General features: G+C 35.7%; 1 pseudogene; it reads left to right on the top strand.

The window, feature by feature from the left end:
* Positions 1–24,091: 24,091 nt before the first annotated feature.
* On the top strand, positions 24,092–41,219 carry LOC142619142 (wall-associated receptor kinase 5-like; annotated as a pseudogene).
* The last annotated feature ends 30,684 nt before the right edge of the window (positions 41,220–71,903 follow it).

Raw genomic sequence — 71,903 nt, 5'->3', positions numbered from 1 at the left:
TGAGGCATGGAAAATATTATGTACCCCTACTACAGTAGATGGTAAGGCGAGCCTATAAGAAACTTTACCCATCCTTTCCAACACATCAAAAGGTCATACAAAATGAGGGCTCAACTTACCTCGAAAACCAAACCTCGTAACTCCTTTAGTAGGTGAAATCTTCAAGAACACATGATCACCCACCTAGAATTCTAATTTCCGTCTTCTAAGGTCTGCATAACTATTCTGCCTACTCTTAAGCTATTTGGAGGCTCTTTTATCACTTGGATTTTATCCACTTTTTGTTGTACAATCTCAGGACCTAAAAATCTTTTTTCTCCAACATATAGGAGACCTACACTTCCTACCATACAAAGCCTTATATGGCGTTGCTTTAATACTTGCTTGGTAGCTATTATTATATGCAAACTCCACCAAAGGTAGATGTTCATCCCATGAACCTTTGAAATCAATGACATAAGCTTTCAACATATCTTCTAATTTTTGTATACTTCTTTTTGAAAGTCCATCTGTTTAAGGGTGAAAGGTTGTGCTGAACTTTAAGTTAGTACCCATTGCTTTATGCACGCTCTTCCAAAATTGAGACACAAATATTCGGTCTCTATTAGACACAATGGACACAGGAGCACCATGCAATCTCACTATTTCATTGATATACAATCTAGCTAACCATTCGAGTGTGAAATCCACCCTAATGGCCAAAAAGTGTGCAGATCTTGTCAACCGATCCACAATCACCCAAATTGCATCCTTACCAGTAGGGGTTCTGGGCAACCCCATCACAAAGTCTATAGTAATGTCCTCCCACTTCCGTTCTGGAATGGGAAGAGGTTGCAAAAATCCAACTGGTCTTTGATGCTCCATCTTGACTTGTTGACACACTAGACATTGAGCAACATATTGATCAATCTCCCTCTTCATCTTGTTCCACCAAAAAGTCTCCCTTAAATCTTGATACATCTTAGTGTCTCCTAGGTGTATTGTGTAACTCGTGTTATAAGACTCCTTTAGAATTTCTGCCTTAAGGTCAGGATCATTTGGCACACGAAGCCGATTACTAAACCTCAAGGATCCATCCTCATGAATGCAAAACTCAGATTGAGAGCTTAGATTTATCAAATCTCTTGTCTTCTGCAATTGTGGATCATTACTTTGGGCAGTCTTTAGCCTTATAATCAAGGTAGGTTGAACTCTAAGGTTTGCCAGATGTGCCTTTGCTTCATGAAACTGTACTTCTATCCTCATCTTCCTTAAATCTTCCAAGATGTGTTTTTGTGTAGTCAACAATGCTGCCGAATTTCCTACAAACTTTCAACTTAAGGCATCAACTACCACATTGGCTTTTCTAGGATGGTATCTAATAGTCAGGTCATAGTCCTTTAATAGCTCCAATCATCTTCTTTATCTCATATTCAATTATTTTTTAGTAAAGAGATACTTGAGGCTCTTGTGGTTAGTGAATATCACATTTTGTTCTCCATACAAATAGTGCCTCCAAATTTTTAAAGCAAAAACCACCACTGCTGACTCCAATTCACATGTGGGATAATTTTACTCATAAGGCTTCAACTCTCTGGAGGCATTTGCCACTACCTTCCCATGTTGCATAAGAACACACACCCAAGCCTTTCTTAGAGGCATCACTATAAATGGTAAAACCTCCATCACCCAAAGTTATGGTGAGAATGGATGTTGACACCAATCTTCTCTTTAATTCTTTAAAGCTTTGTTCACACTTTCTAGTCCACTCAAACTTAGCTCCCTTTTGGATCAAGTAAGTCAAAGGCATGGCTAAGTGAGAAAATCCTTCAACAAACCTCCTATAATAACCAGCCAATCCCAAAAAGCTACAAACCTCTGTCACACTGTTCGGTCTATTCCATTGTACTACTGCTTCCACTTTCTTAGGGTCAACAACAATCCCATCTTTAGATACAACATGCCCAAGGAATGCAACACTGTTTGGCCAAAATTCACATTTTTTTAAGCTTTGCATAAAACTTCTTCTTCTTCAATAGTTGTAGTACAAGCCTTAAATGTTTCTCATGCTCCTCCACACTCTTAGAATATATCAAAATATCATCAATAAATACCACAACAAATTTTTTTAAGAAGGGTTTAAACACCCTATTCATCAAGTCCATAAAGGCCGCTGGTGCATTGGTTAAGCCAAAAGGCATCACCAAAAATTCATAATAGCCATATCTTGTACAGACGACTGTCTTGGGCATACCAGTAGTCTTAGTCTTCCATTGATGGTAACCGGAACAAAGATCAATCTTAGAGAAAACTTGTGCTCCTTGGAGTTGATCAAACAAATCCTCTATCCATGGTAAAGGGTACTTATTTCGCACTGTCACCCTATTCAGCTCTTTATAATCAATGCAAAGTCACATGCTCCCATCCTTTTTCTTTACAAACAATACACGTGCACCCTGAGGGGAAACACTAGGCCTGAAGACACCTTTTTCAAGTAGCTCTTGCAGTTTTTCTTTTAATTCCCTTAACTCAGCAGGTGCCATTCGGTATGGGGCTTTAGAAATTGGGCTAGAACCTGGTAATAGGTCAATAGAAAACTCTATCTCCCTATCTGGTGGTAACCTTGACAAGTCTTTTGAAAACACTTCTGGAAACTCTCTCACTACAAGAATGTCCTCTAGCTTCAATTCACCTTGTTGTGTGTCTCTCACAGTGGCCAAATATCCTTTACACCCTTTCCTCATCATATGTCTAGCTTGTAAAGCTGAAATCACCAGTGGAGAAGTATATGCCCCACTTCCCACAAAACAGAGCTCAATCTCACCAGGTACTTGGAAAATTACCTTCTTCCTATAACAATCAACTATGGCATAATGGGCAGCCAACCAATCCATCCCAAAGATTATGTCAAACTCTCGCATTTCCAACAATGTTAGATCTGCAAGTAACTCTCTATCTGCTATTTTGACAACACAAGACTTGCAAACACTATCAGTAACTACTACACTCCCAACTGGGGTATCCACACATAATTCAAACTCCATAGGCTCAAATTTAAAATTATGTTTCCTTGCAAAATTAGTAGATATGAAGGAGTGAGTGGCACCAGGATCAAACAATGCATAAGCATAAGTTGTGGAAGCCGGAATAATACTTGTCACCACAGCATTAGAAGTATTAGCATTTTGTTGAGTGAGTGCATAAATCCTTTCTTGGATCTTGGGCCTTTGGCTTGCTCCCTAATTCTGTCCTGTTGTTGGTCTTGGAATGGGCAGCAATCTTGTGACCCCTTTGTCCACAAGAGAAACATGTTCTAGTATTCTAGTGGCAATCCTTATTTGCATGAGGCCTACCACATCAAGAGCACTTTGGTAGTGCCATGCTATCAGTACATTGTGTTCCTTGTTTCTTGGCTTGAAAGCTAGAGCTTTGCTCACCTTGCCTAGGCCTCTTCTTCTAGTTGTTATCTCTCTCTACTTAAGTCTCATTAAGCCCTATCTACACCAATAAAGCCTTACTCACCACTGCCCTAAGGGTAGTCAACTCAAAGGCAGAACCCTTTGCATGATTTGGGACCTTAATCCATCCCTAAACCTTCGAACCTTACTTTCTTCATCCACCACCATTGTAGAAGCAAATTTGGCTAACCTGGAATGTTCGGCTTCATACTAAGCAAATGCTATATTACCTTGTGTTAGCTTGATAAAATCTTTTTCCTTTTGAAAATGGATGCTCTTAGGAAAATATTTCTCATAAAATATAGACTTAAATAGCTCCCAAGTCCAAAGCTCAGTCTCTTGTCCATGTTTGACTTTTTGTAGCCGCCATTAATCATAAGCATCTCCACGCAACATATAGGCTGCATAAGTCACTTTCTCACCCTCAGAGCATTCAAGAAATCTAAATACTTTATCCATCTCAATGATCCATTTTTTTGCTTCCATAGGCTCAGTAGTCCCCTCAAAAGTTGGAGGAGACAACTTCTTGAATTCAATCATCCCACCGTGATGACCTCGGCGTTGCTCCATCATCCTAGCCAGGTTATCTCCAGTAGTGACCTGTTGTTAGACTAGTCCAACCAAGGTCTGCATTATCTGGATCATCTCTAGTGGCTGGCCTTGGTCGTGCCTAAACTCTCAGTTCCCATCTTGCTGATTCCTACCATTACCAGAGTTGTTGGGAGTGTTCCCAGTGTTTTTGCTATGAGGTGGCATCCTAACCTCTGTTCATTATGCACATGACAAACCATCATGTTATCAAATTTCTAATAAAAAAAGAAAACAAACCTAAAACTCATTTAGTGTATATATCATACAACGTATCCCCAAATGCCTAATTTCTACCCCTTTCACCATTTAGTTTCATAAATCAATGCCTAAGGATCCAACCTAGAGCTCTGATATCATAAATATAACAACCCAAGGAAAAGCGCTAGTCACAATTGAAGCTCCTTGTAGTTGTTAATAAAGCCCAGATCTATCCAATAAATACCCGATGTGGGACTCATCACACACCCACACACATCACACAATCAATCAAATCGGGGCATCACAGTATTTGATGCCATTGGTTGTATAGTTGCAAGTAAGTTTTTTAAAAAAAAATATACATATACATATATATATATATATATATATTTAATGATTGTTTTGGTCTATTCCTTTTTTGATAATAGTTTTAGTAGTCATTGTCTGCTGTCAACTTTGCTTCGTGGGTGTCACGACCCAAATCCATGAAACATGAATTTAGATACATGACTAACTTGTTGACCTTACCTAGCTCAATAAACATAATTTATTTAAACTTACTTCAATAAAACTCCAAATAAACAATGCTTCTGATAAACCTCTTATAATAACTAAAATCCACAATTTATAATAATCTCCAAAATATTGTGAAGTCTAAGCGGAATAAAAATAATAATAACTAATAATCTTTTCAAAACTCCACAAATTGAAAATAATCTTCATTATATAAAACGTGAACTACAAAACAAAGGTAACTAAAATTTTTATGAGTCTTCAAGTAACACTAAAGCCGCCTACAACTTCCACGCTCTACCTTGCACCTCACAAAGCGATCCAAGGGTTCTATATTCCCAACTACACTTTAATCTGAAAATAGTGATTGATAGGGTGAGCCACACATCTAGTAAGTAATTATACAGAATACACAACGGAATAGAGTCAAGCAAAGCACGAGTTTGATTTCATAATTTCACTCAAAATATCCAATATAGTTTTCAAAACATGTAAAAAATCACTTAATACACATATAATCAAATCTTAAAGTCTTTTGGAAACACATACAAATAATTGATCAGAACACAGTGTCACATATACACATCACATATTCTCACTTACAATCCTGTGAGCGGATACTAACATCTAACCCCTGCTGGTGAGGGATCAACACATATTCTCACATACAATCCTGTGAGGGGATTTACACATATATCTGATCAATTCTAAAAACACTCATTTTGAGTCACATATCACAAACAATAAAGTTTATACAACATATAATAATTTTCTCAATATTAACAATTGTTCCAACAATAAAGACATATTGAATATCACAATATCAAATTGAAACATAAATCAAAAGATGCTTGACTATAATCAAATCTTAAAGTCTTTTGGAAACACATACAAATAATTGATCAGAGCACAGTGTCACATATACACATCACATATTCTCACTTACAATCCTGTGAGCGGATACTAACATCTAACCCCTGCTGGTGAGGGATCAACACATATTCTCACATACAATCCTGTGAGGGGATTTACACATATATCTGATCAATTCTAAAAACACTCATTTTGAGTCACATATCACAAACAATAAAGTTTATACAACATATAATAATTTTCTCAATATTAACAATTGTTCCAACAATAAAGACATATTGAATATCACAATATCAAATTGAAACATAAATCAAAAGATGCTTGACTATAATCAAATCTTAAAGTCTTTTGGAAACACATACAAATAATTGATCAGAGCACAGTGTCACATATACACATCACATATTCTCACATATAATCCTGTGAGCGGATACCAACATCTAACCCTTGCTGGTGAGAGATCAACACATATTCTCACATACAATCCTGTGAGTAGATTTACACATATATCTGATCAATTCTAAAAACACTCATTTTGAGTCACATATCACAAACAATAAAGTTTATACAACATATAATAATTTTCTCAATATTAACAATTGTTCCAACAATAAAGACATATTGAATATCACAATATCAAATTGAAACATAAATCAAAAGATGCTTGACTCTCTTAGGGAACGAATAGGAACTGAAGAGTTTATATAAATATTTTTACAATTCTTGAGTAAGTTTGAAAATCCAGTTTGTTAAAAGGAACGTCTTAAATACCGTTTAAAAAAACAAGAATATGACTTCAAAATCACTTGGTTTGAAACAATTTTAAAGAACAAGAATCTTTTTAGAATACTTACTTTGAAACTCAAGTATTTTCGGAAAATAGTTTAGTTTAAAAACCATCTTTTAAATGGGATTTGGACATTCAAAACGTTATTTAAAATTTGAAATTTCTTTTAAAACATTATTTAAAAGCCAATTAAAATTTCTCTTTCAATAGTGTAGAAATGCTTTTGGATAAAATTTTAAAACGTAAGCTAACAAAAAATATAACTTTTGAAAACCTTTAAATTCTTAGAACCTAAAGAACAAAACTTGTGCATATTATGCATAATTACTTACTGCACTCGAATCACTCAGAAAGTCCAGCCAAAATAACCTCCAAAGAGCCTCAAGACACTCTTAAATAGGACCTATAATCAATCATGAAAATATACTCAATATTCTTTACAACCATAAAGCTTATAGAACTATACAACTAACTCACTATGATTATACTTTGTTGAACTTATTAATAACAACAATGTAAGGAATCTCTGCCTAAAATGTTTCCTTGAATTTATCAAACCTTAGAGGCAGTAATCAATATATTGTAAACTCAGGATTTGATATATGCCCCTACAAAAGTAAACCCTTATACATTATTTAAGCTTTAAAATCTTGATTTTTGCTCTAGATTACAAGTTGTAGTAACCCTAGGATTTAATATATGTAGATATATAAAACCCAAAGAAACGTAAGAGCCTATTTCAACTCTAATATATAACCTTAAGGCATAGCATAATCATAAAGAAAGGGTCCCAGAGGCAATGAAAACATAGCCGCATTCAATGACTTATATATCTATCATATATAGCCGCATTCCTTGACTTCTAGCATAATCTCAAGGAAAGGTCCCAGAGGCAAATCTAAACATAGCCGCATTCTTTGACTTATATATCTATCATATATATATATATATATATATATATATATATATATATATATATATATATATATATATATATATATATATTTATATGTACAATCCGACGGAAGACTTAAACCAAAATATTGATTCTTGAAATCCCATAGCTCAATCTAGAATTATATATATATCCTAATGAACAATCTAACATCTAATGTGGATACCCAGCGGCAAATCTAAAAATTATAATATAAATTTTAGGATCAAAATCAAATTTCTAAATAACCTTATAAAATTTTAATTTTTTTGTTTCTAATCGTGAGAAATCTTACCTTGAACAATCTGATTGTCTCTTCAATTGTATGTGCTCTAACTCCAAGGAAAACACCTCTTAGCCTCTTAGCCTCTTAGATAAAACCCTGACTATCTCTTCCTCTACCCTGTAGCTTGTTTTATAAGATGTGGGCTTAGTGGGTAGTGGGTTGCAGTAATAATTAAAAGAAAACCTATAGCCCATCAATTATATTTTAAAGAAAACTCTTAAATAAAATTATGTGGGGTATTTCAGTGGGTCTATGAGATTTTTGATTAATTTTTGTGAATTCTTTGGCTTTTTATTATTGATAGGTTTAGAAAACTCAAGTGTGATAATATCTATGTTAATAGAACCAAGAAAGTAGTGAAAAATTCATAATCTATTTGATGATTTCTTTTTGTAGGTTGGTCTATGGCGGCTGAATGTGTTAGGGTGGAGTTGATATTTTTGTTTTTTTAGATGTGAGCATGTTGTACATGTTTGATTTTGAATTTATTTTTGGTGGGTTTGTGTTTCATTTTGAATTTGTTGGGCTAGCTATAGTGTTGTTTGTATTTTATGTTTTTTTGTTTTGTTTTTAGTTTTTTTCATCCTTTTTTTTTTATCTTTTGATTTACTTACAATTTTATTTCAATAAAAAAAATTTCCATAAAAAAAAAACTTTTGATTTCCAAAATTTATTTTCAGTAATCAAAATTTTTTTTTGTTTGTTTTTGGGCTATAGTGGCGTTTGTAAAACGCCACTATAGGGTGAGTCTATAGTGGCATTTAAGAAACGCCACTAAAGGTCTGCCCTATGGTGGCGTTCCCAAACGCCACTACAACCTTTTTTAAAAATAAAAAAATTGGTCTTTAGTGGCGTTTTGAAACATCACTATAGGGCAGACCTATAGTGGTGTTTACAAACGCCACTATAGCAAACGCCGCTATAGCCCAAATGGGCCTATAGTGGCCTTTTTTGGACCTATGGTGGCGTTTCACAAACGCCACTATAGGTCAAGTTTTTTGTAGTGAATTAATAGGAATATCAAGTATAAACCATATAGAGGTTTTTTGTTACACTCAAAAACTCTAGGGGTTATGTAATAGAGTTAGAAACAACATGCATATTTTTGTATGCGCACTTTGCAGCTTCTATACATATAATTAATAGGAATATCAAGTATAAACCATATAGAGGTTTTTTGTTACACTCAAAAACTCTAGGGTTTATGTAATAGAGTTAGAAAAAGATATAAATGGTATAACTCATTCTCTAGCCAAATGCTATTTTTGAAACATGGAGTTTGTTAATTTTTAAGTTGTGTAAAATTTGTTCTCAGTAGCATGTATGGCCTGTTTGTAAGGAATGGAGGGGTTTCCCTAGCCACATGTGCGTGGGGTATCATATCCCATCGCATGTCTATCCATGCTAGCTAAAGGTATAATGAACCCACCCAAATTATGTAGTTATTGTCCGCTTAGGGGCCCATACTCCCACGGTTTTGTTCTCCCCTAAAGCACATAATAGTAGGGGAAAATGCCTCTACATATTAAAGGAGGTTCACTCCTTATAAGCACATTTCCATGTACTTCCCCAAGCAATGTAAGATTCCATTAATTGCAGCTCTTCTTTTTGGTCTCTACAATCCACCCCCTTTATGAGCACACGCATCCTCACATGTGTGGCCCACAATTTTGGCTAGGGCATGGCTCTAATACCATATGTAATGACCCCACTTCAGCTGTTTAGATGTGGCATGCTTTAGGGCCTATACCCCTCATAGTTTTGTTTTCCCCCCAAAGCACACATCAGTAGGGGAAAAGATATTTACACATTAAAGGGAGGTAGAGCATGGCTTTGATACCATTTGTAACACCACACTCTAACTATGTAGATATTGTTCGCTCTAGGGCCCATACTCCTTACCATTTTGTTCTAGCCCCAAAGCACACAGTAGTGGGGGAAAAATGCATCAACTATTAGGATGTGTGCCCTTAAATCCTATTATATGATACTATGTATGACATTATGCTGTGATTAATAAAATTGTTTTATTATTATCTAAAATAATGATAACATGAATATTGGGACATTATCATATAATCCATAAGATGCATAGTATGTGATTTAGTCACAGAAGATATAAATCATAAATTCTTTGTAAATTCAGAATTTTAGTTTGTAGTTGGTGAAGAATTTCTTGGGAATCCTACAAGATCCATTCGTTCTTTTTTCTCTGACAGATGGTCAGAACTTCATCTGGGTTCGAATCCTACTGAGAGGTCCACTAGAGATCAGAAATTGTTGAAGAAAGAACAAGATGTTTCTTTTGTCCCTTCCAAGCGATCGGAAAATAAAGAAATAGTTAATATATTCAAGATAACATATCAACTAAGATAATTTGTCTTGATCATGGAAATGGAGATTTCTAGTTGGTATGTTGATATGTTTTAAGAGTTAATAACATATTGAACTGGACCGCTGTGAAATTTATTATTCTCCTAACGAATGTCAAATGAATAATAAACTCATGACTTATATTTACATGAATTCTTAATCCTGAGAGGATAATGGACCTGATTATGAGGTGTAGATTGCTTTAATATATAAGGAGTGAGATCTTAAGTTATGATCAAAACCTCAGTATGTTGGGTAGCCACATTTATTGTTGATGAAACATATATTTCAATCAGTTCATAGTCTCTTAACGAAATTCATAGTTTCTTAACGGAGATATAAGATATTCCCTTAAGATAAGTTTAATGAGTTTTGTTATTTATAGTATTAGGCCTAATCACTTTAGTAAGGAGTTACTAAAGTATATATTTATGGAATTGAATTTTATAAATATATGATGAATAACTTAAAATATTAAACCGGGTACTCAATGAATTAAAATGTAGTAATCTTTAAAGTAACAGTCTACTTTCATGACTTTGTATTACTACAAATATTTTATGAAGGGGTTGCATGTACAATAAAGTCTTGGGATATAATTTATAAATAAGGCCTAGAGTGCAACTATATTTTTATAGTGATATTAAATATAGTTAATGGTAACTTTGAACTTGTCAAGAGTTGATAGAAAAGCCCAAGGCCCATTGGAGCTAGTGTCATATTGGTCCCTTTTAGTCCCACTCCAAACTACACACTTAAGCCCAATTGGAAAGGTCCAAAAGGTCAGTCCAATTAGATAATTGGTTATATATTAAGGGAGAAACATACATGATTTTTATGTGTGTGTGACACTATTGTGAAATGGTGTGCATGTGTGAGAGAAAGTCACTCTCTTATTCTCCCTTGAACTGATTGAAAGACTACACTTCTTAGGCGTTAGTGGAATTTGAGTGAAAATTAAAAGTGTTCCTAAGTGCTTCTCATCTTTGTTTTGAAATTCACCACTTCCAGGTGCGCTCTCTTTTTCTTAAATTCTGAAACTTAAATAGTACATGTTATCAATTGCAAATGAAGTAGATTCGTTAATTTTCCGTTGTGTATATTTTGTATGTGTTACAAACATGTATTTTTCCAACATCAACACATTAAAAGGAGGTCATTCCTAGACGATGTGGGATTCCATGGATTGCAGGTCTCCCTTTTGAGTCCATACCTCTCACAGTTTTTTTTTTCCCCCCAAAGCACAGAGTAATGGGGGAAATGGCCTCTATATATTAAAAGAAGGTAGAGCATGACTCTGATACCATTTGTAATGACCACACTCTAACTATGTAGATATTGTTCACTTTAGGGCCCATGCTCCTTACCGTTTTGTTCTCCCCCCAAAGCACACAATAGTGGGGAAAAATGCATCAACACATTAAAGGGAGGTCACTCCTAGACGAAGTGGGATTCCATAGATTATAGGCCTCCCTTTTGGGTCTCTATAATAGTGCAACTACAATCATTGTACTTTGATACATTATACAGGAAAGTTACTCAAATTTCACTAGGAGTCCACCCTTAAACACGGTAAAACGAGTTAGAATTTTCTGACCTAACTCAAAAAATACTTGACCCGAACTCGTTTTTTATTTTTATTTTTTATTATCGAAGCAAAAATGGGTTGACCCGTGACCCGACTCATGTTCTTTTCGGGTCAACTCAACCCAACCCAACCCGAACCATTTTTTAAAACTTTTTTTTGGTAAAAAAATATTAAAATTAGGATAATATTAGTTTAAGTGTTTGTTGTGTGGTTTAAGGAAACAATTGAGACATTTACATAATTGCATTCAGATTAATTGAAAGATGAATGGTTGAGTATTCTGTAATAAGTAAAGATTTTTAAATATCAAATAGCAAAGTACATGCCAAGATAATCTAGTTACAGTAGAATTAAAAACATAAATTTAAAATTGTAGACATGTATGAGAAATATTCACAAGTGTGAAAATAGTGAAGCCAAAGTATCAAATTAACACAAATTATGAATTCTTAGACCTATTGTTTAAAAATTTATGTTCAAAATAAATGGCTTTTCAAAATAAATTATAATATTTCCTAGATTATGTGTTGCTTAACAATGATATGATATTCATAAAAGTGGCCATGTATAAATAAGTAAACAATCAAACTTTAATGTATATCTCAAATTGAAATAGAGTGCCAACTACAATTGGTAATAGATTATAAAATTAATTTTCAAGATTGTAAATTTCTTATATGTTTTTATTCTTTGTCAAATGAATTATCCAATAAGTCATTTGTAATTTTGTTTTATATTTTGGGATGTTGATATTGTATAGAAATAAAACTTATGTATTTGTTTTACTTATCTTTGTGTTATTTTGTTTTAGATAGCAATGTAAAGATTTGTATAATTTTAAAATTATTAAATAAGTATTAATAAGATTAACTGAGTTCATTCTTGATATAAGTGATGAATTCAAAGCAATGCATTTTATATCAAGTAATTTGTTGCACGACTTTCCAAATGGCAAATACATGTTGTTTTCTTTATATAAAAAAAAAATAAAAAAAAAATTCATGTGAAAAATCCGAGTCAACCCAACCCGCAACCCAATTGACCTGCAACCTGTTTTTAACTCGCTTAAAATAACCCATTTTTTACCTGCAACCTGTTCGACCCGTAACTCAATTGACCCGACCCAAACTCGACCTGACCCAACCATTTTGCCATGTCTATCCAACCCTAATGGAATTTGAATACCCAATAAATTTTCCCTTTCTGAGCAACGCCATTGATTTACATTCCATTTTCCTTGGATCCCATGTTGCCAACAGGTGTTCATTTGGGTCTTGTATCCCATAGTTTCTATAAAAACATGAAATGCACCATTTTTTTTTTGAAAAAAAAAATGTACCTTATTTATGGTACACATTGTGTGATTTATAATGTTCTAACATATTTTAGTAGGTTTCATTTAGGTTAACCGGTTAAAGTTCCTCTTGTCAAACAAGAGATTTAGAGTTCAAACCTTACCTATATTAAAACTTGTTGGTGTCTTAACCTAATAATAAAAACAATTATCATGAAGTGGTCATCATAAATTAAAATTCCAACCTATCAATCAAACAAAATATTCTAACATATGTGCTCTAGTCCACCTCTAGTGAAATTTGAATACCCAATAAATTTTCCCTTTTTAAGCAGCGCCATTAATTTACATTTCAAGACAAGCAAATTTTCCTTTGATCCCATGCTCCCAACAAGTGTTCATTTGGGTCGTGTATCCCCTAGTATCTATAAAAGCATGAAATGTACCATTTATTTAAAAATAAAATAAATGTACCTTATTTATGGTACACAATGTGTGGTTTATAATGTTCAAAAATATTTTAGTAGGTTTCATTTAAGTTAACTAGTTAAAGTTTCCTCTTGTCAAACAAGAGATTTGAAGTTCAAACTTTACTTGTATTAAAAACCTATTAGTGTCTTAACCTAATGATAAGAACAATAATTATGAAGTAAACATCATAAGTTAAAATTCCAACCTATCTATCAAACAAAATATTCTAATATATGTGCTCTGGTGGTATTGTAAAAATTCTTCACCTTCTTTTAAGAGATTGCACCTTTGTAAATTTTTAAACAATTTTTTATTTCTTTTGAAAATATAAACAATTTAGAATAGAATACGAATTATGGTTTTTTATTTATTTTTTATACCAATTTTTTGCATTACCTATTCATTTTTGGAACTGTGCCTTCAGAAGAGATCAAGTGGCTTGGTCCGCGATAGAAATCAATTTTTTTTTTTTGTTAAAAGGAATTGCATTAAAAATTAACTAGCCAAAAAAAGTATAGTAATAGCAGAACAGCTTAAGGAGTACACACCATTAGCATCAACAAGGACGGAACCAGGATTTGAACCTAGGGGGCCAAAACATGAACCAAAAAAATTTCATGTGACATGGTTTATTAAAAAAAAATCATGGTAGACAAAAAATTGCACTTTATTACCTAAATATTTAAGTCAAGAAGGATAAAATATGAATAAAAAAAGTTGAAAATTGCAACATGATATTCTAACCTTTTTTGAAGAAGAAGAGGACTTCGGATCTCTAGATTTTGGGTAATTAGAATTAATATGTTGATTTTATCATGTTGACCAACTCACCAATATAATAATCCCATACTTTTGGATGCAACTGAAAATCACACTAATGTGGTTTTTCAAAACTTTGTTTGAGGATTTTAAAAAATTTGGATATTAATATTAAGAGCTGGCAATACTACGTTATCAATATTGACTTCTAAAAGAATTTTGCATTTTATTTATTGAAAAAAATATAAATATTGTAATTCACTTTCCCATAGTTTATAAATCAATTAAAAAAAAAAAGTCATATAAATTGTTGTGACCCTGTAAGAGATTTTTTTTTTAATGAGATTTTTTTGGTTATGAATTATGATATTGGTGATTTGGAGATTTTTTGTTTATCCTATATACTATTTAATTTTTTTAAAAAAAATTGGGAGGGTTTTGGCATGGCCCCATCCCCTTAGTGGGTCCGTGTCTGAGCATTAAACATTACAAAAGACAAAATATCACAGAAGGAGGGAACATTGAAGACTACAAAATCCACTTGTTGAGATCAAGTTGAGGTATTGTAATTTATATGCAATTATTTTTAAAATAATTAAAATTAAGAGTTAAAAAAAAAAAACTTCTACTCTAATTATTAAAAAGAAATTCAGAATAGTTAAAAAGTGATAGGTAAAGAAATAGTTACTATTACATGGTGAATTGGAACACTATTACACTCTCAAAGGACAAAGGAGGTCTTGGTCTATACCAAATGCAGTACAGGAATCAAGCCATTTTAGCAAAATTATGCTGGAGATTAGCTAATGAAAGTGAAGCCCCTTGGGCAAAGGTGTTGGCAAAGAAATATCTCACACCTAAGAGACTATTTGAGGAGGGCAGAAATCTCCCTTGCTCAAGAATCTGGACAACTTGTAAAAAGAAGGACCTGTCTATGTCAAAGGTCTAAGATGGTCAATGAAAAATGGCCTCCATGTCGATCTATGGCTTGATTTTTGGCTCCCTAATGGCACCCTTCGAAGTCTTATTGAAGGAGCTCTCTCAAGAGATGAACAAAAAGTGATGTCGCATCAATGCTTTGACAACAACACTAGTTGGAATCTGCAAAACAACTCCTTTGTTCTGCCTGATCAAATTCTAGAGAGCATTAAAGCAACCCTTCTCTCATGTGACACCAATGCTGAAGACTCACTCATTTGGGCTTACTCCAAAAATGGTTCTTTCTCTCTATCTTCAGCCTACTTGTTGGCAAGAGGCTTAAATCCCTTGAACCTGGATACTATAGCTATGTCATGGGTTTGGAAGACTGCTGCACCACCTCGGATTCAATTCTGCCTTTGGTTATGCATGCATAATAGCCTTCCCACTGGTGAAGATCTAGGTTCAAGAGTTTAAACCTCAATACAACATGCCCTTTTATGCCTTAAAGAGACCGAATCACTTGATCATTTGCTGCGTACATGTGAGTTTGCTCAAGATTTTTGGCTGAAGCTAAATTTCCCCCGTATACTCAGGGAATCATTCAATAAACCCATCAAGGAATGGTTGGAAGTTAACTGTAATACAAAATTGTGTCTGACTGCATGGGAATCCCGTGGGGTATTGTATTTCCTATGGGAATTTGGTACATTTGGCTGCAGCGTAATTCTAGTGTGTTTAGGACTGGTTTAACAGATAATAAGGCTATTGAGAAATGCAAACAATGTGTAGCAGAATTTTTTGCTGTAGGCATGAAAACTAAGCTCTCTATCTCTAAGTCCATTGTACCGGTTGCTTGGAGAAATCCACCTATGGGATGGGCTAAACTCAACATTGATGGTTCGGCTTTAGGGTACACTGGGAAGGCTGGAGGAGGCGAGCTAATCAGGGATCACAGTGGAGACTGGGTTGCAGGCTTCTCTCGAAGTCTTGGCTGCACTAATAGCTTTATGGCAGAGTTGTGGGCCTTAAGAGATGGTCTTATTCTGGCCAAGGACCTCAATCTTAATAGCCTTATTGTTGAATTGGATGCTAAGAGTGTGGTTCAACTAATGAATAATAATTTTGCCAACATGCTAATGGAGCCTGTTTTGACTGACTGCAGGAACTTTCTAAGAGCCATCCCCAACAAACGAGTTGAGCATATCTACCGCGAAGCCAATCATTGTGCGGATGCTTTAGCTAGAGTAGGGGCTAGGCGTAATTTCTCTTTTGTAGTTTTTATGGAACCACCGCTTGTGGTGGAGTCTCTATTAGCTCGTGATAAAGTTAACACTTTTTGTAATAGACCTGTTACTTCTAATATATAAGTAGCTTTTTCTAACCAAAAAAAAAAAAAGTTAGTAGTATTATTGTACGGATTTCATTCCAATTCTCTTGTAGGCCCAAAAGGTCTGATCAAGGAGAAATTATTGGTTCCTCGAGGAGGACCATTGATGTGGTCCTCCTTGCTCCTGCCAGCCAATAAAAAAGTGCAACGTGGCCATTTTTTATGATTCAGCTCCACTTCAACACTAAACCATTACCATATCAGCCTTAACTCTTTTTAACAAAACCAAACCAAGGTTACTCAACTCCACTTACCCACAGTCGAAAACCCAAAATCAAAGCCAAAATCAAAATTTCTCTCACACAGCGACAACAACGGCAACAATAATGATAAAGATAAAGGAGGCTGATGAGATTGGTGAACGTGGAAGCATTGAAGAGAAAGCTCGGTATGGAAGGCAAAGAGGTTATCGGATACTCTGAGCTCATTCAAGCGTGAGAGAGCATGGGCGTCGCTAGATCGAATGAAGAGGCCGCCGCTTTAGCTCAGGTTCTTGGCGAAGCTAGCATCATTCTTCTCTTTTGCAACAAGGTCAAAATCTCTCTCAACCAGCATCTTTGTCGAGAAGCAAAGATTGGACCCAAAGCCCACAAGCTTCAATCGGTTTTGGTATCGGATTTGGTGGTCATGGGAATTTTGGGTTTTGGTTTTAAGATTCATGCCCATTCGATCTTAACAGGGCATACAGATGTTTTAAGTTTTTTCGAATTTGTAATGTTAGGTTTTATGGTTTTGCATTTGAATGTTGTTGTTGATGCTACGAAATTGATGTCCCAAAGTTTTGAAGAAAGATTGTATCAGTCGCTTTGAGGAATTGGTTCTGATGGGATTAAGGTGTGATGGGTGATGCACAACTACGTGCATTGAGGTGTGCACTAGGGTGCGTGGGCTGCTACTGTGTTGTGCGGGGGTTGCTACTATGCTGTGCGTGGGGTGCTGCTGTGAGGTGCGTGGGCTGTGCTGTGTTGTACCAAGGAGTTAAGCAGTTGGTTAGGATGGTCAGGGGTAGTTAGTTAGTTAGGCTGCTGTGTTTTGGTATGGTTGTTTAAATTTGGAGTTGTAATTGCTATTTTGGCATGTTTTGGTCAGGGCAGGGCTGCTCTTTAGTTAGTTAGGCTGCTGCTGCTGTATTGTATTTGCAAATAATTTTTATGTTTACAAATGAGGTTGATCTTTGTTTTTTGTTTGGATCTCATTGTGAATTTTGTTCATTTTGGAAATAAAATTTCTCAATTGTTAAGCAGCTTGTTGTTGAGTTTGAGCTTGTTCCCAATTATATGAACCGTTTTTGAATAGTGCCTCTTTCATTGAGAATCAGGGCAAATTATTGGTAATGTTGAAAGGGCAATTTCTCATTGAGAAGTATAAGTATTTTGTTTTGATGGATGAACTCTTCAAAAAAAATAAGGTGTTGATTCATCTTTTTTGATACCATTCAAAGGGATACACAAAAGTTATACAAAATGTGTTATGTGGTGAATTGCATACCAGCTTACTCTGAAAGTTGTAAAAACCAAAATGTGTAAACTCTCTTACAGATTTAGCAATATCTATAATTGTCTCTCATTTTGCAGCCTATAGAAAGGACCAGTAACAACTTTGTTCTCAACCAAGGTTGCCAAAACATTGTCAATCAAATCACCACTAGCCTTCACTGATTGAAAAATACAATTTTCTTTTTCTTTTTCTACCCCAAAATTCCCTTAGCAGCTATAACATAACCATTTACAAACCAAACTATCGTCAAGCTTAATTATCCTCAAATCCAAAAAATAAAATGTCAGCTATTTACAAGCCAAACTACTATCCAGAACAACTCCAAGAAATTCATATGCAATCATGAACTTTTTTTTTTATACCATTGAATGAAAGTTCAAAGTCTTACATAGTAGTTGGAACTATCCAAAAGTGATGGATTGGCATTAAAGCTGCCTAAAAAGCTAGATTATATACATCACAAACTATGAGCCTAGGAACAAACATAGAATGGACAAAAAGACCATTATGATACAAAGACAAAAATCGTCCTTCATGTTCTGCTCCTACCAGCAAGGAATTTTAGTAAAGTTGACCACTTCCATAGTTCTCTTGCAATTGGTTAAAAACAGATCATGGGTAAAACCAAGGCTCCTAGCTTTGATAGCTGCTTCCACCATCGCTTCCTGCACTGCCTGGGTGGCATTTGTTGCTCCACAACTTGAGACACCATTGAAAATGAGATTCCCATGCCTGTCTTTTCCTTCATAGGCATAACCAATCCTTTTGCTCCTCCTTAACCTTGCACCATTGAAAATGAGATTCCCCTACCTTGTTGAGTATTTTTCTGCCTTGTAGGCTGGTTTTGAGAAGTGTTTTGGTTGTTGAAAGCCACTTGATACCTGCAAATCAAAGATTGAATAGTTAGACTAGCCTCTATAGGGTCAAGGTGTTTCCCTTCATGCACAACCAAGTTCCTGTGATTCCAAATGGCCCACGATGGGTATACTAAGAGTGTTGGTGTGGGTTGAGGACATAGAATTGTGGTAAATACTAGACTTGGAATGCTTCCACAACAATTTGTCTTGGCCAGCACCTACCTTGGAATGTTTCTTGTGAAAATTTCATAAATTGAGCACACACAAACCAAACAATGAAACACCTTTACAGTTCACAAGAAATTGCTTATAAGCACATTTGAAATGATAATACTTTTCATTTATATTAGTTATATTCAACAGGATGAAGAACAGTATTGAGTAATACAATTTTTGTCTACAGGATGAGAAGGCATAACAAAAGAAAATATACAAAAAAAGGAATGTATTCTAACATTGCCTATTTTGATTGCCTTCAATATACAAAAAGGAATGTATACAAAATCAGCCTATTTTCATTGCCTTCAATATACAAAAATTGCAATTCCTACAGCTTTCATCCCTATCATCATCAATCTATACTTGTTAGTTGCATACTTGTCAAGAATCTTTTGAGTTGAATACTCATCAAAAATCTTTCAAGTCAAATCACTTTTGTCCTAGATTTAGTTGTGTAAAACCATTTAAGAAAGAATTCTGCAAAATTAGATATGGACATTTTCAATTATTAGTAACAAAGTGATAACTATTGATACAAATAAATAAACATAACTAATGAGGAATACAAAAAATTAAAATAGAAAGTATATTTACTTGACTTAAATGATTCAAGCAATCGTTACTTTGAAGCATGCTTGTTAAGCTAACATTTGGAGAAGCACCACTCCAATAAGAAAAAGGGATCTACATTCAAATTATCTCAACATCAAATGATAGATATTTATAAAAATGAAATACAAGTGCATAAATCATTTTATTTTATTTCTTACTTGTACCTGATTTGATAGTTGAAAATGATTTGAACTACTGGTCATTGGCATGCTTAGAGAATGGAATACCTATAAAATACTATAAGAGATTAAAATGTATGATCATTTAAAAATAAATAAAAAAGAGGATGCAAGGGGCTTAGATCATACTTGATTATTGTAGTTCTCATCCATGGGTACACTAGATGGGTGCATCGGCTATCATAGACTTGTACATTGTGGTGTATATGTCGAGATTTGTGAATTAGTGACAACTATTGTAAGGCGTATAGTGTTATTTTCATAGGACTATCATTATTGACAATGCAAGTAATAATTTTTTTTTTTAATAAACTTCAATGAAACTTCATTAAAAAAGTGCATAACAGGGGGGACATCTACCTTACAAACTTCAGCTAACGCCAATGGCAGTGTCTACAAATAAAGGGCTGTAAAAAAACAATTTGACCAATGCAAACATGGGTTACCCAAGTTTAAAGAGTCACTTGACTATGTAAAACTATTTATAGATACAAGCCAATACCTTCTCTAACATGACTAGAGTTTGCTGAAAGTCCTCTTGTGGGCAATTGTTCTAAAAAAAGAGAGGAAATATTGGGCATTATTCACAACAAATAAATAATTGAATCATTGAACTAACATTTTTTTTTCAATTTAAAATTTAAAAACAAAAATACTTACTTGATCTCGTAATATCTTTTAATGCCATCCTTTTACGCTTCTCCATGTTGCTTTTCATTCTCGCATTTGTGACTCCTTTTGGTCGCACACATGAGGGATCTAATATAGGCAAATTATTGAGTGAGCAATTTGTCTTCTCAACATCACCAGAGATGGTATTATCAACAAAAATATTTTCTCTTTCACCATCATCTCTTGCCACACTTAATACCTCCATATCTTTCTCAACTAATTCTATCATCTCTCTAATTTTTCTTTTGCACATTTTAGTATGTCAAGTTGTTGCTACACTTCTTGTGAAAATGGCATAAACTGAGCGCATTAATTTATTACGACGTGATGTCATTGACAACTCATCATTTGCATCGGTTGATTTTGCATGATCACATACAACAATATCTTTCTTTGCATCTTTTATCCATCGTTTCAAAATATATTGAACAGGTAGCTCTATTACATTTTTCACAAAAGTATTCGCAAAGCGTGTCAACATAGTAACCCCAATGTCTCAAACATTTTACAACTGCATGTTACAACATTATTTGAGGAGTTAAAACGGACAACATGAACCCTTCGACCACCTCCTTCAATGACTTCATAGGTGGAAGACACTCCATCAGAATTAACATGTTGGTGTGTGACCCCCAAGGTAGAAGTAATTTCTAACTCAAATATTTTAAACATTGTACGAGTATATACAGATGATGCATGTTGCAAAAAGTCCACAATTTTGGACTATTTGAAAAGATGTACCTTGTTTGCAACGAAAATCTTCTTCTAACTCTTCCGTGCGCATATTTTTTGAAGCTTTCTCATACTCATGTACAAATTCTATTAGTCTCATTATCTTGCATGTCATATGTTGAAAAACATTATTTGTACTCTCACTCCTAGATGAAGCTTTCATTCGGCAAAAGAAAATTTTATGACTAAAAACTGAACACCACCTTTCACGATTTTCATATAAGGTGCTAAGCCACTTATTGCCCACTAAATTGTAATCTCTAAGCAAGGCATCCCAACAAGACTGAAACTCTATTTATGTCTCACAATTATAAAGAATCTTATTAAATCTACTCTTAAATTCAGGATTCCCATAATGCCTTGGTAAATTTTCTGAAGCATTTTTTGAGATATGCCATAAGCATAGGCGATGACGAGTATCAGGAAGCACAACTTTTATGGCATTCTTCATTGCTTGACATTGGTCGGTAAAAATTGTCTTTGGTTTTTGATTTCCCATTAATTCCAAGAATGTTTCAAACAACCAAGTAAATGAAGCAGTTGCTTCATCCAATAGAAATGCAAAACCAAAAAGTACATTCTTCCAATGATGGTTGACACCTACAAATGGGGCACATATCATATTATACTTGTTAGTTCGATATGTAGTGTCAAAGCATATTACATCTCCAAAAGAGTTATAATCAATTCTTGATCTACCATCTCTCCAAAAGAAATTTGTCATTCGATTTTCTTGATCAACTTGAATTGCATAAAAAAAAACATAGGATCTTCTGCTTGCTTCTGTTTAAAATGGTTTACTAAACTTTGAGCATCTCCAGCCTCAACATTGATTAACTTTTTCTTGTTCACCACATTATAGCGATCTCGTTTTATAAACCCTACATTTTCAAATCCCCCAGCTTCCTAAACTAAATAGGAATATGTACTTCCTGTTCTTATGCCCGCTTCTTTGAAAGTTCTTATTACACCTAATTGAGTATCAGTTATTTTTCGATTCGACCTTAAAAACGGTCTTTTTTCAGGCTTTGCAAGCTCATGATTATGATTAGGATTGAAATGAGTTACTTTCCACTCACCATTTGTCACCATAAACCGGAAACTAGCTTCACGACCAGTCCTAGTTTGTAATATTTTGAATTTCTTATCATCCAAATGGTCACTATCTCGTGGAAATCCTTTTTTCGAACACACATACTCTCATTGTCTTACACCATTTTTTGCATATCTGAGTTTTTCTTTTCTAACACTAAACCCAATTCGTATAGCATAATCATTATACAATTTATATGCTTCCTCCTCACTGTGCACCACCATTCTAAGCAAATTTTCAACATCTTGTAATTCTTCACCAGCTCTAATATCTATGATTAAAAACAACACAAAACAAATTTCTATGGAAACTCAAATCAAAAGGATAATAAAAAAAATTGGTTAGAATGGTGTGTGTGTATAAACTATTAACTATAAGAAAAAAATAATTGAACTATTTTTACATTTTGGACTTAAGGTTCGTTTAGAACTTGTGCTCTATTTCAAGACCAAAGAAATAGAGAGGCATTTAACAAACCCAAAAACAAAAAGTAGGCAGGGGTATGGAATGGGTTCTAACAATTCACACCATAGACTCATAAAAATTTAAGTTTTAATATCTATAAACTAGATAGAAAGAAAACAACACATAAAAATTTCATTATTTTAATTCTTTCTCATCTAGGGATTTTATCCAACACGTAGAAGACACCATTTTTATAAACTACATAAAAACAAAACAAAGCTAAGAGAATGATACATTGAAGAGTGAAATGAGTCTTTGTAACATACATACCTTGATCAATCTTGGTTAGTTGCAATGGTGGTGTGTGGATTCCAACAACCACTCAGCCATAGTTTACAGTCAATCGTACTCACTATTCATCCAAGGGAGAAGAAAGAAAGCCCAGCATAAGATTAATTGAAAGACTCAATTGATGATGCGGGAAGGGAGAGGGAAGAGTATTGTGGGTTAAAAAAAAATTTGAGTCTCAGAAATTGGGTGAGAAAGTTTGGGTTGCTGAGTTAGAACTTGGGTTAGAATTTCAAAGTGTACACGATGAAGGTTTGGGTTGCTGAGTTTGTTTTAGTCTTAACTATGGTTTTAGTTACTAACAAGAGCTAAGGCTGATATGGTAATGGGTTAATGCTGATGTTGAATTGAATTATAAAAAATGACCACGTGGCACTTTTTATTGGCTGACAGGAGCAGTGAGGACCAGATCAATAGTCCACCAAGAGGATCCAATAATTTCTCGTGATCATGGACTTATTTGTAGTTTTGTACAGTATTACAGTTATACCCAAGAGCAATTGTTTGCTTAAAGCCTGACACACAGTCACATTGTTGAATTATCAGCCATTACTTTTTACTCAACCGGCCCCACTTGATAAGATAGCAATCATTCAGTTTTGCTTTTTAATTTGTTGGACACTAGCCGTTACAAATTTGGGAACTCTTTATTCTAAAAAAAAAAAAAATTATAAAAAATTGAAAAAACTGTTAAAATAATTAATTATTTAAAAAAATATATTTCTTAAAATAATTTATTAATATATGTACAGGACACACGGTAATAAAACTCTTACAAATTACAGACAATTTATAATTAAAAAAAATTTATGCACGTTTAATCAATCTGCACATGTCAAAATTATTATTAAAAGAAAAAAGAGTTGTGAAATAGTACATGCATTCAAGCTACTCGAATTCTAGAGGGTTCAGCTTCTGTCCAATAGCCAGTGCCACTGAACATATTGACACGTGTTTAGTCTTGGACATGTGTCGCCAATCCAACGTGTCTAGTGGCCAGTGCCACTGGACAGAAGCCAAATCCAATTCTAGAAATGTGTGGTGCTGGATGGCAGAAAGTAGAAGGTTTGAGCACATCCAAAGATTCCAGACACAAAATAGAATTAAAATCTAGTTTTGCTGAGAAACGAAGTTGCAGCCATGGGCATACATGGTATGCTCTTAGTCATCCAGATATTACTGATAGGGCTGATAATATCGTCAATAATGGTGGCAGCAGCAGCATCTCTAGCCAAGTTTGACTGCCCCAACAAGTGTGGAGATGTAGAAATTTCATACCCAATTGGCTTGAAGAAGGGCTGTTCGCTGAATGACGACTTTCTCATCACTTGTGACAATAAAGTAGCAAAAACAGGTAATGTTACAGTTAAGAACATATCCATTGAGAAACATGAGTTGCGTGTCTTGCACTTCGTAGCCCGAGACTGTTACCAACAACATCGCAGTGTGGAGTACAATGAGCCCTTCATCTGGCCTTTGACGTTCGTACTTTCTCATAGCAGAAATAAGTTCACAGTTATTGGCTGTGATACTTACGCAATCCTTCATGGTGTACACAACGGAGAAGATTACTCAAGTGGGTGCTTGACTGTATGCCAAAGCCTTCACAGTGTGAGGAATGGGTCATGCTCTGGTGTTGGGTGTTGCCAGGTAGCGATTCCCGCTGGATTAAGAAATATATCAATGGATGTAGATAGCTTTAACAATCACACAAATGTATCGGACTTCAATCCTTGCAGCTCTGCTTTTATTGTGGAACAAGGCCAATTCAATTTCTCCTCTAATTATCTCAGAAATATGTCAAAGGAAATGCTCCCTATAGTGCTTGACTGGGCAATTGGGAATGAGACGTGAAGAAGCAGCTCGAAACAAAACAAATTTCGCATGTAAGAGGAATAGTGAATGCCATGATCACTTCTCTACAAGGTTAGGATACCAATGCAGCTGCAAGCCGGGTTATCGAGGGAATCCATACCTCTATGATGGTTGTCAAGGTATGATTATTGATATATGATAAATTTAATCCTTAAATCATGCAAGTCTACCAGTTTAAATGAATGTGTTTGCTTATGGTTAGAGTACTATTGAGTTCTTATTCTCGACTTCATTTGCAGACATTAATGAGTGTGAGAATTCAGCTCATAATAACTGCATTAAAGCAAAAAGCTGTGTCAACACAGAAGGGAATTACACATGTCGTTGTCCGAAGTGGCTCCATGGGGACGGAAGAAAAGGGGGGGAAGGTTGTATTCCGGGGCCCTTACATATGCTTGAGATTGCCGGTGGTAAGTATATTTTTGGAAATTTATTTCTAATTCTTAGATTGTTCAATAACTTTTGTTTATTTTATTTTTTCTTTATTGAAAGCTTATTATAAAATTTGGAACATTTTAATATGCATTATAAAATTTTCAAATTGCAATCTATAGTGAAAAAAGTCCCCAAAACAATTATCCAACCTCCCCTGCACCCAAGAAAATTATCTTACGAAGTATTTCCTCCCATCATCCTCAACTTTCCTAATAAATTTTAAAAACCCACTTCATCCTTAAAAAAATATTTAAAAAATTGTATAAACGTTCTTTTAATATATTAATGTTTCATTTTTACCCCTTAGACCGTAGTCTTGGCCTATCTGTTTCCAAATCTCGATGCTTAAAATTGTTTGGATTATGTACGTATTTCTTATCGGATTTTCTTTTGAATCTTTGGTGTTAAGTCTTGACTGTTTGGACAATAATTTTTATATGGACTAATATATATATATATATATAATTCGTCCCTAATATTATTTTAAATTGGATTTTTCTCTTCTAACTTAGAAACTTATGGTTTCATCCTTCAAAAGTTTAAAGGATATGAATTTTGTCTTTTCCATCGGATATTAAATTTATTTTAGGTCATTTTGACTTTTTAATATGTGATGGCAACATTTCAGATGCACAATTTCATTAATGGCATATTAACTACTTTTTAATATGTGATAGCAACGTTTCAAGTTTCTACAGCCATAATTTACACCGCCAGACATTTGGTCCAAGTGAGGTTTGAGTTGTATTAGGATCATTTCTAACCATATGCACAACAACAAAACAAAACAAAATGACAGCCATGACAAATAGAGAAAAGAAATTTATATTGTGGGAGGACAAGAATCCGAGGACGTAATAGGTGGGCCAGGAACAATGTCAGGAGTACGAATCTCGAAAGGCACTGACAATAAATTATTGGGAAGATATAAGTAACCCTCTGTAGGTGTAGGGAGACTATAATGCTCGGGGACCCGAGGATACCAACATGTCCTAAGGGGCCGGGAACCAATGTTAAGAGCCTCCGAGCATAAATCGAGGATGAGAAGAAAAGTTTGCCATCAAGTTAGGAAGGGAAGAAGACAAATAAAATATTAATCACCTCCACATTCAATGCTCTAAATCTACTTAGCTGGTTGCATTTATAAGGAAATGACCCCTGAACAGTTTCTGCATAGCTCATAGCTTAATGTAGAAGCCTTCTAGTAAGGTCTTGCTAGGACAAGTATCAAGGCAGTTCAACCCTAACCCTCTAGATGTAGGGCTAAAATACAACTTAGATTACTATATAAGGCAAAGAAAGCCCTGAAGGAAAGGGATTCACTTTTTTAGAACTCAAAACCCATTGTAATCACTACCTCAGGCTAAACCCGAGGAGCTCAATACAGGACCTTTAAGGCCATTTCTTATCCATACTTGCACATTTGCACTAAAAGCTAATTATATAAACTCTAGTTTACTCTTTTCATCTAATCAAGGGTATTCAAGGTTGATTAAGCATCCCACCTCTTCAAATTAATTGTGTGAGCAAAAGTAGCAAGTTTTGACTCATTATTGACTTGTCCTACTTTTTGCCTACCATAATTGGCGCCGTCTGTGGGAATATCTCCTAAGTACCCATAGAAGTCTTCTTAGTATGGCCAATCCTAGAAGAAGTGGCTCATTGGAATCAAGCCAGTCCTAGAAGAAGTATGGCCCACACCCGTAGCAAAAGAGCCTCGTCTGTGCATTTTGAGCAAATTGGTCAGCATCAAGCCAATCGTAACTCGCATGACGAGGAGGTATATAACCTCGAGAAGAAAGTGGACCAGTTACACCGACGCCTCCATCGCAAGGCTCAAATAAGGGAAGAAAAGATTCTCACCCCAAGCTAGAGTTCTAGCTTTGAGGATGATAGAAGTTATCGATGAAGAAGCAGAACTCCGCCTAGTGAATCTTTCATATCATCACCCCGATACACTTAAGGAGAAAGGCATCATTGCAAGAGGTCTAGAACCTCACCTAGGAGAAGCTAGGGAAATGACACCATGGGGAAGGCTCTCCTTCAAATATCTTGCTCATCATTTTCCAAGCCTATTGAGCAAGCCGAGCTCCCCTGTCGCTTCAATCAACCTACTTTCACCATATATAAGGGCAAGATGGATCCTGTTTAACATGTAAGCCATTTTAATCAAAGAATGACCATCCATAGGCATTGATGTGTAAAGTCTTCCCCTCGAGCCTCGACCTTGCTGCCATAAGGTGGTTTGATGGTCTTAAGGAGGGATCCATAGGCTCTTTTGAGGAACTAACAACAGCATTCAGAGCGAGATTCGTGACATGTAGTCGAGTTCCAAGGCTTCTAGATTCTTTACTCTCAATATCTATGAAGGAGGGAGAGGCCTTAAAAAGCTATTCTAACATATATTGGGAGCTTTATAGTGAAATTGACGAGAATTTTGAGGATTTTGCTATGAGAACTTCCAAGGTGGGTCTCCCTACACATTCTAATCTCTGGAAGTCTCTTACCATGAAGCCTTCTCAAAGCATGTTAATTAGAAGCAAGAAGGTCGAAGACAATTAGAACCAAAGCAAGGGGAAGGCAAAGGTTTTAACGCCTAACCAAAGAGACAACTAAGTTGGTCGGTTTACACCATCTTGATTGAGGAGAGAATTTTTCAACCAAGCACCCCATAACTCTACTAGATGCTAAGTGGTAAACTCGGTATTTAAAGAGTTGATCCACCGAGTGCTAGAAAAGATCAAGAACGGGCCTTATTTCAAATGGCCCAACAAAATAGGAGGAGACCCCACCAAGAGAAATCAAAATCTATATTGTCAGTACCATCAGGACCGAGGTCATACCACAGAGGATTGTAGGACCTTGTAGATCTTCCTTGATCAGTCAAAGCTGGGAAGCTAAGGCAGATTATACATCAGCTTGCAATTCAAGGGTAACAGCCTACAACAGGACCCCAAAGAAGTGACGTTCCTCGGTCTTCCCTTGGAACAAACAATGTTATTTTTGTGGCCCTAAGGAAGGGCTCTAGCTCAATCAGTGGGGTGATGATGATATCCTCAAAGTCAATGGGGGATGAGGAAGAAGGGCCATCCAAGAAACTCAAGATGCAAGACCAACTAATCCTGGGGCTTTCCGAGGTTGACAAGGAGGGAACAATTCAACCCTATGATGATGCATTGGTGGTAACCTTGCGAATCACAGGATTTGATGTCAAGAGGGTAATGATTGATCAAGGAAGTAGAGCAAGATCATGTACCTGAATTTTTTTAAGGGCCTGGGAATTAAACTAGAGGATCTAAGTAAGTACAATGTCCCTTTGGTCGGATTTGATGGAAATACCATTATCCTTACGAGAATGATTAGGCTACTCGTTCAAACGAGAAAATAGGTGGTGAATCTGGATTTCATTGTCGTGAAAGCTTATTCTCCCTATATGGCCATCCTGGCCAGGCCGTAGCCCCACACTATGGGGGCTGTGTCTTAAATTCTACATGTGAAAATGAAGTATCCCATCGAGGAAGGTGTTGGAGAATTATTAGGATGCCAGGTAATGGCCAAGCAATGCATGATAGCGACGATTAGGCACCAAGTATTGGAGGTAGGTTCCTTGGAGTCAATTCTCGCCTTATAGTAATCACAACATGTATTCCCAATCCCCTTGGATTCCCCAGTATCGTGTGAAGGGCTAGATAAGATCGTCATTGGAAAGGACAAGAAGAGGTACTTCCAAATCAAGACTGAGCTCCTATCAAATGAGAAAAAAGGAGTTAGTGAGTTTTTTGAAGAGAAAATTAGATGTTTTTGCTTGGAGTACGTATGAAGAACTTGGAGTTAACCTAGAGTCCATATGCCATAGTTTGAATGTGAATCCAAAGGCAATCCTGAGGAAGCAGCAACCTCAATGGTCTTCTACGGAACATGCCGAGGCAATGAAGGAGGAAGTCTAGAAACTTAAGCAGGCAGCAGCTATCAAAGAGGATTTTTACCCAAAATGGTTAGCCAACATGTTAGTTGTAAAGAAGAAGTCTGGGAAATGGAGAGTATGTGTGGATTTTACAAATCTTAACAAAGCTTGCCCTAAAGATCCATTCCTTGTTCCGAGGATTGACCAGCATGTTGATGCAACATTTGGCCATCCTAAAATGAGCTTCCTAGATGCTTTCCAAGGATACCATCAAATCCCATTGGCACTATTAGATCAAGAGAAAATAGCTTTCCTCACCCCAATGGGAAACTACCATTACTAGGTGATGCCTTTTGACTTGAAGAATGCTGGGTCCACATACCAAAGAATGGTAACGAGGATGTTTGAAAGCCAATTGGGTAAAAATGTAGAGGTCTATATCGATGATATGGTGGTAAGAAGAAAGAAAGTGTCTGAGCACTTTATGGATCTTGACGAAGTATTTGCAACATTAAGAAAGCATAGGCTTCGTTTAAATGCTTCCAAATGTTCATTTGATGTAGGGTCGGGAAAATTTTGGGCTACATGATTACTCACCAAGGAATTGAGGTTAATCTCGACTAGATCAAAGCCATTCATAATTTACAACCACCTCAGAAACCTAAGGATGTAACATTTGACCGAAATGACAGCGGCTTTGAATAGATTCATATTACGGTTAGGTGACCGATGTAGACCTTTTTTGCAATTGTTGCATAAATGGAAAGATTTTTCTTGGTCTGAGGAGTGTGACAAAGCTTTTTAAGATTTGAAGGCATATCTTGCTCACCCTCCAACCCTATCTAGGCCAAAAAAAGAGGAGGTCTTATATGCGTATGTAGTTGTTACACCGCATGCAGTAAGTTTATTTTTTATACGAGTTGAAGAAGGGATCCAAAAGCTAGTGTATTATGTCAAAAAATCCCTCTAAGAGGTCAAAGTTCGGTACCTCCCCCTGGAAAAATCTATCTTAGCCATCATTCATGCCTCAAAAAAGCTTCTACACTACTTTCAAGCTTTAACAATCATCATCCTTACCTAGTTATCATTGTAGGCACTGCTTCGAAGATCCGACTATACCTGAAGAGTGGCAAAGTAGGGAACTATGCTGGGAGCATTTAATATCAAATATCTACCATGTACGATGGTAAAAGACAAGTCCTCACGGACTTAGTTGAAGAATTCACCAAAGAGCTAGAGCAAGTTGGTTCTGAGGAGATAGAAGTACATGAAGAAGGATTAAGGGTAAATGCTGTCTTGTCCTAATAGACTTGGTAGTTGTTTGTAGCAGGGCAGCTAAACAAAAGGGCTTAGGGGTTGGAATAGTGATAATCTCCCTAGAGGGGATTATGCTAAAGAAATCTTTGATACTATGCTTCTCAGTCACGAAGACTAAGGTCAATTATGAGCCCCTTCAAGTAGGATTAATTGCCGTCCAAAAGCTCAGGGGGAAACTCATGAAAGTTTATTGTGATTCAAGGCTCATAGCTAGGCAGGTTCGGGATGAATTTGAAGCAAATGATCCAAGGATGCAATGGTACTTAAGTTAGATAAAGCGTTTGCTGGATAGCTTCAACTTCTTTACCTTAGAGCAAGTTACTCAGAGTAAAAATTCTCATGCTGATTCACTTGCAACTATGGCTACCTCGACTGGAGAGGGACTTCCGAGGATTATATTGGTGGAAAACCTTGTAACTCCTGCTTATGACAAACAAACACTAGTAGGGGTGAACTTTACATGAGTAGGCCTTAATTGGATGGATCTGATAGTCTCATTCCTCAAGTACAGAACTTTTCTTGTGGACAAAACTGAGATAGAGAAAACTTGCAGAAAAGCACCTAGGTACTGGATTTCTAAAAAGTAGAAGTTATACAAATGCTTATATTCAGGATCATACTTGTTGTGTGTTCACTCTGAGGTAGTTGAAACGTTGTTGGAAAAGCTTCATGAGGGAATTTGTGGTAGTCATTCGGAGGGTAGGTTCTTATCACACAAAGCTCTAACACAAGGCTATTGGTGGCCAAGCATGCAAAAGTACTCCCAAAAGTTTGTTAAGAAGTGTGATCAGTGCCAAAGATATGCCCCGAATTTCCATGAACCAGGAGGATTTCTCATTCCCTTGACTAGTCTATGGCCCTTTGCATAGTGGGGACTATATATCATTGGTCTGTTCCCTAAGGCTATAGGAAATCGAAGGTTCCTTTTCGTCACAACTGACTACTTCACCAAGTGGGTAGAGACTGAGCCTCTTGTAAACATCCGAGATCAAGATGTGAAGAGATTTATATGACGGAATATCGTTACGAGGTTTGGGACCCTGAACACTCTCATCTCAGATAATGGGCTTCAATTCGATAGCAAGGCCTTCTAGAGATATTGTTGTGATTTGGGTATAAAGAATAGGTACTCTACCCCAGCATACCCTCAGGGAAATGGGATGGATAAGGTCAATGTGGATGGATTGAAGAAGAGACTAGAGGTAGCTAAAGGTAAATGGGTAGACGAGCTACCACATGTGTTATGGGCGTATCGCATGATGCCTAGGATATCCATTGGGGAAACCCATTTTTCTATGACGTTTGGATCCAAAAAATTTATCCCTTTAGAAATAGGTTTTCCAAAAATGAGAACTGACCAATTTAACAGTAGCAACAATGAGCGACTTCTCTCCACCAGTTTAGATTTGGTCGAAGAGTGAAGGGAGATTTGCACTATCAGGTTGGCCTAATACTAGCAGAAACTTAGGGAAGGATATGAGAAGGGTCTAAGTTAGGGCATTTGTCCTGGAGGACCTCGTCTTGAGAAGGGTGGTTGGAAACATGAAGAATGCCTCTTAGGGAAAGCTCGAGCCTAATTGGGAAGGACCTTATCGAGTCACCTTAGTAGTTGGAGTGGGGGTTTATCGTTTAGAAGATTAAGATGAAATCTTGGTCCTTTCGACCATGGAGTGTAAAATAATCTGTGAAAATATTTCTACTAGTGCGAGAGCTTGTATATGATCATGTTTATATGTATAGTGGAGAAGTATTCACAAAATTTCTCTTTTATTTTTTATGCTTATTAAAATTTTAGTCATGAGTTCAAAACGAACATCCTAAGGGTTAAACGGAACCTCAGCTACGTTCCAGTCCCTAGATCACCTACCTTGGGTAAATTAGTCCCTAACCTAAGGGTTAAATAGAACCTCGACGAAGTTCGATTCCTCATATCGCTTGCCTAGGGTAAATTAATCCCAAAATTCTCCTAAGGGTTAAACCAAACCTCAGCTAGGTTCGATTCTTTGGATCACCAGCCTTGGGCAAATTAATCCCTAAATTCTCCTAAAGGTTAAAAAAAACCTTAGCCAAGTTCGATTCCTCGGATCACCTGCCTTAGGTAAATTAATCTCTAATTTCTTCTAAGGGTTAAATAGAATGTCACCTAGGTTTGATTCCTCAAAACACCTGCCTTGGGAAAATTAATCACTAAATTCTCCGAAGGGTTAAACAGGCCCTCAACCAAGTTCAATTCCTCGGATCACCTGCTTTAGGTAAATTAATGCCTAAATTTTGCTAAGGGTTTCCTCAGAAATATTCAATTCCCTGAATCACCTGCCCTGAATAATTAATGCAAAATTTGGTTAATTGCAAAGTACTGTGTATCAAGGCTAGAATTATGGAAAGAATACATACACTCAACAACAGAGTAAAGATCTTCATTAATATGTGAAAAGTATAAAAATTTGCATTGATGTATGAAAAATACAAGAAAGCAAAAGGTGAACAAAAAAAAATGTTCGTATAGGCAAACTCCCATTATGTGGGAGGGGCACACCAAATTGCCTATTACAAAATTTGATCCTAGTCCCTATTTCAATCATTCTTTATCACGCTCTCTCTGCTCCTTGTCTTTCTTGACCTCTTGAGAAGGCAGCCCATTCAAGGGAGAGGTGAGAGGTCGATGAGGTTGTTTTGTTTAAAACTGGCCCCTTCTTCTTAGAAGAGCTTAGAGGAATTGTGGGAGCCTTATCACTTAGGACTGGACTAGAAGTCTCAGTAGGAGCTACTTGGATTGAAGGGGCAGTGCTGCTCTGGACAGGGGCAAAGGTTCTAACCCTGATAGTTAGAGGGTAGAACACCCTCTTCAGATCCCTCAGTTCCAAGGATTAATCCACCCCGACAGCATTTAGAGCTTCAATCTAGGTCTTGAGGCAGAAACTCCGACATACAGTCGTAATTTGGGATTTCAAGTGGGCCTTGGTCTCCTTTCTGCCCTAGATTGTAAGTCGTCTATTCGGCCTTCACAGCAACCTCGCCTTTTTTTTCCAGTTCCTTAGTCAACTCACTCACTCTCTCCCGAGCAAGTGCGAGTTGATTCTCAGCTTCCTTTAAGTAATGAAGCTACTCTCTTGCTTGCCTTTCACTACTCTCTATAGAAGCCACTGCACTTCTCCGAGCTTTTTTACTCTCAATCAGCTTGAGAATTGTCTCATTGAACTTTTTGTTGGCCTAGCCTTAGGCCCTTTGAGCAACATACAGTTTTGATTCCTCCCCTTTCTCCTCATAGAGGGCCTGCTTCACCATCTCCTTGACAACATGAGCTGCTTGTGTTGCCTGCTTTTGAAAAGGAAAAGGGAATGAGGGAAGTAATCAGTAATTGAGTGTATAAGTATCAGGTTTTTATTTATTTATTATTTATTTTTAAGGGAATACAAGCATACGAGGGCTAAGTCTCTCTTTAGTGATAGAAACATTTCATGCTTCTTCAAATTATGAAGCTTAGCCATGTCCACAAAGTTAGCAACATAGCTTGACCTCTCATTAGCAAGATAGCGGAATCCGAAGTGAGGGGAGCTCCATCTAAGACCAGAGAGGGATTCTAGCTCAAAATCCAAGGGTTCTGTTCTGGAACAGTCTCAGCGACTTCTTTAGCCCTCCTTTTTTGTGATCGAATGGCCTTAGGACCCCTAGTTTTCTCGAGAGCAGTCTCCTCTTGAATTTTGCCTTCCTTGGCAGCTCCCTTCCTTGTGTTTTTGTCTTTTTTCCTCTTCTTGTCCACCAGATCGGTTTGGGTAAAAGGAAGAGGAGTAGGCGTAAGAGACCTTGGCACCATAGGAACTTCATGAGTGACGTCCCTAACATGGGACTCCAACAAGGATAATAGATCAGGTAGCCTTTTCTCAATCACCATCCTTTCAGAAACTTTAGTGGCCCCTTAGTCATCACTAATAGCAATAGCAACTGGAATGGATGTGGTTACCGCATCCTCAATCACATAAGGATGGTATAAAACCTCAAAGTCTTCTTCACGAACCAAACTTTCAAAGCTCTCTTCTTCGGCCTCTTCATATTGAGCTTCAACCTTATCGTCCGAAGGGATAATCTCTTCACCTTCGACTATGAGTTGGGCCACTTAGTGAGCAGAAAGCTCCACAAACTGAGTTCTAGTAAGAGCAGGCTTTTAGATGAATCTTTCAACAGCCACGTCAACTCTAGCGAGACAAGGATCTTTGGCCTTGATTACGTGTTTTGAAAGTTGAAGCAGGTGGAAATGGGCTTGAAGCCAAGGACAACATGCACAGCTCAGAGTTGACCATCGCGATGGAGAAAAATCTCAGATCTTAGGATTTGATTGAGCTCATCGAAATTCACCAAGCTTTGTCTCTTAGCGGTGACCTTCTTATCTGAAGCAAAGACAATAGAAACAGGGGTAAGAAAATGAATAAAAAAGGATGGAAAACAAGAAATATACATACATACATACATACATACTATTAGGATTTGTGCCCTTAAATCCTATTGTATGATGTTATGTATGATATTATGTATGACATTATGTATGACATGATGTATGACTTAATATTGTGATTGATAAAGTTATTTTATTATTATCTAAAATAATGGTAACATGAATATGGGACATTATCATATAGTCCATGAGATGCATTGTATGTGATTTATGTGAAAAGTCACAGAAGATGTAAATCACAAGTTCTTTATAAACTCAGAATTTATAGTTCATAGTCGGTGATGAAACTGGGCATTTCATCTATGAAGACTATAACGTGTCAACTACGATGATTTGTCTTGATCATGGAAGTGAAGACTTCTAGTTGATATGTTGATATGTTTTAAGAGTTAAAACATATTGAGCAGGACCGCTGTGAGATTTATTGTTCTCCTAGACTGTCAAATGAATAATAAATCTCACGACTTCTATTTGCATGAACTCTTAATCCTGAGAGAATAATGGACCTGATCATGAAGTGTAGGTTGCTTTGATATATCAGGAGTGAGATCTGAAGTGACGGTCAAAACCTCAGTATGTTGGGCAACCACATTTAGTGTTGATGGAACATATATTCTCAAGATGGAATTCATAGTCTCTTGATGGAGATATAAAATATTCCATTGAGATAAGTTTAATAGGTTCAATTATTCAGAGAGTTAGGCCTAACCACTTTAGTAAGAAATTACTAAAGTATATATTTATGAAATTGGATTTCATAAATATATAATGAATAACTTTAAAGAATTAAACCGGGTACTCAAGGATAAGATGTAGTAATTTACAAAGTGGCAGTCTATATTTATGACTTTGTGTTACTACGAATATTTTATGAAGGGGTTACGTGTATAATAAAGTCTTGGGATATAATTTATTAATAAGACCTAGAGTGCAATTATATTTATATAGTGGTATTAAATATAATTAATGGTAACTTTGGACTTGTCAAGGGTTGACGGAAAAGCCCAAGGCCCATTGGAGCTAGTGTCTTATTGGTCCCTTTTGGTCCCACTTCAAGCCACACACTAAAGCCCAATTGGAAAGGCACAATAGGCCAGCCCAATTAGATAATCAATTAGTTATAAAGGGAGAAACATACAGAATTTTTATAAGAAGAGATTAGAAAAGAAAAAGAAATGGTTTGTGAGAGAGTGTGAGACACACTTTCATTCTCCCTTTGAAAAACTGATTGAGAGACCACACGTCTTGGGCGTAAAGTGGAATTGGAGTGAAGATTAAAAGTGTTCCCAAGTGCTTCTAATCTTTGTTTTGAATTTCTCCACACCAAGGTACGCTATCTTGTTCTTAAATTCTGAAATTTACTTTGTGCACGTTATCAATTATGAATGAAATATATCCATCTTTGTTGCTTCCGCTGTGGGTTTTGTATGAGATACAAAACCAAAATTTTTCCTTCACATACATACATATATATATATATATATATATATATATATATATATATATATATACTTTCACTCCTAGCAACTAAAAGGGTAGGAACTTTAGTATATTCCTAAACCACCTTACGTGGTGTGCCATCCTTGGTCGAGCAATGCAATCCATCGTGCCACTCCCCTGAAATGATGAGAAAATCCTTGTCCATGCCATTATTCGTCTCTAGGAGGCAGGAAATTAACTTAACGGCAAGGACGCTAGTGTTTAGGTAGTATCCCGCTTTGTTTTTTTTTTTGACAACTATATACCCATTTTATATCATGAGGGGTGGGGTTCATACCCATCTTTTTGTTTAACGCATCTATGCTACCTAATATTCTAAACATATTGGGGGGCACACTAAGTAGGACAAAGTTTGAAAGACACAAAAAACTCTTAGTTACTCAACCCATGGGAATCCTCATTCCCCCTTCTATAAATGCTATCATAGGGATTACTACAACCTTAGAAGGTCTTTTCATTCCACTCTCCTAAGCAACAATGTTCTATGCTTACACCACTAGGAATTCTATACCATTTTTTGAACTCTTCCTTATGCCTGGGGATATCAATTAAGCTAAAAGACCTACCCATTTATAAGAAAAGAAAGCAAGAGAAGAGATCTAAGGTCTAGTAAAAAGAAGAGTCAAGAAGACACGTACAAAGAAATAGAAGAAGAGGGGCTCTTCAAGCAAGTTATCTAGATAAGGGACTGAGTTTTTCTTCTAAAGGTAAAAATGGGGAAAAGTCACCCCATCCCCTCCTTTTATAGGTATCAAGAAAGAAGCGAAAATTTTCCCACCCCTTTAATGTGAAGAATAAAGACCATTGGATCATGATCTTACCATAAAACATGGGGAGCAAGGAGCTACACACAACATTTACTACTGGGTCATGGATTTTGAAACATTAGGATCGTGTCTCAGTCAGTTGACAAGGCACTCCCACGTGGGAACGTATCAGGAACGTGCCAAAACGCCTCCCCTCGATCACCAAAACCGTCTTTCCCTAGAAAGAATGGGAAGTGAGGTTTTGGGGGGCTATTGTGGGACGACAAGAATTCGAGGATGTGAATAGGTGGGCCAGGGGCAATGTCAGGAGTATGGACCTCGGAAGACACTGACAATAAATCCTTGGGAAGATATGAGCAACCTTCTGTTGGTGTAGGGAGACTATAATGCTCAAGGACCCAAGGATACCTATGTCCTCGGGGGCTAGGAACCAATGTTAAGGGCCTCCAGGCATAAACCGAGGATGAGAAGGAAAGTTTGTCATCAAGCTAGGAAGGGAAGAAGACAGATAAAGTATCAATCACTACCGCATTCAATACTCTAAATCTACTTAGCTGACTGCATTTATGAGGAAATAACCCCTGAATAGTGTCAGCACAACTTATAGCTTAATGTAGAAGCCTTCTAGTAAGGCCTTGATAAGACAAGTATCAAGGGAATTGAACCTTGACCCTTGAGATGTAGGGCTAAAATACAACTTAGAGGACTATATAAGGCAACGAGAGCCCTAGAGAAAAGGGATTCATTTTTTTAAAACTCAAAAGTAATTGTAATCACTACCTCGGACTAAACCCGAGGAGCTCAATGCAGGCCCTTTAAGGCTATTTTTTATCCATACTCACACATTTGCACTTAAAGTTGATTCTATAAACTCCAGTTAACTCTTTTCATCTAATTAAAGGGTATTCAAGGTTGATTAAGCATCCCACCTCTTCAAATTAATTGTGTGAACATAAGTAGCAAGTTTTGAGTCATTACTGACTTGTCCCACTTTTTGCCTGCCACATATACTTTTTAAACTTTTCACCAAGAGCCTTATGGCTAAAATGTCACCTCTTAGTTTTTCTAACGAAAATATCTAAAGTTCCAATTCTCCCATCCCCACTATCAATGTATCAAAAAAAAAAACCATTTTTCAATATAAAAGACCAAAATCAAACCTGAATTAATTTCTAAAAGAGGATGGATTAGTGGTAAAATGGCATTTGTTAGAATTATAGTTAAGTGATTAAATTCATCATTTTCTAATAGCTTAAGTTTTTGGGACAATTGATAATTTAACATAGTATTAGAGCAACAGATCCTAAATTTGATCATTGTCTTTCAGTACTCTACGTCCCATTTAAAATGTTTAATTCCCACTTGTTGGACCCCTATTTATTAAGGGGAAGTTTAGGCCCACAAGTGAGAGAGAGTTTTAGAATTATAGTTAAGTGATTACATTCACCATTTTCTAATAGTTTAAACTTTTGAGACAATCGGTAATTTAATAGCATCAAACAATGAAATCAAACCCCATGCTCATTTATGTGGTATGAACCTCACCTCTCCTTTTCCCTTCCTCTCCCCCTCTAGACTCCCCCACTATCCATCTATGCAAAAAAAACAAAAAACAAAAGTATATTTTAGCATTTTTCATTATTCGTAGTTAATAATCCCAAATTAGGTTTAATACTACATCCCAAATACCAATAGGGCTTCATGCTTCAATACCATACTGACCGACCAACCAACATATTGCAGAAAATGGTTGATGTAAATGTTAGAACTTTAGATCATTTCAAACGCTTGGAAACATTTACTTTACTATAATGCAGCAACACAAGAAATTGATTAGTATCCTCTAAAATCTTTAGGTATAAAATATATCCATTAATTATATAATATGTTGATTAGATTTTGTCACATTATTAATAATTTAAATAAATACCAAAATATTACTACATAATATTTGGTTATTATATAATATGTTGATTAGATTTTGTCACATTATTAATAATTTAAGTAAATACCAAAATATTACTAGATAATATTTGGTTAAATGCTATGACATGATAAAATCTTCTTAACTTGTTTCATAGTAAATATCTAACTATTTAAAAATTCCATAATAAATTTATCTTAAAAACTCTAAAGATCTTAATCCAAAAAATAGAATGATCAAGCATATGTATTTCCCCATGATAACCAGCCTTAATTTGCTAGCATGGTGCTATTATTCTAGTGGAATAACTTTTTTAAGATTAAATATGTTTTAATTAAGTTCCCCAAATTAAGTTTATTTTTTAATGTCTGTCCATAAAATTTAAGAATAATAAAAATTAATGTAAGTATTTAGGCTTTTCTATAAATTCTTATTACTATTCATTCCAAAACACTTACCTGAGATGAAGAAAGAACAAAGTATACCCCTAAAATAGTTTGGAGGAAAATTACTCCAACTAATCACTTGACAATTGATAAAACTATCTATGTTACTTTTAATCATGTGACATATTTAATGAGTCACAAGACTTGCTTACATAACACACTTTGATAATTTTATGAGTTGCCAAGTAATAAGTTGGAGGAGATTCTTTCAAATCGATTTGGAGGAAGATCATGTCTAGAATTAAAACTTTTGATTTGTAACAAAATTAATAAGTGACCCACTTCTTAATTCCATCTGCAGTTGCTGTCATAAGCTTAATCGCTATACTAGTGATTAGCTTTTGGTTGTACTTTTTTATCAAGAAAAGAAGGCTTGTCAAACTCAAAGAAAAATTTTTCCGACAAAATGGAGGATTGATTTTGCAACAACAACTCTCTACTATGGAAGGATCTAGTGAAACAACCAAAATTTACACTGCTAAAGACCTAAAGAAGGCCACCAACAACTATGATGCAAGCAGGATCATTGGCGAAGGGGGTTATGGCATCGTTTATAAAGGATTTTTACAAAATAATAAGGTTGTTGCAATCAAGAAGTCCAAAACAGTAGATCAAGAACAAATTGAGCAATTCATTACCGAAGTGGTTGTTCTTATCCAAGTCAACCATAGGAATGTGGTCCAATTATTGGGGTGTTGTTTAGAGACACGAGTCCCTTTATTAGTTTATGAATTTGTCCCTAATAATACCCTCTTCAAGCACATACATCATGCATCCCCCGTATCATGGGAAACCCGTCTAAGGATAGCTATAGAAATAGCAGATGCACTATCTTATCTACACTCTGCAGCTTCTATACCTATTATTCATAGAGATATCAAGTCCACAAACATATTGCTTGATGATGATTTCACTGCAAAAGTCTCTGACTTTGGAACTTCGAGGTTGGTTCCACGAGGTCAAAAGCAATTACCTACTGTAGTGCAAGGCACACTTGGATATTTGGATCCTGAATACATGCAGACAAATCAATTTACAGACAAAAGTGATGTATATATTTTTGGAGTGGTACTTGTGGAGCTACTAACTGGACAAAAGGTACTTTCACTTGTAAGGCCAATGGAGCAAAGAAGTCTAGCTATGTATTTGCTTTGCGCGTTGAAAGAGGATCGGTTGTTTGAAATTCTTGAAAAGCGTATTATGGATGAGGGAATCATGGAGCAACTCAAGGAATTTGCGAAGCTTGCAGCGAAGTGCTTAGAAGTAAAAGGGGATGAGAGGCCTACTATGAAGGAGGTAGCAATTGAGTTATATGAATTGAGAAAGATGAAGAAGCATTTGTGGGATAATGATGAATCAAATTTAATGGAAGGGACCAGACCCTTGATTGGTGAATGTTGAATGGTGAGACATCTGGCGATTAAAAATAATGGTGGTTAACTCTATCATTGTAATCCCATCTCTTTGTAAGCTTTGATAACGAAAGATGAACATCTCCCACGATGTCATGTCCTAGTCGTGCGCTTATTGTTGTTATTTTTGATAACTTTAGCGACTTCTTAGCATTCACTTTTACTGTCGGTTCATTCAGCAAAGCTGGTTGTGGTAGATGCCAAGCATATATTATTACACATTGCATATTTTTCGTTCGACCTTATAGTTCTTTTGTTTTGCTCTTTGTTCTTTTTCTTTTTAGAAAAATACCCAAAACCCAAGCGTGAAAATGACATACCAACACATTGCATATTTTGTCAAACTTTAAGTACAATCTAGTGCGGTACAATATGTTGCGAAAGCTTTTGGACTCTAAAATTATTGAAGAGGAAAAGTGTGTGAGAATTTGACCGAGTTAACGAACACAAATTTTTCAGTAAAATTACACGCATTTTTAGTTTCTAAATAATATTACACGCATTTCTATACATTTTTTTACCCACACGTATTTTCAAACAACAAAACATATGCTTTCAAACACATGTACCAAACACCCCCTAAAAATTTAATGACTTTTATGTGTCTATAATTTGTAATGGGCTTGTGTCCAACAAATCAAAAAGAAAAAAAAAAATATGAAGGCCTTTATGGTTGCTTAGCGATTGCTGTCTTATCAAGTGTAGCCTGGTGTGTAAAAGTAATGGCTGATAATTCAACGTGTCTGTGTACGGGAGCATTGCTCCCAGTCCTGGGTACCCAATATTTGTCCTCTAGAAGGGAGGCAGGGATAGCAACTATGGAAGAAGGTAGGACTATAGGACTATATCCTTGTGAGGTGTGGGTGTCTATATATATGTGTGTGTGTGTGTGTGTGTGCGTGTGTGTGCGCGTGCGCGCGCGCACGCTGACAATGTGTCACAAGTACAATGATTGTAGCATGGAAACATGCAATAGGATTTGATATCCACGCACATTGGGCAATGTCCCTAGCTTTTTCAATTTTCCTTTATATATAGTATTCAAATAATAAAAGCAGTATAAATTATAGAAAGATGTAGTTATTGGTCTCCTTCTCAATTTTTATGATTTAGGCCTTTAATCCTTCAATCCTTTTGAATTAGTTCAGATCACAAGTTTTATACATTGTGCAATTATTTGGCTTTTGGATAGGCCATAAAGATTTTCTTTTTCTTTTTCTATTCAACTTGGCCCCTAGTAAAAAATTTTAGCTCTGCCACTGCCCACACAAATGGCTGAGGGAAACCCCACTGCGTTTGGACTGTTTGTAAGCTGTGGTGTGTGTGTGTGTATATATATATATATATATATATATATCATAAAACCAACTTCAACCGAATAGGACTAAAGTGGATCAAAGTGGATAGAATGGACTAGATAGGAACAATGAAGGCCGAATAGGACCAAATAGAACCAAAGTAGACAAAATGGACTGAATAGGACCAACGTGGACCGAATGGAGCCAATGTGGAGGCACCAACAAATCACCAAATAACTAATATGCAACGGAAAATAAATTAACACAGTGATTTGTTGTCGAATGGGGAAAACCTCTCACAAGATAAAAACCCCACCAGGTGAATTTAAGGTCACCACTCCTAAGAATCCATAAATCAATAATCAAGCAGTTACAAGTATGAGGAATCTTACAACTACCCTAGTCTATCCCAAAATACCAACCTATAGTTGAACCTTCGCTTCAATACCCAATTGAACTTGATATTGTAGTAGCCTTCTTTCATTTGTTGTACATGAACTGGATCCTAGTACATGACTAACTCTAGCAACTTGAATGATTGTTGTTGGCTGCAAAATTCTTCACTTCATCAAAAATGAAAATCAAGAAGCACTTGATTACAAAACCCTAAGGCGTACAGACGCAATAGCTTCACACAGGGTATATGAGTTCTAGGTCTCTGTTTTCGTACTTGATGACTTTTAAAATAAGCCTTATATATGACTAGGGTTGTGAGAAAAAAAAAACCTAATCATCCAAGTCATCATGGGCCGAATTTCAAATTTAGAAATTCTGAAATCATAGATCTCGACAGATCGAGCTTGTGTCGAGTTTCTTCATTAAACTTCGATGGTAGCATTTGTCGAGCTTCTATCAAGACTTAATGAAACTTTTTTTCTTCACTTGTTTCTTGGATCAACCTTCATATCTTTAATGATACCACTTGATATTTTTGAACAACATATTTCTTGATATATTAAATCTAACTTAGATCTACTCAATTACAAGTAAAGTGCATTTTATCAAAGGATTAGCCAATTACATAAAAAAATATGACCCCAACAACCTCCACATTTGGCAATCCATGACAAAAACCACAAGCATAATTATGAGAGAAGTATAAAAGAAAGGCCAAATTGGCCACTTACCACTTTTTGCTAAAATTATTAGCAACATACCACTATTTGCAAAATCGAGTTTTTGAAACTCCAGTTCATAAAACTCGAGTTTGCTCTGTAAATCGAGTTTTAAACACTCGAGTTTCATAAAAAAAAAATTTAAAAAAAAACAACAACAACAATAACAACAACTTGTGTTAACATGGATTTTTTTATTGAAAAAAATGCCACATGGGACTCGAGCTTGGTAAACTTGAGTTCTATGCAACACAATACTCGAGCTTACCAAGCTTGAGTTCTTTGTAAATACAAAACTCGAGCATAATGCTCTCTCTTTTTTCTTCTATGGTACTCGAGCTTACCAAGCTCGAGTTCCTTGTAATATGGAACTCGAGTTTGGCTTGCTCAATTTTCTTATACTTTCTTTTTACGATAATCAACAAATAAAATAAACATAAAAATAAAAATAAGTAATTTTTTCATTTGAACGCACACACATATGTTTTTATTTATTTAAATAGAAGTATTTTAAAATATAGAAATTTTAATTTCAAAATATTAATTTTTAGACCCCTTATACCCCTTGTTCATTCGTTTTTAACACACTCATCAATTTCTAACTTCTCAGAAGCGTTATGGCCAAATTGGTTAAAATATTGGGAGTTACAATGAGAAATTAGAACATGCAAAAGAATAATCTCACTACATATTTAGCCATGGGCACACCGAAAAAAGTTTAAGCTACATATTGTTACTTTATCAATCTTGTTCTGAATTACTGTATGGTCAAATGATTGATAAGTATTGCAGAAAGAGTGGACCACTTGGATATAAAGAAGAACTTACGTCTTACCACGTCTGGATATGTAAGTTCTTGACTTGCAGTGTTTTTAAAAGGAATGTGAAAGATTTTTCCTGTACATTTAAATGTTTGGCTGATGATGTGAAAGTTGCTTTAGCAATTTTTTCTTGGTGAGTTTCACATCATCAGCAAGCCAAACTCGAGTTCCATATTACAAGGAACTCGAGCTTGGTAAGCTCGAGTACCATAGAAGAAAAAAAAAAAAGCATTACGCTCGAGTTTTGTATTTACAAATAACTCGAGCTTGGTAAGCTCGAGTATTCTATAGCATGGAACTTGAGTTTACTAAGCTCGAGCTCCATGCGGCATTTTTTCAATTAAAAAATCCACGTTACATAAGTTTTTTTATGAAACTCGAGTGTTTAAAACTCAATTTACACAACAAACTCGAGTTTAAAAAAAGTGGTACATTGCGACTTATTTTGCAAACAATGGTATGTTCCTAATAATTTCCACAAAAAGTGATAAATGGCCAATTTAGCCATAAAACAACAATCTTCATAACTATTACACAAAGAACAAAAGTCTAACTAATACAATGGACTCTTGAAAAACTTTGCAAGAAGAGAGATTATTGCATGAAAGGCTTGCAACTTGTCTTAGCCGAAATACTTAAACAAGATCCATCAAGGCATCAAGTGTGAAACATAGACAAGTTATATATGTTAGGATATGTGCCCTTAAATCCTATTGTATGATGCTATGTATGATATTATGTATGATTTAATGTAATGATTAATAAAGTTTTTTTTATTATTATCTAAAAATAATGGTAACATGAATACTGGGACATTATCATATAGTCCATGAGATACATAGTATGTGATCTATGTGATTCAGTCACAGAAGATATAGATCACAAGTTCTTTGTAAACTTAGAATTTTAGTTCGTAGTCGGTGATGAAATTAGGCATTTCATCTGCGAAGACTATAACATATCAACTAAAATTATTTTTCTTGATCATGGAAATGGCGATTTCTAGTTGGTATGTTGATATGTTTTAAAAGTTATGACATATTGAACTGGACCACTGTGAGATTTATTATTCTCCTAACGACTATCAAATGAATAATAAATCTCACAACTTCTATTTACATGAACTCTTAATTCTGAGAGAATAATGGACTTGATCATGGGTGTAGGTTACTTTCATATATCAAGAGTGAGATCTAAAGTAACGATCAAAACCTCAGTATGTTGGGCAGCCACATTTAATGTTGATGGAACATATATTCTCAAGATGGAATTCATAGTCTCTTAACGGAGATATAAAATATTCCCTTGAGATAAGTTTAATGGGTTTGGTTATTCAAAGTATTAGGCCTAACTACTTTAGTAAGGAGTTACTAAAGTATATATTTATGGAATTGGATTTCATAAATATATGATGAACAACATTAAAAGGATTAAACTGGGTACTCAAGGAATTAAGATGTTGTAATTTACAAAGTGACAGTCTATATTCATAACTTTGTATTACTATGAATATTTTATGAAGGGGTTGCATGAATAATAAAGTCTTGAGATATTATTTATAAATAAGGCCTAGAGTGCAACTATATTTATATTGTGGTATTAAATATAGTTAATGGTAACTTTAGACTTGTCAAGAGTTGACAAAAAAGTCCAAGGCCCATTAGAGCAAGTGTTGGTCCCTTTTGGTCCCACTTCAAGCCATATACTTAAGCCCAATTAGAAATGCCCAAAAGGCCAGCCGAATTAGATAATCAGTTAGATATAAAGAGAGAAACATACAGAATTTTAGATGTGTGTGTGACACTATTGTAAAATGGTGTGTATGTGAGTGAAAGATACACTCTTATTCTCCCTTGGAACTGATTGAGAGACCACACTTCTTGGGCGTTAGTGGAATTGGAGTGAAGATTGAAAGTGTTTCCAAGTACTTCTGATCTTTGTTTTGAAATTCACCATATCAAGGTACGCTCTCCTATTCTTAAATTATGAAATTTACATAGTCATGTTATCAATTGCGAATGAAGTAGATCTGTTAATTTTCCACTGCGTATATTTTGTATGAGATACAAACCATGTTTTTCCAACAATTGGTATTAAAGCGGTCTTCAATTTCGAATTTTATAACATGTTTTGTGAGTTTTGGAATCAAGAATGATAATTTCATGATGTTAGAAGTTATGCAATTGAATTTCTACATGGCTGTTTGAAATTATGTTTTGATGAAAACTAAAATTGATGTTATGATTTTGTTTAAGTTTGATATTAAGTATGTTAGTTTGAACTTTAGGGCTTCAACATCAATGGAAATCAGTTTAGATATCAATCTTTGTCTATCATGTTCATATGTTGGTTATTTGTTCAAAAAACTGTTGAAAACACTTCAAGAAAAATTTTGGAAAATACAATTTTCACGTGTTTCAATCGATCGAGTGAAACAGGGGTCAATCTGCTTAGTTCGATTGATAATCGATTGTTAGTCGATCGATCAAATTTTATATTTCGATCGATCGAGCAACAATCAACTACCAATCGAGCCAGGCAGATTGTCAAGTATGAATTTGTTAATTTTCTCGATCGACCGAGATGTACATTCGATTGATCGAAGACTAGGAATTTAGAATTTTTCTAAGTGTTTTCACATGTATAAAGAGCAAGGCTATGTGTAATTAAATTACACATGTTTTATAATTAAAAATCTTTCTTTTCAAAAGATCTAGTGGGAGAAAGATACAAGGATTGCATCTCACGGCCTCCATTGTCGGTTTATGGTAGTGTGATTAAGCACCTCGCCTTGGTGTATATGTCTTGCTCCCTTCGGAAGGTGTTTAATTCATGGTACTACAGAATAAACTTCTTAATAATGGATGACATGTGTTTTTACATTAAGAACAACCACACTACCGTGGAGTTACATAATGACTCACATAGAATTCAATCAATAGTGTATACTAGACTAAGTTTAATGTTAACCTCCCTTCGGAGTTATGCCATTATTACTTAGATGTTAAAGAAAATACGGCATGTTATTAGTGTTTGATAAGAGTTATCATGATAGCACTAATAATGAGAATAGTTCTCAATCAATCATAGTGTTTATAATTTACTTGCTTCCAAGGAATTTTAAACATGGGATTAGGATGTCGTTGCATATTTTATATTATGGTTTTATTAAGGTTCTATACTATATGTTTGTATGCTAAATTGATAATGTCCAGTTTGCTTATTATGTTCATGTTATTATTTTCAAATTTATTCATGGCATCATTTAGCCCACTTGTTGCTATTCTTAATAAAAAAAACTGACTGGATCCAACTATGTTGACTAGAAAAGAAATTTGGATATTGTTCTTACTTCTGAAGAGTACAAGCATGTGCTTACTCAACCATGTTCTAGCTTTCCGTCATTAGATGCTCATCTTGAGGAAAAACAGTGATATGATCGTTGGCAGAAATCTATTGAGATGGCCAAGTGCTATATCCTAGCATCTATCTCGAATATTCTATAGCATCAAAATGTAGGATGTAGAATTGGCTTCAAACATTATGCTAAGTTTGAAGGAGATGTTTGGTGAGCAAGGCCATTCTGCAAAGCAAGAAACTATGAGGCAGATTAATAATACCAAAATGGCTTAAGACACTTCAGTTAGAGAGTATTGTCTTAGAATGATCTCTAATCTGAATACATTGGAAGTTTTGGGTGTCAATATTGATGGAGAATCCCAAATAGATATGATACTCCATTGACTACCTAAGTCATTCAAGAAATTCATACTGAATTATAATATGAACAAATATGTTTATTAATTGTCTAAATTGATGAATGAGTTGGTGGCGGCGGAAGGCATCCTTGGTACTTCTAGTGTTGAAGCCAATATGGGTAAAGCTTCTACCTCTCAACCTAAGTCGAAATGCAAGGGCAAGAAGAAGAAGAAGAAGAAGAAGAAGAAGAACTTCACCAAGCAAGACGGTAAACAAATTGCCTTAGGAGTTGCTAACAAAGGAAAGAAAACCAAAGGAAAGTGTGTCCATTATGGTGAGAAAGGACATTGGAAGAGAAATTGTCTAATTTTCAAAGCTGCCAAGAATAAGGGTATAAAAAGTTCATTTCTTTTTGAAATATGTTTAGTACAAAATCGCACGGATTCTTGGTGTGTGGATTCAGGTTGTACTAATCATATCTGCAATTCCTTGCAAGGGTTTCAAGATACCAGAAAGTTGAATGAGGGAGAACTATTTCTTACTTTGGCTAATGGGAGCAGGATTCCGGTTGTAGCTATTGGAGTGTTTAATTTATGCTTTGAGTCTAGAGTTTTAATATTAGAAGACTATTTCTATGTACCCAATGTTCGTAGGAATTTAATTTCTGCAACTTACTTAGGTAAACATGGATATTATGTTATCCTGAAAGATAATGTTGTAATAAATAAGGATAAAATGTTTATCTATTCTGGTAATATTGTGGATGATCTTTATATTTTAACTCCTGATAAGCATGAATTATGCAATTCTGAATTAGATAGTAGCTCTCATGTAAAATTATTAAAGAGAAAGTTTCCTTTTACTAATGATGCTTATCTTTGGCACTTGCATTTGGGTCATATTAATTCAAATAAGATTCAAAGACTGATCAAAGAAGGATGCTTAGAGCCATTGGATTTTGATGATTTTCCAGTTTGTGAATCTTGTTTGGAGGGTAAAATGACAAAACGACCTTTTAATGCAAAAGGTAGAAGAGTCCAAGAGTTGCTTGAATTAGTTCATACAGATGTATGTGGTCCTATGTCAACCCAAGCAAAAGGAGATTATGAGTACTTCATCACTTTTACGGATGATTACTCAAGATACGGTTATGTGTACCTAATGAGACGGAAGTCCAAAACCTTTGAAAAGTTCAAAGAGTTTAGGGCTGAAGTTGAGAATCAATTAGGTTAACGCATAAAGGCCATTCGATTTGATCGAGGTGGTGAATACCTTCTTGGGGATTTCAAGGATTACCTAATTCAGAATGGGATTGTATCCCAATTGACTGCACCTGGAACTCCTCAACAAAATGGTGTAGTGGAAAGAAGGAATAGGACTCTTTTGGAAATGGTTAGGTCCATGATGAGTTACTCAACTTTACTAATTTCTTTTTGGGGGTATGCCTTAGATATAGCAATACATCTTTTAAATTTAGTTCCATCAAAATCTGTTCCCAAAACACCCATGGAATTGTGGAGTGGGCATAAGCCTAGTATGAGATATCTCCACATTTAGGGTTGTCCAGCACATGTGCTAAAGGGGAAGCCTGATAAGTTGGAACCAAAATCAGAATTATGTTTGCTTATGGGTTATCCAGAAGAAACTAGGGGTTATTTATTCTATAGTCGAAATGATAAAAAAGTTTTTGTTAGTACAAATGCTAAATTTTTGGAAAATGACTATGTGAATAATTTTACTCCTAAAAGTAGAGTTGTATTGGTTGAAATGAATAAACCTGTAGTTGAACAACCAATGGATAAAACTAGGGATGATGTGGTTGTATTGGATACACCACAAGATACTACTATTGAAATGTTTAGTACACAAGTGTCTCATCATAGTGGGAGGAATGTAAGGCCACCTATAAGATTTGTAGGTCTGGGAGAAACTTATGAAGCTATCTCAAAGGAGACCAAAACTGATCCTTACACTTATGATGAAGCAATAAATGATATAGATGCACATCATTGGATCCAAGCTATGAAATTTGAATTAGATTCAATGTATTCCAATCAAGTTTAGGATCTTGTAAAGGCGCCTAACGGCATTAAACCTGTTGGTTGCAAATAGGTTTACAAGAGGAAGAGAAGAATAGATGGAAAGGTTGAAACCTTTAAAGCAAGACTAGTGGTGAAAGGGTATATGCAAAAAGAAGGTATTGATTCTGATGAAACCTTTTCACCAATAGCAATGCTTAAATCTATCAAAATTCTCTAGCCCATTGCTGCTCATTATGATTATGAGATTTGGCAAATGGATGTCAAGACTGCATTTCTTAATGGAAATCTTGAAGAAGAAATCTACATGTTGCAACCGGAAGATTTCATAGCAAAAAACCAAGAGCATATAGTATGCAAGTTAAAAATGTCCATTTATGGACTTAAGCAAGCATCTAGGTCATGGAACATTAGATTTGATCAAGCAATCAAGTCATTTGGTTTTGAGCAAAATTTAGATGAACCATGTATGTACAAGAGACATCAAGATAAAATAGTAATGTTCCTAGTACTTTATGTTGATAATACTCTACTCATTGGAAATGATGTAGGGGTAATGTCATCGATAAAAGTTTGGTTGTCAAGCCAATTTGATATGAAGGACTTGGGTAAAGCTAACTACATTCTAGGGATCAAGTTTTAACGAGATTGTATGAATAAGATGTTAGGTTTATCACAAGCTGGATATATAGATGAGGTACTAAAACGATTTAGCATGCAAAACTCAAAGAAAGGATTACTTCCTTTCAGGCATGGAGTTCCTCTGTTTGATGACCAAAGGCCTAAGACTCTTGAGGAAAAAAAATGATGAGACAAGTTCCCTATGCTTCTACAATGGGAAGTCTCATGCATGACATGCTTTGTACTAGGCCGAATATTTGTTATTTAGTTGGCATGGTCAGCCGATATCAATAAAATCCAAGATTTAAACATTGGCAAGCTATAAAGCATATTCTCAAGTATCTAAGGAGAACAAGAAATTATATACTTGTTTACCATAGTGAGGACTTGATTCTCATTGGTTATACAGATTCAGATTTTCTGTCGAATCTTGATTTCAGAAAATCCACTTCAAGTTGTGTGTTCACCTTGGGAGGTGGAGCCATAAGTTGGAGGAATGTTAAGCAATCTTGTATTGCCAACTCCACCATGGAAGCTGAATATGTTGCTGCTTGTGAAGCGGAAAAGGAAGCTATTTGGCTCAAGAAATTCCTTTCTGATCTTGGTGTTGTGAGAATTGAGTAAGTTCCTATCACATTGTTCTGTGACAATAGTGGAGTGGTTGAACAATCCAAGGATCCAAAGAATCACAAAAGGAAAGCACATAAAGAAAAGTACCACATCATTCGAGACATTGCTGCTCGTGGAGATGTAGTAGTAGTGAAGATTGATAGTGCAAAGAATCTAGTCGATCCCTTTACCAAAGTCTTGCCCCAAAGGACTTTCAAGTCACATTTGGAGGAGATTGGAGTTAGATTAGTGCACAATAGTCTTTAGGGCAAGTGAGAGATTGTTAGGATGTGTGCCCTTAAATCCTATTGTATGATGCTATGTATGACATTTTGTATGACTTAATGTTATGATAAATAAAGTTATTTTATTATTATCTAAAAATAATGGTAACATGAATATTGGGACATTATTATATAGGCCATGAGATGCATAGTATGTGACCTATGTGTTTTAGTCACAGAAGATATGGATCACAAGTTCTTTATAAACTCAGAAATTTAGTTCGTAGTCGGTGATGAAATTAGGCATTTCATCTGCGAAGACTATAATATATCAACTAAAATGATTTTTCTTGATCATGGAAATGGAGTTTTCTAGTTGGTATATTGATATGTTTTAAAAGTTAAGACATATTGAACTGGGCCACTATGAGATTTATTATTCTCCTAACGACTATCAAATGAATAATAAATCTCACAACTTCTATTTACCTGGACTCTTAATCTTGAGAGAATAATGAATTTGATCATGAGGTGTAGGTTGCTTTGATATATCAAGAGTGTGATTTAAAGTAACGATCAAAACCTTAGTATGTTGTGCAGCCACATTTAATGTTGATGGAACATATATTCTCAAGATGAAATTCATAGTCTCTTAATGGAGATATAAAATATTCCTTTGAAGATAAGTTTAATGGATTTCATAAATATATGATGAATAACATTAAAAGGATTAAACAGGTACTCAAGGAATTAAGATGTTGTAATTTACAAAGTGGTAGTCTACATTCATGACTTTGTATTACTACGAATATTTTATGAAAAAGTTGCATGTATAATAAAGTCTTGGGATATAATTTATAAATAAGGCCTAGAGTGCAACTATATTTATATATTGGTATTAAATATAGTTAATGGTAACTTTGGACTTGTCAAAAGTTTACAGAAAAGCCCAAGGCTCATTGGAGCTAGTGTCTTATTGGTCCCTTTTAGTCCCGCTCCAAGCCACATACTTAAGCCCAATTGGAAGGCCCAAAAAGCCAGTCCAATTAGATAATTAGTTAGATTTAAAAAGAGAAACATATAGAATTTTAGATGTGTGTGTGAGACTATTGTAAAATGGTATGTATGTGAGTGAGAGATACACTCTTATTCTCACTTGAAACTAATTGAGAGACCACACTTCTTAGGCATTAGTGGAATTGGAGTGAAGATTGAAAGTGTTCCTAAGTGCTTTTGATCTTTGTTTTGAAATTCACCACATCAAGGTATGCTCTCTTATTCTTAAATTCTGATATTTACATAGTGCATATTATCAATTGCGAATGAAGTAGATCTGTTAATTTTTCGCTGTGTAAATTTTGTATGAGATACAAACCATGTTTTTCCAACAATATAAACTAAGAAACATGAGTATAAAGAGATAAAAGAAACAACACTTGTGAGATAAGGTGAAAAACTACATCATCATCATATATATAAAATACAATGTATGTAATAAGGTTTCAAGACCAAGATACATGTAATGAGAACTATACATCAAAAACCTCACTACATATCTTAAAAACACTCTCCCCATATCATTAGTCTAGCTTTCCCCCTAACAACATGACTACTTTCTCATAACCAAAACTACTCCCCATTTTTAACACGAGTGAAAAAAGGTGAATCACTGCAAAACAGTCATCTCATCATCGCAAGCAGAGCCAGAAGAATTATCACTCTCATCATCTCTACCATTAGAAGACTCCTCATAAGGATAAAGTGAGGGAGAAGGAGCAAAACCACCAAGGCGCGACTAACGATGAGCGATACGGCCAATCCTGGTGTTCATTTAAACACATCTAATCAGAAAGATGGTCAAGACAACTACCAAAATTAGCACGCATGTGCTGAAGTTGATCCATGATGACAACAAGAAATGCCTCTACTTTAGAAGAAGAAGATAGAGCAAACAAGGAAGAGGGTCAAAAGGCATATATAGCATCCTTAGCAACTCGAAAAGTAGCCTCTCCTGCTGGGCTTTAGTGAACTCCTCATGAGGCCACTTGGCCTTAGAGTTTAGCTGTACATCACTCCTTCGTATAGATCCCTGACTAATAGCACCCATGATAGAGAAGAGTGGGGCAAAAGGAATAGGGATGTGCATGTGTGTGAGAATGCGTGTGATAGCTGAAAGATTCTATCATGTGTGAAGGAAAGTCTATAGAGAGACCCTCTAAGAGAGAGAAAAGAAAATGTGCACGAGGCTTAGTGATAGTGTTATAGTGAGATTGTGGAGTGAGAATAAAGGTCATTACCATATGAAGGATCCTTGGACCTTTAGCGAATGTGTGGAGAAATTTAGAAGATCACCCGACACCATGGTTGTCTCACAAAATCATGAGGCCAACTCATCTCGAGAGATGGAGCTGAGACGAGGATGACTAGGGTAGTCCGGACGAACTACCCTAGGGACATGTAGTACCTCAGAAATAAGCTCCGGGCTAACTACGATACATGTTCCTCAAAATACTATAGTAAACTGAGGAATAGAGGTATCGATAGCATGTATGTTGGAGTAGAACTCTTGTATAAACATGCTAGGACACCTCGAGGGTTTCTCGTAAAGAGATTCCCAACCCCAAGTGCTAAACGCAACAGGTAGAGGAGTGTTTGGAAAATCAGACAGAATGACTTGGTGGTCAGAATGAATCACTCGGTCACTAAAGTTCTCATTAAAATCCTTTTGGGATTTCAAATCACGGGACTGATCTTTAATTGGAGGAGAGGGAAGAGAAGAAGTAGATGAAGAACCACAATCAGATATAGGGTTCTTCAAAGGAGTAGATTTTTTGGGTGCCATAGTTAGAAACTAAGGAAGGAGAGGAAAGAAAAGACACAATAGAAACAATGCTCCGGAAAGATAAAGAAGAAACGAAACATGCATGGGAATGCATGAGCATGTAACGTGCAAAAAGAAATCACATCATGGGCGAAAACCCAAACCAAACTACAATATTCACAAAATATAATCAGTCACACAATCCTAGAATGTATGAACATGTGAGTAAAATGCTAGAGAATGCAATGCATGATCATCTGATATCATCTCAACAAAACCTAACTCAAAAGATTTATCGAAAACACAAAAACCACAAAATTATCTCAAAACCTAAAATCTAAGACACAAGATTTATTAAATGCATGAAGGATGAGAAAAAGAAGAGATTTAGAGCACATACCAATGGATTGAAGATTGGTATAGGCCAAATCCTTGAAGGGAAGAAGGATTGTGGTGAAAGAATGGGTTTTGGATCGAGAGAGAAGAGAGATAGATCAAGATATTTGAGTAAGAACAAATCAGGTTTACCCTCTATTATATAGGGAATTAGGTATCTCGATCGACCAAGGATGTATTGAGAGGTACCAAGAACAAATTCTCAATAGATCGAGAGGTATCGAGGATTTGCTGACAGCTAAAAACTTCGATGGGTCGAGAAAGGTGTCGAGCTTCTCTCGAGCAACCAGAGAGATAAGAAATATGACTCAATGGATTGAGCTACGTATCAAGAAGTATTGAGAAAAACTTAGAAAACCTCAACAGAAGAAGCTTGTATCAGGAGGTCTCGAAAAGCTGTCGAGCATTTATCAAGCTTCTATTGAGCAAACAGAAACATGGTTTTTTAAACGAGGAAAAACACATGAGATTAAATCTAACAAGATAGACACCAAATCAAACATCAAAGAAGCATGTTAAGCACTCAAACACATCAGCAACTCTAAACGCAAAGCATTCCTAGATCCAAACACACACTAAACAAGTCTAACTAATTTTATTCTTAAAAACATGTTAAGACAGATTAGTAAGCTTATACTACCATATGTTGTGTGTGAAAATTTTGCAAGAGAGAATAAGTTTTCCATCATATGAGAACAATGATATAGGATAATCAAGAACATTCACACATAATCATAAACGTTTTATGGGGACCATCACTTTTAAGGTACATCATATAACTCTCGCATCTTCTAGAAACACGCTTGCAACCATATTTAAAAGCATTTTGATTTTTTTTTTTTAACTTTTCATGTTCTTTGCATATTTTTCTTTTAAGTATAAAAACCCATATTATGCATGGACATATAGGAAAGAGAAAAGAATTACCCAATTATGTTATCCAAAACATCTTGTTCTTAGTGTGCAAGTGCTACACCTTATCGAGCACGGCTTTTATGAGTTGCACACACATGTTTTATGATTGACAAGTTTTAGTGGTGAAATGGTTATTTATGCATTTCTCTTAGGATTTTTAGTCATTCTGGTCAAAACGGGTGATAAAGATATGAATGATAAAAAGATTAACCAAATCATACAAATCACATAACAAGCCACAAAACTCACATTGCTTAGTTGTGCATAAAGATGCTCATTTAAACCACAAGAGATACAGAGTTAAAAAACCTTGATTCTTTGGCCATCCAAAGGTACATAAGTACAAGTACACACACACACACTATTTTGTATTTTTCTAATTCCCCCCCTTTTTTTATTGAAAGCAAAAAAAAAATTTAAAAAGAAATAAAACTAGATACACCGATGCAAATGCATGAAGGAGGGAGAAAAGAATTATGCCAAAGAGATTACACCAATGTTTTGGCGTAAGAATTCAAACCGATGACCATCTAATGGTTTTGTGAAAATATCAGCCTTCTGATCATTAGTGTTAATGAACTCAAGAGTGGGAGTGTCATCTTCAACCAACTCACGAATGAAGTGATGTCGGATCTCAATGTGTTTAGTTCAAAACTGACAAACAAGATTTTTATAGATATTAATGGCACTTGTATTGTCACAATATATGGTGAGATGTTTTTGACAAATACCATAATCAAGTAGAAGTTTCTACATCTAGAGGAGTTGAGTGCAACAACTACCAGGAGCAATGTAGTTTCAGCCTCAGCAATGGAAAGAGATATCGGATTTTGCTTCTTACTCATCCATGAGACAAGATTATTTCCCAAATAGAAACACCCACTAGAAATACTCTTACAATCATCAGCATTACCAGCCCGGTCAGCATCAGATTACCCAGCCAAAATATCATTTGTGTACTTATCATACCAAACACCAAACTTACTAGTGGATTTAACGTATTTAATGATATGCTTGACAGCAGTAACATGAGAATCTTTTAGGTTGGCTTGGTATTGAGCACACACTCCAACGCTGTAACTAATGTCAAGACTACTAGCAATGAGGTAAAGGAGACTACATATCATGCTTCTATAGAGAGTATGATCTATAGTTTTTGATAGGCCAAGAATGTATTGACCCCTTTGTTAAATCAACCAATTAATTAGACAAGTGAATTAATTAGGTTCAATTACATGCAATAAGCATGGTAGCACAAACAAATCACCAAATAACTAAATGCAGCGGAAAATAAATTTGACACAGGTGATTTGTTTACAAATGGGGAAAACCACCGAAGTAAAATCCCACCGGGTGAATTTAAGGTCACCACTCCCAAGAATCTACTATTATCAAAACAAGCAATTACAAGTAAAAGGAATCATAACACCTAATACCAACCTACAATTGAACCATTACCCCAATACACAATTGGACTTGTAATGTAGTGACTATCTCTCCTTTCAATGCCCAACTCCAAGTATGTGACTAACCAATCAATGCACGGATCCCAGTACGTGACTAACACACCAACTTAAGAAAGATGTGGGCTACAAAGTTCTTTAGTTCATCTAGATGATGAAGATCAAGAAGCTCATTGGTTACAAAATCCTCGGCGCAAAGACATAGTAACTTGTACAAGAGAAAGATGAACTAGGGCAAATTGTCTCTGGTCACAATTTGAGTGAATAATCACTTTGCATCAAGTTGCATCACCTTAGACGGCCCTTAAAATAATCTTTATATATATTTAGAGTTGTGAGAAAAGAAACCCTACACAAATACCTTGGATATGCTGGAAAAACAAATCTGGAAATCTGAATTTCGTAATTCTCAATAGAAATAGCTTCTGTCGAGAGCTGTCGAGAATTAAACATTAAATCTCAATAGATATATTTGCCGAGCTATCTATCGAGCTTTAATGAACAGCACTTCTTCACTGGATTCTTGGACAGATTTACATGGCTTTAACACTAGACTTGAACTCTTGTTCCTTGAAGTACTAAAAACATCCTAGGTCTACCTAATACAAGCAAAGTGCGTCTTGTCAAAAGATTAACCAATTCTACATGACATATGTTCTTAACAAGTTCCACATATGTCCTAATAATCTCCTCCTTTGGCAATCCATGACAAAACCATAATAAACAAATGAAGTATGAGAGAAGTCATAAATCACTAAACTCTTAATCACTTGTTAAATACAATAAAATATAATCCTAACACAAACTCTTGAAAAATTTTGCAAGAAGAGAATTCATGGCATGATAGATTTTGACAACCTATCTTCTGAAATACTTTAAACAAAACTCATTAAGGCATCTTAGTGTGAAACAGAAATAAAAGATTGCATACATAAAGAAACATGTATATAAAGAGAGAAAAGAAACAACACAAGGAGAGATGGGTGAAATGATAACAACGTCATCAATATATATATCAAAGATAAGTACAATGTTTGCTATCACTAAGTGGTCACAAGACCGATGTACAAGAGGATAATGTAACTACAAGAAAGGAAAAGAAAAGTACATAAATCCTCACTAAATCCCTCAAAGTATAAAACACTCCCCCTATCAAAAAGTCCTATGCTAACTCTCCCCCTAAGTACATAACTACTCTCATCTCAACATTACTCCCACTTTTTGTCATAAATGACAAACGGCAAGTCACTAAGAAATGGTCATCTCCTCATCACTGGAAGAGCTAGCATCCTCATCCTCATCCTCATCATCCTCATCATCACCGGAGCCATCGTCATCATCCTCGTCCTTTGAAGCCTATGGAGATGGAGAGGGAGATGGAGACGCAGTGAAGCTACCCATACGAGTCTGTCGTCGTGCAATACAACTAACGCGGGTGTTCACCTGATACAACTCAACAATGAGTGTATCGAGGTGAGCATTCATGCACTCAAGTTGCGCCATGGCGACCTCAAGCGTCACACCACCCATAAAAGAAAAAGAAGGAGCGGAGGTGGATGGAGCGAAAGGGGGTGGAAGAGTCGCCGAATCGATTCGTGGCTGCTTTGGTCAAAGCTGGGCCTCGCTTCGCCGAACAGACGTTGCATTGATGGCGCCTATGATGGTGAAATGAGCAAACACGAGATAGGAAACAGAGGAGTGGCGAATGATCCTCGTGATAGTAGAAGGAAATATAAGCTTATCATGGGTCACTGTATACTTATAGACATCTATAAGGGAGAGAATGAAATGAGAGGGAAAGTCTATAGTAAGGTCCTTAATGAGGGAAAGCAAAAAAGCGAGAACGAGGCTCGGTAATGGAGTTATAATGAGACAAGGGATGGAGAACGAATGTCATCACCATATTAAGGAACCTTGGACCTTTTGTAAAGCCCTAGCATGAGGTGTTTTGACGATCACCCCATGAAGAGGGTGTCTCATAAAAGAGAGACAGAAGTTCATCTTTGGATACAGTCCTTAGATGTGGACATCTAGGTTAATCAAGATATGATATCCACGGAACATGTAGCACCTCGGAGATAAGCTCTAGAGTGACTATGATACGTGTACCTCGAACATGTGTAATAAAACAAGGAACAGAGGAATCGAAACCGTGCATGTTGGAGTAGAACTCCTGTATGATCACGATAGGACAACTCACGGGTATCTCACATAGAGATTCTCATTCCCTCCTGCGAATGATAGTGGGAAGAGTAGTATAAAAAAAAATCTGATAGTTACACGCAACATTCCGAATGAATGCCACGTTTGGAGAAGTTCTCTGAGAAATCCTGACAAGCCTTCTTATCACGGAACTAAACATGAAGAGGAGTAGGATCAAAAGATGCCCCGGAACGAAAAAGGTTCTGAGATGAAGTGGTTTTGCGCTTGGGTGTCATGCGCAGACTATTCGAGGGAGAGAAAGAGAAAGGGAGACAAACAGAAAAGCACCATTAACAGAGTTACCAAATATGGAAGTGAAAAGGTACATATGCATGAACAATGCATGAGCATGTGACGTCATAAAAATAAAACCCAACCCAAAATTTTCACAATATACTCAGATTTTCAAAAACCCCAAAAATTTCAAGAAAACCCAAAACTTAGGTCTAAATGCATGAAATGCATGAAGAATGAAGGATTAGAGAAGCATAGCAGAGGGAAAACTCAAAGTTTAGGCCAAAATCCAAGTGGGGAAGGTGAAGGGGTCGAGGAAAAGGTGTTTGGGAGAGAAAAAGAAGCTTATTTGTTGAAGATAAAAGGAGAGAAATGAATCTAATTTCACGCTGAAGCTATTTAAGAAAAACGCGTCTCGATGGATCGAGGATCTGTCGAGGTCTTTCGAGAACTAATTCTCGATAGTAAATCTGTCGAGGTACTATCAAGAATCTGTCGATGGCAGAAGTACCTTGATAGATCGAACAGCTATCAAGAAGCTATCGGCCAAACAGAAACTTTCTCAATGGATCGAGAATCTATCGAGAAGCTATCGAGCTTGATAAAAACAGTTTTTCAAAGAGAGGAAAAACATATAGAGATGAATGCAATCAAGCAAGCTACTCAACCAAAGATCCAAACAACATTTTAAGCTTTCAAAAACATCTCTAAATAAGAAAACGCAAAGCATTCAAGATCCAAAACACATACACACACTAAACAAGTCTAACCAATTTTATATTTTGAAAACAAGTTAAGACAGTTTAGTGAACATACATTAATACATGTATTCCTTGTGATGGCCAAAACACATTGTAACTGCACATATATCAAAAGTAGCGAAGAATTTTTTGTGTTATGTGTGAAAAACATTGCAAGATTGCATAAGTGTCTCATGTTATGACGATTTGAGATATGAGAAAATCAATTTAACTCACACACAATCATAATTGCTTGATGGTGACTATCACCTTCGAGGTACATCCTATAACTCCCACATCTCTTGAAAACATGCTTGCAACCATATTTAAAAGCATTTTGATTCTTTTTACTTTTGATTTTTCTTTGCATATTTTTTTCTTTTAAGCATATCATGCATAGGCATATAAGAGAGAGAAAGAGAGAGAGAGAAGAAATACTCAATTATGTTAAACTTAAACATCTTAATTTTGCTATGCCAAAGCATACAGATGTTAATCATGATTGGCGGGCTTTAATGGGGAGATGGTTATTTATGTCTTTCTCTTAGGATTTTTTAGTCCTTCCCGTCAAAAAGAGTGATATGAGTGTTAAATATAAAAGATTACTTAATCGTACTCATCACAAACACAAGCCATAAAGCTCATTTGCTTAGTTGTGCATTGAGATACTCATCTAAGCTACAAAAGATACAAAGTTTAGATAACTTTGCTTTAATGGCCATCCAAAGTATACAAGTACCAATGTACACAAAACACACTTTTTTTGTATTTTTCTTATTTTTCTATAAAAAATTGTTTTTATTTTTATGAAAAATACATAAATAAATAAACTGAAAATAAAAAAACAAAAACATGTTAAACAAAGCATAGCATAAAACTAGACTGACTCAAAACATGAAAGTAAAACACACAAGTAATGCATAAACAAAAGGGAGGGAGAGAGAGAAAAAGTGATTAAATCACTTTGAGCCTTTTTCCTTCCACACCTTGGAAGAATCTTTCCATTTAGCGAACCCTTGATCTAGTGGTGAGGGGGAAAAGTTGAAACCATTCAAGTTCGAAAGGAACATAAGGGCTTTAAAAAGATCTATAAGAGGAGCAAAAGAGGAAGGAAACTAATTTTGATTTCCAGATGAGATCATACTGTTGCTTTGTTGAGTGGCTAACCACATGTAGCAATTACGTCGAGTATATCCTGTAGCACCACAGTGATGACAGAGATGCTACTTCTTTTGTTTAGACTTTTGGTTATTTCCCTTCTTAATCCTAAGGTTTTTAGTCACTATTTTTTCAAACTTAGGAGGTGCTCCTAAGATAGATTTTCTCTTATCTATGTTCTCACTAGCTAAATCAGTTTTGACATTGTTCTTAGAATTAATATTATTAGCAGGTGAAATAAACACAGTAGTACTAGAAGAAGCAATATTATGAGAAGAAAAATCATACCCCAAACCAGTTCTATCAGAAGCAGATTTCTGAAAGCTAAGCATCTCATCAAGCTTTGCACTATAAGTCCTCTCCAATTGAGCTCTTACTTGAAATAGCTCTGCCTCAAGCTTCTATGGTCTTTTCAGCCAAGAAATTGATCTCAAACCACAGTACTCCAATTGTTTGATTTGATTCATCATATTTTGTGGAGAGCTCTTCTCAATCAAGTTCCACATCACTCAGCTTCTTGGTGGCCAACCTATACATTTTATCATGCTCTTCAGAGACCTTGTACAATTTTGCATAGGCTGTATGGATGTCATCCTATTTATCCATTTTCTTAAACTTAGACTCCACAAGTCCTCTTCTTCATCCACCTTTTCAACAATCCACTTAGTAGGATTTACTATGGCAATGAAGGCATTCAAGATTCTCTCGTGATCATTGTCATCTAAATTATCCTCGGGCTCGGTGTCACTCAAGGTGGCAACAAGGGTCTTGCTTTTCCCAATAGTCTTGAGATAAGTTGGACATTCTTGTTTCATATGTCCAAAACCCTAACATCCAAAGCATTATGGTCCAGAGGGAACAATGTACTGACCACCATCCCTAGCATCCTTCTTCCCTTTATCTTGACTCTTGAACTGTAAAGAACTGGATTGCTTTCAATCCTTGTCAAATCCTTTCGTATTGGCATTCTTCATGAACTTTTTGAACTGCCTTGTGATATAAGATTTCATCTTAGAATCTTCATCATCAAAAGATTCATCAGCATCATTGCTTTTGGCCTTCAGTGCCATGCTATTGCTTTTGCTTAATTTTCCAACCCTAGTCAAACCCAACTCATAGGTTTGCAAGCTGCCAACCAGCTCTATCAAAGGAATTTGGTCAATGTCCTTTGATTCCTCAATGGCAGTGATCTTGGCATGGAATCTCTCTGGAAGAGATCTAAGCACATTTCTTACAATCTTGGGTTCGGGAATGGTTTCCTCAAGATTAAAGGCAGAGTTCACTATGTCCTTTAGCTTGGCATAGAACTCATCAAACGACTCATCCCCTTTCATCTTAATTTCTTCAAAGCTCGTGGTAAGCCTTTGAAGTTTTGAATCCTTGACAGCCTTAGTCTCTTCATAGGTTGTCTGGAGGATAGTACATGTTTCCTTAGTAGTTTCAGTGGATGATATCTTCTTGAACTCCTCATTGGTGACTGCACTGAATAAGGCATTCAATGCTCTGCAGTTGAAGTTTGCCGCTTTGATCTTAGCATCATCCCAATTAGTCGGCGCTTCCTTTGGCTTGGTCTAACTTATCTCCACAGCTTCCCATACTTTTTCATCTAAGAACTGCAAGAAAGCTCTCATGCGTACTTTACAGTATGCATAGTCAATGCCATCAAATAAAGGATGGATAATTAAGGATTGTCCTCTATCCATGACAAACTAGGGGTCAATGAATCACACAGTAAAGATTAACCCTAATCAAAGTGTGCCCACTCTGATACCACTTGATAGGCTAAGAATGTATTGACTCCTTTGGTAAATTAACCAATTAATTAGCCAAGTGAATTAATTAAGTTCAATTACATGCAATAAGTGTAGTAGCACAAATAAATCACCAAATAACTAAATGTAGCAGAAAATAAATTTGACACGGGTGATTTGTTTACGAATAGGGAAAACTACCGAAGCAAAACCCCACCAGGTGAATTTAAGATCACCACTCCTGAGAATCCACTATTATCAAAACAAGTAGTTACAAGTAAAAGGAATCACAATACCTAATACCAACCTAAAGTTAAACCCTTACCCCAATACATAATTGGACTTGTAATGTAGTGACAATCTCTCCTTTCAATGCACGGCTCCAAGTACGTGACTAACCAATCAGTGCAAGGACCCCAGTATGTGACTAACACACCAACTTAAGAAAGATGTTGGCTGCAAAGTTCTTCAATTCATCCAGACGATAAAGATCAAGAAGCTTGTTGGTTACAAAACCCTCAGCGGAAAGATACAGTAGCTTCTACAAGAGAAAGTTGAACTAGGGCAAATTGTCTCTGATCACAATTTGAGTGAATAATCACTTTGCATCAAGTTGCATCACCTTAGATGGCCCTTAAAATAATTCTTATATATGTCTAGGGTTATGAGAAAAAAACCCCTTCACAAATAGCTTGGATATGCGTGAAAAACAGATTTAGAAATCTGAATTTCTCAATTCTTGATAGATATAGCTTCTATTGAGAGCTGTCGAGAATTTAACATTAAATCTCGACAGATATATCTGTCGAGCTTTAATGAATAGCACTCCTTCACTTGATTCTTGGACAGATTTGCATGGCTTCAATACTAGACTTGAACTCTTGTTCCTTAAAGTATTAAACTCATCCCAAATCTACCCAAATACAAGTAAAGTGATTTTTGTCAAATGATTAGCCAATTCTACATGACATATGCTCTTAATGAGTTCTATATATGTCCTAACAATTTTGCCTAACAAGTCTACAATGAGTTTAACATTCGGGCTCATGGAAGTTCTAATAGAGCTAGTAGACTCTAAACCAAATTTCTTTACAAGATTATTTTCATATTTAGATTGAGAAATTAAGATACCTGACTCATTTTGCCGAGTTCGAAGACCGAGGAAGTAATTCAGCTCTCCGATCATTCTCAACTTGAATTCAATCTGCATCATGCTAGAGAAAGAATGTGCCAGATCGTCTTTCATAGACCCAAAGATTATGTCATCGACATATACTTGAGTTACAACCAATTCTCCATCTACCTTCTTGATGAACAAGGTTTGATCTGCTTGTTCCTTTGAAAATCCTAAAATTCTCATATGCATCCTGTTTCTAATACTAATTCTCAAATATCTATGATTTTAGGATGCCCATTTCTTGCAACTTCTAATGCATTGATAAATTGTAGAAATGGAATCTTAAAATTATCTTTTGGCAATATGACCCTTGAGCTTAATATTTTTAATACTTTAAGTAAACTAGGGGAACAATTGTTCAAGACCAAACTTTAGAAACTTGTTTAGTCAATTCATGTGATTTTAACTTTGATGAGAATTCTGAAATTGCATACATTCATTATCTCTTGGAATTTGCATAGGAATTGGAAGAGAGCAACTGGAAATCGAAGTATGAGGAGTTGCCACCTTTTGAGATAAAGTTGTTGCCATCTAGTGAGCAAGTACCTAAATGGGAGTTGAAGCCTAGGCCAAATGATCTCAAGTATGCTTTTCTAGGAACCGATGAGACTTTTCCTATGTAATATCTTCTGAACTTGACTCCTTGCAAGAATGTAAGTTACTAAATGTTTTGAGTAATCATAAGGGTGTCATAGGAAGGAACATGGCTAACATAAAAGGTCTTAGTCCATTGGTATGTACTCATAGGATTTATTTAAAGGACAATGACAAACCATCTAGGGAGACTAAACAAATTAGGAAAAAGGCAGTTAACCCAAATCATAAAGATTGGTCTTTGAGATGCACTTTGGGTGTACCGCACTGCTTACAAAAATATTCTCAGTATGTCTCCCTATAGACTTGTTTATGGTAAAGCTTGTCACTTGCCTAAGGAATTGAAACATAAATCATAATGGGCAATAAAGATGTTTAACTTTAACTTAGACAAGGCTAGTTTATTGAGAAAATTGCAATTGAATGAGTTGGGAGAAATTCGGCGTGATGCATATGAGAATTCTAGGATTTATAAAGAAAGAATGAAGGTTTTGCATGATAAACAAATTTTAAGAAAATCTTTTAAACCATCTCAAAAAGTTCTTTTGTATAATTCTAGGTATAGACACTTGATTTTACACCCATAATTTAATCCTGGAAGATGACAAGAATGACAATTCATATACCCAAAATTTAGAGTTACATTACATGCATTAATTCATTCATTGCCTATCATAAAAATGATTTTAAGGTTCTAACGGTCGCGACGGTATTTTCGATTTCCAAATCGGACCATCGGATTGGAAGATATCACATGATCAAGTATGCATGGTCTGCATGCATTTTGTTTGGGTAGAACCGACCATGCATGATTAAGTTAAATTAACTCTGATTGGTTAGACAATTAAAATTATGTAAATACACGACGGGGTATTGTAAGTGGTAGAGTGGTCTTGCTACCAGGATCCACTAAGATTTAGCCCTGTGTCACTTTGACTCGTAAAAAAGAAAAACCACTGTGCACCCTTGGTGCAATGTTCACTCAACAAGTATAAATGCTTGTGGGGTGTGGGGGCAACGGCCGGGGTTCAAGTCTCTTGAAGGGAGCTTCACACACATATACACTTAGATTAGAGTAGAGTAGAAATTCTATCTTGTATCAAAAAAAAATTAATTAAGTAATTTTGTGATTGGTTGTTAGTTAGTGTTAAAAATAGACTTGTTTGCATGGGAATAAAGTAGATAATCTGATAACAAAGAAGTTGTGGATAATCAAGCTTTTTTGGAATATTTATCTACAAGATAATTATCACTTTGAAGACTGGAATATCCAGATAAAGGGATTAATTTTTAGAATACGAATTAAAAATGTGTCTAGGTACAATTCTCGGCTAAAAAAATCCTCAAAAAAAGGAGTCCTAATCGAACCAAAACTCAAATGTGGGCTCTACGCCCAAGAGGGCCATTCGACACTCTTGGAGTGCCGATTGGCCCAAATTTTTGGCCCAACCCAAGGACTCACTGATTGAGATAAAGCCTATCTTTTTTAACTTCTTAGAGATAAGGACGCATTCTAATTCGTATTTGATTTCATTGAAGTATCCCAACCTCTATAATTAGAGGAAACAAATCAGAATTAGGGGCTCTTCTCTTCAAACTTCTCAATTCCCCTTACATTAAAGACGTTCTGGAGGTTTTTGCTTTAAGAACTTCTTTTTTGTAAGTAAAGTATTTTAGGCTTCAAAGAGGTGAACAAACTTCTTTGAATTCTAAAATATTCTTTCATTAGAAGAGCACTCTCATGCAAGAAGTATTCTATTTTTTCTTTTTTCTTTTCTTCTTTAATAAATTTTTGTTATTGTTTGATGCATGAATATGTTTAGTATGTTTTATTATATCTTGTTCTTGATATATAATTACCATGCTCTGCTACAATTTTCTTTAACATGTTCTCAGATGATTGATTATTGTAATTCTTCTTCTTAAGTTTCAAAATTTGCTAATGACTATCAAAGATTATTTTAAAACTCAAAACTGATCTATATTTTCATATTTGATTTTTTTAACTCAAAACTAATCTGTATTTCTGATTCTTTTTTAACTCAAAACTGATCTGTATTTTCAAATCTGATTTTTTTTAACTCTAAACTAATTTGTAATTTTAGATCTGATTTTTTAAACTCAAAATTAAGTTTTATTTTCAAATCTAATCTTTTAAACTCAAAACTTATCTGTATTTTCAGATCTGATTTATTTAAAACTCAAAACTGATCTGTATTTTTAGATCTTTTTTTTTTTTTTTTAAACTCAAGATTGATCTATATTTGCACTAAATACAGATTTGATTTTTTTAGAAAAAGTTTTCCTTATTACAAAATTGCAGATTTTAAAATTTAAAAGAAAGGATTGAAAGTTAGGTTGAAGTTTTTTTTTTATATGTGATGCATGCATAATAAATTTATCTTATGAATGTGGATCCTCTTTCAAAAGTCCTTTTTTATTTTTTGTATCTAAAAACAGATTTGATTTTTTAAAACAAAATCTCATTCTTTTTCCTTTCTAAAAATATATTTGATTTTTTTTTTTTACTAAAATCATTCTTTATTATTATTATTATTATTATTTTTACTAAAATCATTCTTTTCCCTTTATAAAAATAAATCTGATTTTTTTAGTAAAATCATTCTTTTCCCTTTATAAAAACAGATCTGACTTTTTTTAACAAACCAAGTCTATTTTTTTATCCTCAAAACAGATTTGAATTTTCTTTAAAAAAGAGAACACATACATAAGGAAAATTAATTTAAATTAATTTTTGTTTAGTTTCTGTCATGTATGTTCAACATTTCATTCAACATCATGCAAAAAGGGTATATTGGTCATTAGATTCTAGAAAATTAAACTCTGTCTAGGCGAAATGGGTGCCTAACACCTTCCCATTCCATAACCTAGCCGTCGAGCTAAGGATTTTTGGATAGGTAGATTAGTGTTTTGTCTTTCAATTTTAGTAGATTGTAACTAGGACCAAAGCTTTGTATTCCTTTCTAGGGATTGTAACTAGGACCTAAAGCCTTGTAAGGTTTAATTTACCAAAATTGTACTTTTCTTTATTCAATCAACGACATTCGAGATATTTGGAACATGTAATCTTATTTATTTTTTCTTATTTTTTTTGTATAAAAAAATAAGTGGTGACTTCACACCACTACCCAAAAGAGAGCTGCCCTTACAAGTACCCGAATCTCTTTTTTTGAGAGGGCCCCCAAATTTTCGCGACCTCTCACAGTGGCGACTCCACTAGGGATGTCGAGGGCTAAACTTCGTGTTAGATTTTAAGTGACCAACTATATACCCTTGTCTTTGCATGATATTGTTGTTTGTTTGTTTATTTATGTTTTGTGATATTTGTATGATATTTTTTGTTTGTGTTGCCATTTTGATTGTTAAGAGCTTTCCCTAACTGTCATAGTGTGTGCCATGATAACAATATTATGCACCCATCTCAACATATGGTGGTAGTAACCATGGATCACCGATCTTCATTAGATTTAAGTACTCGGTGGTGAACTCACCAACTCATAGCCCAAAGTCACTAGACCAACGTAATGTTCATTTGGACCAACGTGATGTTCATTACATTACAAGTTGGGAGGTTTAACATCCTAACTATGGGAAACAATAAAACAACAAACCCACCCTACAATGTAATGACTTAGAACATACCCTTAGGCCGGTCTATGTTAAAATTGCATTGCATGTTATGTGTGTTTATTTGGTTGATTGATTGATCTAGATGGGGACCTAGCTTTGATTGACCTAACCAAGCCTTATCTTAGGGGAGAATTTGGTCAAGATCAAAGGAATGGCTTCAAAGAGAACCCAAGATCGACACTCAAGCAAGTAGTTCCAGTTCCAAACCCATCACTCCCATCACGGTACTGAAGCCTGTGAGCATAGAAAACACTCCACTGCTACAACATCATAATCCTATGTCTGACCTACAAGACAATCCAAGCTGCAAGAAATCCAAAGACTCCATCACTATGGAGGAAAGGGAAGAACATCCAAACACTCAAGAGCTACTAAACACCATGGTAGCCAATCAAATCTAGTTGATGGAGGACATGAACCATATGGTACAACAATTTCAAAACCTAAAGAGTGGCTAAGAGGAGAACAAGACTAACCATAATTCCCCAACCATGGATTGTGAGAAGAAGATCAATGAGAGGATAAGCAAGGTGGAAGAGATGATCAGGAGAGCTCACAAGATGGAAGACCTCATGGACTACCAATCACTTTCACTTTTCCCTGATGTGAGATTACCTCCCAAGTTTAAGATGCCGACCTTGGACAAGTTTGATGGGACTGGCTGCCCAAAGTCCCATTTGAAGATATATATGAGGGCCATGCTACCCCTAGGAGCAATTGAAGAACTACTTGCTTAAATGTTCCAAAATACTCTGACTGGAGCTTCTCTTAGGTGGTTCCTCAACCTAAATGATACTAAAGCAAGAAGTTGGGAGGATATCTGTTACAAGTTTCACAATCAACAGAAGTACAATATAGAAGTGGATGTGACAAGGAGAGATCTCAAGACCATGAAGCAAGAGCCGAAAGAATCCTTCTCCACCTTCATTACCAATTGGAGGTCCAAAGCTGCACAGATGATGAATAGGCCAAGTCAAGAAGAACAATTATTTATGGTGGTATGAAACTTATTACCTGTATACCATATGTACCTGTTTGCTCAGTATTTTCCTAATTTCAAAGATTTGATTGTTGTTGGAACCCAAATTAGGATGCAATAAATAATGGCAATATAAAAAATGAGGACCCACCAAGGTTTAAAAAGAATTCAAGATCTAGTTCTAAAACTGCAAAAGTTTCTAATATATACAAAAATGATCCTTATCAACTTATTGCTCCTATTGGCCCTGTGCAAATATCACAAGGGCCACCTCCAAGTCCTAGAGGGAATTTCATGAGCTAAATATGCCTGTGAGCCAAGTGTTGAAAAACTAAAAGCAAAAGAGTTACTAAAACCCTTAGACCCAAGACCAATCCCAAACCCATTACCTACAAGATTTGATGTGACTAAGAGATGTGCTTACCACCAAAGCCTTGGCCATGATACTGACAAGTGTTTTGGCCTTCGTCATGCAATTCAGGATCTAATAGACACTAATGTGATTGCACTACCTAGAAGGCCTAGCATCATTAATAATCCCCTGCCCGACTACCATTTTGGGAGAGGACCAAGGATTAATTGCTGGATGACTAAAAAGGAAAGTAAAGAGGACCCGTTAGAGTTAATTTATCACCTACTTCAATGCTTTATGATGACATGGGAAGAGTTGATGGATATGATGATTGCTGCAAGATATGATATATGGAGTGAAGATATAACCGAAACCACGAATTACCAGATATCCACAACTGGAGGGAGACACTTCAAACCCCAATCAAACTACCCAACATCCACAAATGGGGGGAGACACTTCAAACCATAGTCAAGTTACCAAACACCTACACATGGGGGGAGACACTTCAAACCCTAATCAAACAACCCAATATCTACATACGAGGGGAGACACTTTGAACCACAATCAAATGACTTAACATTCGCATATGGGGGGAAACACTTCAATCCCCAAGATACCAATATAAAATGAGCCAACAAAAATTGCCCACATCACAAGGGGGGAGACACTTCAAACCCCCACATTTGGAGATAGGTAACCCAATAGAAGTCTTGAATAAATATACCCAACATACACCCATTAAAGAGGATGAGGTCCTTAAGCAACTACGAAAGACACAAGCCAATATATCTTTATGGGGTTTACTCATGGCCTCATACAAGTATCGCCAGAATCTAGTAGACCTTCTCAATCAAATCCAAGTCCCTACAACTACTGCTTCTCAAGATCTGACTGCCATGATTGGGTCCATAAGTAGGGAAATCATTATTTCCTACTCTAATTAAGATTTGACAAAGAAGGGGAAGCACTACAATGACCCATTGCACAATATTGTAGATGCCAAAGGCAAGAGGATTCTGATGGTTCTAATTGATGATGGAAGCACCTTAAATATGTGCCCATTAAAGACTGCAAGTTGCTTGGGCCTAAGTATTGAAGACTTTGTGCCGACTGATCAGCATGTGAAGACATATGACATAGTTGAAGGGAAGTCTTGGAAACCATGACATTAGAGCTCACTATAGGGCCAATGATCAAGAATGTGGAATTTCAAGTCCTTAACATAGCTTCATGCTTCAACATGCTCCTTGGGCGACCATTGATCCATGACACAAAGGCTGTACCTTCATCCCTACACCAAAAGGTTCAGTTTCAGCATGAAGGAGCCATAGTTACCATATATGGCGATACTTTGACCATACCAAAGCCCATTTTTGGTATTGATTCTGAGAAAGAGCCATTGACCTTGGATGGCTTTGAAATTGAGAAGCCTGGTTTTGAAAGAAAAGAAAAAGAAGTGGAGAAGATCCACATGGACTTTGCTTCCTATAGCAACAATAATGTGGTGACAATGATGAGGAGAATGAATTATCTTCCGAGGATAAACTTAGGGAAGACTGTGAAGAAGGCAATTGCTCAAGTCCCAATAGTTCCTATTGCCACACCACCTTTTGGGCTAGGTTATAAGCCCACCGATGATGACTTGCTAGAGATGGAGGTGAAAAGAATGGCCCGTGCCAAGGCTAAAGCAAAGGGACTTCCTTGTCCCCCAAAACCCCTAAAATCCTATACTCCCACATTAAGTGGGAAGTTTGTTAAAGCTGGAGATAGTCAACGCTATTGAGGATTCCCTAAACTAAGATTCGATCCTGAGTAAAGAACAATGTTGCCCAGATTTGAGCTATTATTTGATTGCAACAACAAGCTTCCAGAACTGAAGAAGGAAGACACAAATTGGGTCCCTACTGATTGTGTTAATTATATAGACCCTGATGTAATGACTACACTTCCGGGAGATGCCATTTGCAATATAGAAGAAGAAGAGT

Source organism: Castanea sativa, chromosome 12 (genome assembly GCF_040712315.1).
Source record: "Castanea sativa cultivar Marrone di Chiusa Pesio chromosome 12, ASM4071231v1".
Classification (NCBI taxonomy): domain Eukaryota; kingdom Viridiplantae; phylum Streptophyta; class Magnoliopsida; order Fagales; family Fagaceae; genus Castanea; species Castanea sativa.
This window is presented reverse-complemented; position numbering and strand designations above follow the sequence as displayed.